Raw genomic sequence first — 67,675 nt, forward strand, 5'->3', positions numbered from 1 at the left:
TTGAGTTTAATAGGTATGCCGTACTATTAAGAGGGATGCATCGTGTTGATAGATAATGTTTTATAAGTGCTCAAGCCAACCCATGTGAGTTCTGAGAATTTGAGCGACAAAAGAGCTAACTGATTTGTTGCTGGTCTGGCAATACCGGACGTGTCCGATATTCATACCGGACGTGTCCGGTATTTGTCCAGCAGCTGTAAAATTGTTGTTCTCGGGTTGGTTAGTCAGGAGTTCCGACATAGGTTGGGAGTTCCGACGGTCGGGAGTCCCGGCATGGGTCGGGAGTTCCGACGGTCGGGAGTCCCGGCATGGGTCGGGAGTTCCGACGTCTCGCACTTCAACTGACTTGGAGGGTCCACTGTCCTGGTCATACCGGACGTGTCCGATATTCATACCGGACGTGTCCGATATGGATGACCAGAGGCCAACGGCTAGTTTTCAAAAGTCGTGAGGATCGGGAGTTCCGACGTGAGTCGGGAGTTCCGACGGTCGGGAGTTCCGACATGCGTCAGGAGTTCCGACACCTCACTAACCTTAACTTAGTTACATGTTTTTCAAATATGCTGAGGGTCGGGAGTTCCGACGTGAGTCGGGAGTCCCGGCATTCATCGGGAGTTCCGACGCCTCACAACTTCACTGTAATTATGTTACCGTTGGCGCAGTGTGAGTCATACCGGATGTGTCCGGTATGCATACCGGACATGTCCGGTATTGCAACGGCTATAAAACGGCTAGTTTTTCAAGGGGGCTATAAATACCCCCAAGCCTCCACCTTTGGAGGCTGCTGATTCTACTGAGATAGACACACGTTTTTGAGCCTGGCCAACTCTCCTAAACCCTCTCTTAGTGAGTGTGTGATCCAAATTGCAAAATCAATTTGTGGGTTAAGAAAGAATTTGAAAAAGAGAGCAAGCCACCACTTGAGCACTTGTGCATATTGTCAATCTCGTGATTCGCATTTGTTACTCTTGGACTCTTCGGTCCTAGACGGCTAGGCGTCGCCGGAGAGCAACCGAGAGATTGTGGTTGCTTCGGAAAGTTTGTAACGGTCGATTCCGCCGCCTCGGAATCAAATTAGTGGAAGGAGAAAAAGGAGTTGGAAAAGACTCTGGCTAGAGTGACCTTCGTGGTACCCTCTAGGGCTGACCTTCGCTGGGTCGCCCGTAGCCCCCTCAACGGAGAGTAGGACTCGAACGAGTCCGAACTTTGGTAAAACAAATATCGTGTCTTAATTCGCATTTCATTTGATATTTGTGTTGCTCTAGCTGTGCTACAGGTTCTCTGTGTATATTGTCATCTCTATTAGGTGCCTGCAGTTTGGTTTGAAGATAGAAATCGAAAGGAGCAAGTTCAGGGCTGATCTGCAGAAATCGTGTATACCAGACACGTCCGGTATTCATACCGGACACGTCTGGTATTTCCTGCCTGCACTGAAAATATTTATTCTCTGTTCTAACTTGGTGTTGTAGGGTTGTAGCTTCTAGATATATTCTTTATACCTTGTTTACTTTGTGGCTAACTTGTGAGGGGTGGTAGTACTCTTGATTTGGAGTTTCCATTTTGGAAACTCCCCTTTCTAATTGTTTCCGCATTTAAAGGTGTTAATTTTCAGAAACGCCTATTCACCCCCCTCTAGGCGGCATCCTAGGTCCTTTCAGATACTCCATTTCAGCACACAACTCTGCTGACATAGATGTTGTCTAAATTTTATTGGCATAGCTCTTTCTGCTAAGTGCATCAGCTACAACGTTTGCCCTTCCCGGGTGATAATGCACTTCCAAATCATAGTCTTTGATCAATTCCAACCAACGACGTTGTCTTAGATTCAGATCTAATTGGGTGAAGATATATTTCAAACTCTTATGATCAGTATAGATATCACTCTCATGTCCAATCAGATAATGTCTCCAGATCTTTAAAGCATGAACCATAGCTGCCAATTCCAAGTCATGAGTAGGATAATTCAACTCATGCTTCCTTAGTTGTCTAGATGCATATGCAACCACTCTTCCTTCTTGCATAAGCACACATCCAAGACCCAACAGGATGCATCACAATATATAGAGAAGTTTTTGTTTAAATCGGGCAAAATTAATACTAGAGCTGTAGTCAATCTCTTCTTTAGCTCTTCAAAGTTTGCCTGGCATTTATCCAACCATACATACTTAACATTCTTTTCCAACAAAGCTGTCATAGGCTTGGCTAGCTTGGAAAAGCCTTCAATGAACCTTCGGTAATAACCAGCCAATCCCAAAAAGCTATGAATCTCACTTACAGTAGTTGGTGGTTTCCAATTCAGTACATCTTGCACTTTGCCTGGATCCACTGCTATTCCACCATTGGAGACAACATGACCCAGAAAAGAGACTTCCTTTAACCAAAACTCACACTTGCTCCGCTTAGCGTACAACTTATGCTCTCTAAGCTTTGCAAGACCATCCTTATGTGTTCCGCATGTTCTTCTTCAGTCTTGGAGAATATTAGTATGTCATCTATGAATACTACCACAAATTTATCCAGAAACTCCATGAACACCTTATTCATCAAATACATGAAGTATGCAGGTACATTGGTCAATCCAAAAGATATAACAGTGTACTCATACAATCCATACCGTGTAGTGAATGTTGTCTTGGGTATATCCGAGTTCCGAATCTTAAGCTGATGATAACCAGATCGGAGATCAATCTTGGAGAACACATGAGCTCCTCTCAACTGATCAAACAAATCATCTATCCTAAGCAAAGGGTATTTATTCTTGATGGTAACCTCATTAAGTGAGCGGTAATCCACACACATCCATTGACTACCATCCTTCTTATCCACAAAGATCACAGGTGCCCCCCACGGGGAAGAACTGGGGCGTATGAAACCTTTTTCTTGCAACTCTTTTAGTTGTTTCTTAAGCTCTTCTAATTCATTAACTCCCATTCTATATGGATGTTTAGCTATTGGTGCAGTTCTAGGTAATAATTCAATAATGAATTCAATGTCTTGGTCAGGTGGCATACCTGGCAAGTCATCGGGGAAGACATCCAAGAATTCCTCCATGACACGATCTTGTTTATTGTCTTCACCATCTAGCTGATTCACTGTGGCTGTAGGATGAGCTTGCACTACTACTTCTACATAGATTCTATCCCCATTGAGTGATGTCACAACCACAGATTTCTCCTGACACTGAATCACTACCCGGTGTTGTTTCATCCAATCTATTCCCAGAATAAGATCAATTCCCGCTGTTCTCAACACAATAGGCTTCACCTTGAAGTCTACCCCCCCTTAAGGAAATGCTAGTTGAGGGGCTCCAATAAGAAGCGGGCATACTACCTCCTGGGAAATTCACTAGTATAGGGTTTTTCATGACACACAAAGGTATGCTATGCATTCTAACAAAAGCTTGGGAGATAAAAGAATGCGAAGCACCAGAATCAAAAAGTACGGTAGCAGAAACAGAGTTGACACTGAACGTACCCAACATGACCTCAGGCGTCTCCTGAGCTACATTAGATGACACATAGTTCACCTTCGCTGTGAGAGGTGGTCGGGCGTTGAACTTCTGATTATTGGTCTGGTTCTGAGGTGCTTGTTGGTTCTGCTTCTTAGGACACTGATGAGCATAGTGCCCTACTTCTCCACATCGGTAACAGGCATTGGGATTGTTGGGTGCACCACTCTTCACAGGAGCATTGTTAGGCACTCCCTGGCGTGTTGCAGGATTGCTAGTCTGTTGCGGGGGACACTGATTTCCAAACTGTTGCTGATACTGAGGGCGTTGTTGGAACTGGTTCCTCTGAGGATGCTGACCACGGTTTCCCTGATGAGTTAGCCCTTGATTCCTCTGCTGGAAACCTTGCTGGGGATAAGCACGTGGGCGAGTGTTGCTTCCAGAAGCTTGCCCTTGGAGCCTTCTCTTCTTAGCTTCCATCTCCTTGCGCTTATCATCAATCACGATTGCGCGATTCACCAAAGACTGGAAGTTAGGATAAGTATTAGACATCAGCTGGAGCTGTAGTCCATCATAGAGTCCCTTGAGGAAACGGCGTTGCTTATCCTTGTCATCTGCCACATCATTAGGAGCGTAGCAAGATAGTTGTGCGAACTTGTCCCGATATTCCGCCACAGTCATTGATCCTTGCTTGAGAGATTTGAATTCTTCCTGCTTTAGTTCCACTAGTCTATCAGGAATATGGTATGATCGGAAACTATCCTTGAATTCCTGCCAAGTGATAGCAGGAGCATTGTTGGGACGTCCAAACTGGAATGATTCCCACCAATCCTGAGCAGCTCCTTGGAGTTGTCCAGAAGCGTACAACACCTTCTCAAGGTCGTTGCATTGTGCTATGTTCAGTTGTTTCTCCACAGCACGCAAACCAATCATCGGCCTCCATAGGGTCTGTGGCATGGGTGAACACCGGTGGGACGACCTTTCATAAACTCTCCACGCTTATCTCTAACCTGGACAGGCAGTGGCCCTCTTGTAGGTTCATTGTCCAAGCGCTGTATCATAGCTTGCATCAGCTGCGCTTGCATTCCCAATATCTGTTCCATGGTCACAGGTGGCGGTGGTGGTGAATTTATGAGAGCATCACGCCCACGACCACGGCCTCTACCTCTTCCTCTCTTGCGGTCATCTGTTTTCCAACAAATGTGCAAAATTTAGAGATTTTTTTTCCAATTATAGAGAGCTTACAAAAGATAAGAAACAATGCTGAGAATTTCTGGACAAGGTTCAAATTCAGCAGTCTAGTAAAACTATCATAACTCGAGTTTCAGAGATCCAACAGAGGGGCACCAAGATTCGTTAGAAAGCTTAGGACATCAGCTACAACTTTCATTTAGACCACTTTTACAGATTCGAACTCACACATAGTCAAAAATAGAGTTAAACCGAAACTGTTCTGAGTTCCAGACAGCGCAGGAACATCAACTTGTGTCAGCTAGATCTCCCAAACCTGAACAGCTATTGACGTGATTCCAAGGACACTTGAAAGATACAGAGGTCTAGTTATTTCCACAAAAATTTCAGAATTTTTATCATCCCAAATTTCGAGATACAGATAAAGAAAACAAATATGCTGAGGGTCGAGAGTTCTGATGTGAGTCGGGAGTTCCGACAGTCGGGAGTCCCGGCATTCATCGGGAGTTCCGATGCCTCACAACTTCACTGTAATTATGTTACCGTTGGCGCAGTGTGAGTCATATCAGACGTGTCCGGTATGCATACCGGACATGTCCGGTATTGCAACGGCTATAAAATGGCTAGTTTTTCAAGGGGGCTATAAATACCCCCAAGCCTCCACCTTTGGAGGCTGCTGATTGCTGATGAGATGACACACGTTTTTGAGCCTTGCCAACTCTCCTAAACCCTCTCTTAGTGAGTGTGTGATCCAAATTGCAAAATCAATTTGTGGGTTAAGAGAGAATTTGAAAAAGAGAGCAAGCCACCACTTGAGCACTTATGCATATTGTCAATCTCGTGATTCACATTTGTTACTCTTGAACTCTTCGGTCCTAGATGGCTAGGCGTCGCTGGAGAGCAACCGAGAGATTGTGGTTGCTTCGGAAAGTTTGTAACGGTCGATTCCACCGCCTCGGAATCAAATTAGTGGAAGGAGGAAAAGGAGTTGGAAAAGACTCTGGCTAGAGTGACCTTCGTGGTACCCTCTAGGGCTGACCTTCGCGGGTCGCCCGTAGCCCCCTCAACGGAGAGTAGGACTCGAACGAGTCCGAACTTCGGTAAAACAAATATCGTGTCTTAATTCGCATTTCATTTGATATTTGTGTTGCTCTAGCTGTGCTGCAGGTTCTCTGTGTATATTGTCATCTCCATTAGGTGCCTATAGTTTGGTTTGAAGATAGAAATCGAAAGGAGCAAGTTCGGGGCTGATCTGCAGAAATCGTGTATACCGGACACGTCCGGTATTCATACCGGACACGTCCGGTATTTCCTGCCTGCACTGAAAATATTTATTCTCTGTTCTAACTTGGTGTTGCAGGGTTGTAGCTTCTAGATATATTCCTTTATACCTTGTTTACTTTGTGGCTAACTTGTGAGGGGTGGTAGTACTCTTGATTGCAATTTAAATAGATCAAATACATGGGTTTACTAGCTCATGAACAAACTCATACACTAACCACTAGATTATATAATCATTCAAGCAATAGTGGTAGTCTATGAATCTAAAAAATTTTCATTTGTAATGCATGATCCTATAAGCATGTACTATATGCACTAACCTTATACTAGTAAGGGATGAAAAATAATCATGCACAATACAATGATACCTTTGCTATATTGGAGAGGGAAGATAGTCATATAGATTTCAATTCATTTCTCTAATAGCACCATGAAGTCCAATTATAAGCTTAGTGAAGACCAATAGATGCAATTCTTTGAATTCCTATTCTTCACCCATATGAATTGAGAATCACTAATGATCAAGTGCACTCTTCTTGTTGTGGTTGGCATTGCTTCTTCTTTGATCATTGCTTGCTTGAGAGTACTAAAAGATGCACCACTTGTAATACCACTTGAAATTTCATGATATCACTTGAAATTTATGACTTGTTCTCTTTTGGGGTGTTGCTTGCTTTCTAGACCAATCTCTTGATTTTCTTCAACCAAGTACCTCAAATGTCCCTTTAGATTACCACTTTGATTTTAGCCATCCAAGCCTAGGGCGAAGTGACCTCTCTCCAAAGAACCATCCTTGATACTTACTTGAAATAACTTAAAAGAAAATCACTTGATCCACTTGAAAGATTTTGTTTGATTGATCCATATTGTTGGACTTAATTCGATGAATAACTTTGAATCCTTCTTTAAGTCCTTTTCTTTCTACTTGTTTAAGTCCTTTTGTTTCTATCAAAAGATCTCCATTATCACTAGAACTTAAACTTTATCTTCATCTTGATCTTGGTCTTGATCTCTAGCTTGAGTACCAAATGTGTAACCAGATACACTCTTCAAACAAATTGTCTTGTACTCATCATTTGTCATGCTTCTATCTCAAACCAAAACCAAAACATAGGTACTACTTCAATCACTTATAGATATGATTCTAATTTGAGGACCTTTGAATCTAAGTGACTTCTGATCAATCCAATAATTGTTATTTTCCTAACAGATTCTGTACTCTTCAAAGAATAAATCATATCTCCCAAAGTACAAATCCAAAAACTACGAAATTTGGTGAAGATGTGACACACTAAGTCTTCTAGTAGCTGTAAAAATTTTAGCTTCTTTTGACTTCTATATTGCTACCAGATTTTATATCTTTCCACACTACTATATGCTGAAAACTGCTGCACTATAGCTGACAAGATCTACTCCAAATCCGAAGTATCACTTATCCAAATCTCATAAAATTTGCACAGCAACTAATACCATAAGTGTAGAGCATGCAGACCAAATTTCAAGCCAATACAAATAGATTTGGTTGCTCAAACATGTCAATGATCATTGCTAGCTCAGATTTTCAATATTGGACAGATTTCAATAATTGAGCAATTTTTCTCCAAATTGAACCAAACTTGAAATCAACTTGTTTGAATACTCTCACAAGACATATGTCCATTCAAACCACTTACTAGAAGAATTCTTATGAACATATCCAATCAAACCAACTTCAAAACTTGATTACTTAAGCATTTAATCCATTCAAACATCTCATAGCAAGCAACATATGCATATATATCCAATTCAATTAACTCATATGCACCCAAATAAACTTTGATCAACAAGAGATATACCTTGATAGCTTATGATCATCTTTGCAAGCTTCAACTCCACTTATTTGCAGGCATTCAAATATATCAATAAATTCCCATAACTTGAATATGACACTTGTATGTTGATAGCATATGGACTTCACTCAATTTTGACTTGGCATTGGGATAGAATTGCACTAGGTTTTAATACTTGACTCAACATAAGATGAACAATAATATTTCATTGAATCAAGTCTCCAATGCCATGGTACCTACAACGATCATCCACTTTTCGATGGTACCCAAACTAGTTTGGGTCCTCTCATGTTAGACGCAACATACTTAGGCATAGCCTTAGTATGAATAGCGGATTTTTTGCAACACTAACCAATAAGGTACAATAACAAACCTTCCTAGGCATAATATTTGCATCAATTGAAATAGGCTTAGGATTCTCACTTAGGGGACATGAATTAGCCAAGAATTGATTTCTCTTTTTCGAATATTTGGCAAAATTATGATTTTTAAAACTTGAGAGAGATTTTAGACGGACATAGGGATTTTTATGGACTTGAGAGAACCATGTCACATATGATTAGGCAAATAATCAACCAAGGGTAGCAATAATCACAATATGACATGACTAGGTCACAAAGACCCAAAAACCACATGATTTTCAAAAACCACACCACCTACACATGCTAGTTAGGGATTTTGAAAAACATCTATCATATATCACACAAATGCACACACTAGCATATAAAGGGCCTTAGATGCACTTACAATGCATGTATGTAAATACATACCTTTGCCTTGAGCCCACAATATCACCACTGAGATAATACATGGCATGACAACATCATGTTGACCTCACTTGTCAAATAATCATACCATATATGAAATCAATTTTCATCCAAAAAGACTACAAATAATGCTAGATAAATTTGTTAGTCCACAATGGTGCAAAATAGAAATTGAGCTCCCCCTAAATAAGTACCACAAGTAATTTGAATGACTTTCAACAGGCACTTTATTCTTTTAAGAATTTGGGGAGTCAATTTTCCATTTTGACCAACACAAAGTAATTTGCCATATTTAAATTTCGTTGAGACATACTCACAACCCACTTAGATTTGATAGAATCACAAGCTTCTGAATATGCTGCATTGGTAAATATGCTAGATAAATTCCTTCGGTAAATATGCTGCATTGGTGATATAGAAGCAATGCCCAAAGTTTGGAATTGATCCGTGGGTGGTTTGAATCGAGAAAACCCCGGGTAGGGTTGCTGGTCGCCCATACCAGACGTGTCCGGTATGGCCCAGTAGAGCAGACTCCCTGCTGTTCTCTGACTCAATCCTATCTGAATGGTTTGTTAGGCTTAGTTTCTTTTGTATCCATGTTTTGCAAACCTTGTGACAATGGTGTGTCGAGGTGATTGTAAAACCTTAGATAAAAGAATCTATGTCTAATTACAATTCAAGAATAAGCTATGGGCATGTATCTAAAATTCTTTAGAAATCTTTGGATACAGGACATCAGCCATGAGTGGACGACAGGAGCCAAGGTCCAAGCACAGGCATGATCCAGCACTTGAGAAGTACAAGAAGGCGAGACAGGATATGCATCCTGGATTTCAGCCAACCAGTAGGAGGTCCACCAGGGCTGCCTCTAGTGCAGTAGCTTAGTATGCAGAGGGGTCTGAGAGCTCTTCTTCTGACACAGACACTGATGAGTTCAGAGTGGAGTCTAGAGATGAAAGAAAGAGGAAGAGCACTGACAGAGGATCAGATGGTGACAGCTCAGATGAGGAGCAGGAGATTGAGGAGGAGGAGTCAGTTCCTCCAGTTCAGCACCAGCCTGGTCAGGGGATGCATTATGGTCTTCTTGAGACAACGTCTGCCCAATGTACCCTCCTATGTTTCCAGAGTTGACTACCGGGGAAAGGGTATGACCAGGAAGGCTAGAGATGAGCGAAGGGTTGATCCGAGGAGCTTACCTAAGGTTCAGTACAATCACCGCTTCTAGACAGCCTTTCACTTGGACTTCTACTCCAGTGTGATTCTTACCAGGAACCCAGTAATTGCCAGGTCTCAGTGGATTGACTGGCAATATATTAGAGAGTTGCAGAAGGCCTCAGTTGATCATGCTATTGCCATCTGCCAGAGCACAGGAGTTTATGAGATCATGGAGTTCTAGCATGACTGGAACACAGAGGTAGTAGCTCAGTTCTATGCTACTCTATTTGTTGAGGAGGATGAGCGGCGGATGCACTGGATGCTTGAGGGCTAGTGGTACAGTGTTGACTATGATGTTTTTGCCGCCCATCTTGGCTTCTTTGAGGATGATCTCCAGAGGGATAGGATCCACACCGAGCAGGTGTTACCCCCTGAGCAGCTCGCATATATGTATCCTCCTGGTGGTGTGAGAGGAGCTGTGGGGAAGGTTCTAGGTCTTCACCCTACCTACAGGTACCTGGATAGAATATTCAGGAAGACTATTAACTGCAAGGGTGGAGACAAGGGCACCATTGCTGATTACTCCAGGAACCTACTCCACAGGATGGCACCTGATGCTCAGCCCTTCAGCGTGTTTGACTTTATTTGGTCCGAGATCAGGAGTGTTGGAGAGAGGCCCCTCAAGGGCTATGGTTTTGCTCCTTATATCATGCATATGATTGAGCAGATGACAGGGCACACATTTGAGTATGATAAGATTCACAAGGCCCTGAAGATTATTGCAGATTTGCCTGAGACAGGGTTACCTCCAGCAGGACCAGGAGGAGCAGCAGCAGCACCAGAGGCAGATGCACTTGGGAGTGGTGCACCAGCAGGAGCTTCACCTTCACCACGTGCTCCTTCACGTTCTACTTCACGCCGTGGCAGTCCTCCTTTGCCTATCCGCAGGCTTTTTAGCTCCATATTTGAGATGTGCCGTGACATCCAGACTAGGCAGCAGAAGGAGAGGGAGGCTAGGAGGAAGGACACTTGAACTTTGAAGCAAATTGCTTCTAATCTTGAGCTTGATCCTCCTAGGTCTCCTCTATCAGATGAGGCAGCTAGTGAGCCTGCGACTGAGGAGCAGCAGCAGGCTAGATATGATAGAGAGTATGTTGAGTTCATACAGCGACAGCAGCAGCAGTAGGCACCTGAGCACCCTGACACTCTACCACTTCAGGCTCATGTGCCTACTCACTCTCAGCCACGTCCCAGCACTGCAGACGACTATGCTACAGATTGGTGGAGTGACCTGACAGGTGGTGGTGGCTTCTACGGGTCTGGTGGCTATGACGTGTCTGGTGCGGGGTGGTTCTCGTCCAGCCGGTGTTGCATGCTCAGATGATGAGGATGCTGGTCGAGATGATGATGATGATGAGTGATCTCAGCTTTCCGTGATAGCTTGTAGCCCCTTTGTCCTTAGTATGTCATTGTTGGACCTTTATGGTGATAGATGACAAAGGGGGAGAGAGACTGATTAAAGCTTCAGGATAGTTTCATTTACTTATCTTTGTACCTGAAGATATGTACTGTAGGCTTGTTTTTGTGAGAGATGAGACTTATGCTTTATCTATGTATCTCTTGAGACATAATCTTTATCTATATATATCAGTGGTTTCTGGACTTGAGAAAATTTGTAATGAGTGCTATGTGTGAATTACATGTGTCATATTTATTTTCATAAGGACTATGCATGCTAGAATGAAAATATTTGATGTGATGCCTTTATATTTATTCTTGTATGATATATCTTGTCATATGCATCACAGTTTCTCTTTGTCACACACACATGCACCCCACGGATGCAATGATTTAGGGGGAGTCTCCTATTTGTTTTAGTATGTGCAATTGACATTTGAGGTCATTGTGTGGATTCTAATCATAAGCACATATTAAGGGGGAGTCTCTCATAAATTATTAAACCCAAAAGTTTAAATGTTTATATCATGTTGTAAGCTTTAATCAAGTTGTCATCAATCACCAAAAAGGGGGAGATTGAAAGTGCATCTAGCCCTTTAGTGGGTTTTGGATGATTGAATGACAACGTGATTAAAGGACTAACCCGTTTACTAAGTGTGAACAGGAAATAGGTTATCTCACAGGTACTTAATGAAAGCCAAAATGATGTGTTGTTGTATAAACAATCTAGTTCAAGCACAAGACAATAATGCAAATAGAATTCATGTGAAGGCTTATTTCTTGTGGGATTTCCATGTACTATGTGAAAGCAAGCTCGTGATTATTAGTTAATGAGACATGAGGGATTGCATATGGAATGGTCTCATACTTGAAGCTTACTAAATAAAAATGAAAAAGATAACAATACATATGAATGGATGATTCAACAACAAGATGTGACTTGATGGCTTGAGATGGTGAAGATAGCAAGGAAAGGCTTCGAGGTACTAAGCAAGGGTGAAGGGCAAGCGACGGCTTGGCAGCCGAAGAACCTAGCTAGGGTCAAGAAGAAAGTACTTGCATTTAGTTGAGGTACTAATCAAGCTAAGATGGTCATATTAATGTGAAGAATCAAATCTATAATGAAGTATTTGATGGAAGTGACTTGATACATTTGGGATTATTCAAACTTGATGAATGGAATCAAGTCACATGCTCAAGATGGCTATGCTCAAGTGAAAAGATCAACATCAACATGTTAGCACCCTTACTTGATGAAGATTGGAAGGGACGGCATCAATACAAAAGAACAACTCAAGTGGTACAAATTCATATTTCCGTTTATCTTGAGTTTAATAGGTATGCCGTACTATTAAGAGGGATGCATCGTGTTGATAGATAATGTTTTATAAGTGCTCAAGCCAACCCATGTGAGTTCTGAGAATTTGAGCGACAAAAGAGCTAACTGATTTGTTGCTGGTCTGGCAATACCGGACGTGTCCGATATTCATACCGGACGTGTCCGGTATTTGTCCAGCAGCTGTAAAATTGTTGTTCTCGGGTTGGTTAGTCAGGAGTTCCGACATAGGTTGGGAGTTCCGACGGTCGGGAGTCCCGGCATGGGTCGGGAGTTCCGACGGTCGGGAGTCCCGGCATGGGTCGGGAGTTCCGACGTCTCGCACTTCAACTGACTTGGAGGGTCCACTGTCCTGGTCATACCGGACGTGTCCGATATTCATACCGGACGTGTCCGATATGGATGACCAGAGGCCAACGGCTAGTTTTCAAAAGTCGTGAGGATCGGGAGTTCCGACGTGAGTCGGGAGTTCCGACGGTCGGGAGTTCCGACATGCGTCAGGAGTTCCGACACCTCACTAACCTTAACTTAGTTACATGTTTTTCAAATATGCTGAGGGTCGGGAGTTCCGACGTGAGTCGGGAGTCCCGGCATTCATCGGGAGTTCCGACGCCTCACAACTTCACTGTAATTATGTTACCGTTGGCGCAGTGTGAGTCATACCGGATGTGTCCGGTATGCATACCGGACATGTCCGGTATTGCAACGGCTATAAAACGGCTAGTTTTTCAAGGGGGCTATAAATACCCCCAAGCCTCCACCTTTGGAGGCTGCTGATTCTACTGAGATAGACACACGTTTTTGAGCCTGGCCAACTCTCCTAAACCCTCTCTTAGTGAGTGTGTGATCCAAATTGCAAAATCAATTTGTGGGTTAAGAAAGAATTTGAAAAAGAGAGCAAGCCACCACTTGAGCACTTGTGCATATTGTCAATCTCGTGATTCGCATTTGTTACTCTTGGACTCTTCGGTCCTAGACGGCTAGGCGTCGCCGGAGAGCAACCGAGAGATTGTGGTTGCTTCGGAAAGTTTGTAACGGTCGATTCCGCCGCCTCGGAATCAAATTAGTGGAAGGAGAAAAAGGAGTTGGAAAAGACTCTGGCTAGAGTGACCTTCGTGGTACCCTCTAGGGCTGACCTTCGCTGGGTCGCCCGTAGCCCCCTCAACGGAGAGTAGGACTCGAACGAGTCCGAACTTTGGTAAAACAAATATCGTGTCTTAATTCGCATTTCATTTGATATTTGTGTTGCTCTAGCTGTGCTACAGGTTCTCTGTGTATATTGTCATCTCTATTAGGTGCCTGCAGTTTGGTTTGAAGATAGAAATCGAAAGGAGCAAGTTCAGGGCTGATCTGCAGAAATCGTGTATACCAGACACGTCCGGTATTCATACCGGACACGTCTGGTATTTCCTGCCTGCACTGAAAATATTTATTCTCTGTTCTAACTTGGTGTTGTAGGGTTGTAGCTTCTAGATATATTCTTTATACCTTGTTTACTTTGTGGCTAACTTGTGAGGGGTGGTAGTACTCTTGATTTGGAGTTTCCATTTTGGAAACTCCCCTTTCTAATTGTTTCCGCATTTAAAGGTGTTAATTTTCAGAAACGCCTATTCACCCCCCTCTAGGCGGCATCCTAGGTCCTTTCAGATACTCCATTTCAGCACACAACTCTGCTGACATAGATGTTGTCTAAATTTTATTGGCATAGCTCTTTCTGCTAAGTGCATCAGCTACAACGTTTGCCCTTCCCGGGTGATAATGCACTTCCAAATCATAGTCTTTGATCAATTCCAACCAACGACGTTGTCTTAGATTCAGATCTAATTGGGTGAAGATATATTTCAAACTCTTATGATCAGTATAGATATCACTCTCATGTCCAATCAGATAATGTCTCCAGATCTTTAAAGCATGAACCATAGCTGCCAATTCCAAGTCATGAGTAGGATAATTCAACTCATGCTTCCTTAGTTGTCTAGATGCATATGCAACCACTCTTCCTTCTTGCATAAGCACACATCCAAGACCCAAACAGGATGCATCACAATATATAGAGAAGTTTTTGTTTAAATCGGGCAAAATTAATACTAGAGCTGTAGTCAATCTCTTCTTTAGCTCTTCAAAGTTTGCCTGGCATTTATCCAACCATACATACTTAACATTCTTTTCCAACAAAGCTGTCATAGGCTTGGCTAGCTTGGAAAAGCCTTCAATGAACCTTCGGTAATAACCAGCCAATCCCAAAAAGCTATGAATCTCACTTACAGTAGTTGGTGGTTTCCAATTCAGTACATCTTGCACTTTGCCTGGATCCACTGCTATTCCACCATTGGAGACAACATGACCCAGAAAAGAGACTTCCTTTAACCAAAACTCACACTTGCTCCGCTTAGCGTACAACTTATGCTCTCTAAGCTTTTGCAAGACCATCCTTATGTGTTCCGCATGTTCTTCTTCAGTCTTGGAGAATATTAGTATGTCATCTATGAATACTACCACAAATTTATCCAGAAACTCCATGAACACCTTATTCATCAAATACATGAAGTATGCAGGTACATTGGTCAATCCAAAAGATATAACAGTGTACTCATACAATCCATACCGTGTAGTGAATGTTGTCTTGGGTATATCCGAGTTCCGAATCTTAAGCTGATGATAACCAGATCGGAGATCAATCTTGGAGAACACATGAGCTCCTCTCAACTGATCAAACAAATCATCTATCCTAAGCAAAGGGTATTTATTCTTGATGGTAACCTCATTAAGTGAGCGGTAATCCACACACATCCATTGACTACCATCCTTCTTATCCACAAAGATCACAGGTGCCCCCCACGGGGAAGAACTGGGGCGTATGAAACCTTTTTCTTGCAACTCTTTTAGTTGTTTCTTAAGCTCTTCTAATTCATTAACTCCCATTCTATATGGATGTTTAGCTATTGGTGCAGTTCTAGGTAATAATTCAATAATGAATTCAATGTCTTGGTCAGGTGGCATACCTGGCAAGTCATCGGGGAAGACATCCAAGAATTCCTCCATGACACGATCTTGTTTATTGTCTTCACCATCTAGCTGATTCACTGTGGCTGTAGGATGAGCTTGCACTACTACTTCTACATAGATTCTATCCCCATTGAGTGATGTCACAACCACAGATTTCTCCTGACACTGAATCACTACCCGGTGTTGTTTCATCCAATCTATTCCCAGAATAAGATCAATTCCCGCTGTTCTCAACACAATAGGCTTCACCTTGAAGTCTACCCCCCCTTAAGGAAATGCTAGTTGAGGGGCTCCAATAAGAAGCGGGCATACTACCTCCTGGGAAATTCACTAGTATAGGGTTTTTCATGACACACAAAGGTATGCTATGCATTCTAACAAAAGCTTGGGAGATAAAAGAATGCGAAGCACCAGAATCAAAAAGTACGGTAGCAGAAACAGAGTTGACACTGAACGTACCCAACATGACCTCAGGCGTCTCCTGAGCTACATTAGATGACACATAGTTCACCTTCGCTGTGAGAGGTGGTCGGGCGTTGAACTTCTGATTATTGGTCTGGTTCTGAGGTGCTTGTTGGTTCTGCTTCTTAGGACACTGATGAGCATAGTGCCCTACTTCTCCACATCGGTAACAGGCATTGGGATTGTTGGGTGCACCACTCTTCACAGGAGCATTGTTAGGCACTCCCTGGCGTGTTGCAGGATTGCTAGTCTGTTGCGGGGGACACTGATTTCCAAACTGTTGCTGATACTGAGGGCGTTGTTGGAACTGGTTCCTCTGAGGATGCTGACCACGGTTTCCCTGATGAGTTAGCCCTTGATTCCTCTGCTGGAAACCTTGCTGGGGATAAGCACGTGGGCGAGTGTTGCTTCCAGAAGCTTGCCCTTGGAGCCTTCTCTTCTTAGCTTCCATCTCCTTGCGCTTATCATCAATCACGATTGCGCGATTCACCAAAGACTGGAAGTTAGGATAAGTATTAGACATCAGCTGGAGCTGTAGTCCATCATAGAGTCCCTTGAGGAAACGGCGTTGCTTATCCTTGTCATCTGCCACATCATTAGGAGCGTAGCAAGATAGTTGTGCGAACTTGTCCCGATATTCCGCCACAGTCATTGATCCTTGCTTGAGAGATTTGAATTCTTCCTGCTTTAGTTCCACTAGTCTATCAGGAATATGGTATGATCGGAAACTATCCTTGAATTCCTGCCAAGTGATAGCAGGAGCATTGTTGGGACGTCCAAACTGGAATGATTCCCACCAATCCTGAGCAGCTCCTTGGAGTTGTCCAGAAGCGTACAACACCTTCTCAAGGTCGTTGCATTGTGCTATGTTCAGTTGTTTCTCCACAGCACGCAACCAATCATCGGCCTCCATAGGGTCTGTGGCATGGGTGAACACCGGTGGACGACCTTTCATAAACTCTCCACGCTTATCTCTAACCTGGACAGGCAGTGGCCCTCTTGTAGGTTCATTGTCCAAGCGCTGTATCATAGCTTGCATCAGCTGCGCTTGCATTCCCAATATCTGTTCCATGGTCACAGGTGGCGGTGGTGGTGAATTTATGAGAGCATCACGCCCACGACCACGGCCTCTACCTCTTCCTTCTCTTGCGGTCATCTGTTTTCCAACAAATGTGCAAAATTTAGAGATTTTTTTTCCAATTATAGAGAGCTTACAAAAGATAAGAAACAATGCTGAGAATTTCTGGACAAGGTTCAAATTCAGCAGTCTAGTAAAACTATCATAACTCGAGTTTCAGAGATCCAACAGAGGTGCACCAAGATTCGTTAGAAAGCTTAGGACATCAGCTACAACTTTCATTTAGACCACTTTTACAGATTCGAACTCACACATAGTCAAAAATAGAGTTAAACCGAAACTGTTCTGAGTTCCAGACAGCGCAGGAACATCAACTTGTGTCAGCTAGATCTCCCAAACCTGAACAGCTATTGACGTGATTCCAAGGACACTTGAAAGATACAGAGGTCTAGTTATTTCCACAAAAATTTCAGAATTTTTATCATCCCAAATTTCGAGATACCAGATAAAGAACACAGACTGCTCCAGAAATCAGCATAGTAGAGATAAGATAAAACGAAACATTTGCATTAAGATTTCATTCTAAACTAAAAGCTCCAATCTAAGGAAGTTGTGGACATGCCCACAAACTCCCAGCAATCAAGCAAAATACCAAATCAACCAAGTTCACCAATTAAACATCTAATCAACCAAGTTCACAAGACCAATAAGACTAATTAAGAACACGAATCTATCGACGTGGTAATCTAGATCAAGGCACCTAACACCTATGGAGCGGTGTCAATCATGGTGAAAGAACGGCGCTTCTTCTTGTAGATGGAAGGCTGTCCCAGTTGTGCTCGAAGTTCATCCACTTGTTTCTGAAGACGTCTCTACGCCCTCTGAGATGCACGCAGTTCTCCTTTGACTTCATCATCCACTCCCTGCATAGCGTGGACATGCTGCACCATTGCCTCCAGAGTTGGGTCATTCTCTGGTGGAGCCAAAACCTGCCAAATACCCTCATGATCATTTTGAGGAAGGAACCTGAAGCGATCCTCCCTCATGGCCTCGAAACGATGACCATGGTAGTGGATGTAGGCATTCTGTGCTGCATCCTCCATGCCATCCAAAGCATGGGCTCTCCTGGCAGGGGCACTGTGGACAGTCTCCACCTCATGTCCATTAATGATATCATTCCATGCGGTGACCACCAACTCTACCTTCCAGAAGGTAGCCTACAGTGAATGCTTGTACTCGGCGCAGTGGTAGCTGATGGAGGCGTGCAAGTCGGGGAAGTAGTTGTCCAGCACGTGGGTGAGGAGAGTGTGGTAGTAGGCTGTCTCTGGAGCTGGCTTGAAGTAGTACTTGCACTTCCAACCAATCTCCTTGTCCTCCACGTGGGCAGCTGGGGAGGGTGCAGGTGTAGGGGAAGTAGCCGTCGACTCCTCAGGTGTAGCTACCACAGGGTAGACAGGCACGGCGACTGGTGTAGGAGTAGGTGCAGGCGTCGATGTAGCCATCTCCTCGTCGTCGGAGATGATCACAATCTCCATCTCCACCGGTGGGGCACGCGGGTAAACATGGCACGATAGCCAGCGGTGCTGAGTCGAGCAGTCTTCGGATTATGAGACATCTATAGATTTAAAGTGAGATGAAATTAGAATCAACAATTTTAAATAATAGATTAAGGTATGAAAAGCATAAATGTTTTAATAAAATAACAAGAATAAGTCAGTAAGCAAGAAACCAGAGGAGCAAAGATGCTAAAACGACCATTTTCTAACTAGGCTTGCGTCCTATAGTCAACACGGCTCTAATACCAATTTGTCACACCCAATTTTAGGGATAAAATTAAATGCACAAAACTCGTGTGTGCCCAGAAATCAATCACACACACAAGCTGACAAATTACATATAGTATCATCACGGTGTCTCATACATCAGAGTTATAATAAAACTTAGTCTTATACAACACAGCGGAATAATAAAAAGATAATAAAACTCTCGTGGCCGTCATCACAGGGAAGGTCAACTGGTTGACCACAAGCCTAATAATCCTCCGGGAAATCCTTATACCCGTTGCCATCTGTTACCCATCCGGGATTTTTATCCAAGTAAAGAAAATAAACAAGTGTAAGTACATTTCGTACTTAGCAAGCTAACATGGGGTTTCAAAACTCAAAAAGGATAGACTCTGGTTTACTGTAGTTAGCATTTTTAATAGGTCAAGCTTTTATTCTCAATTATTATCAAGTTATGCTTAAGCTCCCATTTAATTCCCATAAGAACAATATCGGGGTCAGGTGTGCCATATGTCATCACTGAACAACTTTAAATGATCATCAATAATTAATCGGTTATTCTGTGAGTTTTCCGGGCCACTCGTAATCGTGAGCACGGCTGTTATAACAATTTGTTACCCTCTGCAGAGGTGGTGCACATTCACCGCGAGTCGTGATCCCCATATGCCCGGGTTAATTACTTCCATGCACTACCAAGGTGAGCGGGCAGGGTACACTATGAAGCCATTTCATAGGTTTTCCTAACAAGTTAGGGCCGCTTGGTTTCCTTGGCAGGCAGATGTAGGGACCCCCCTTTCCTATGGCACAAATCCATCGCGGCTATACTCATAGGAACAGAGGCAGCCCTATACCCAAAGTGGCAAGCCCCATTTGCGCCAAAAAGGTAACCTCTAACTAGTTAGGAAAGATCCTATTACTGAGCTAAAGTCAGAGCTATATGACTCTCCCGGTTGCACTGTCAGTCCCAGCTTTTGCCGACAGATAAGTCCTTATGGAGGGCCGAGAGCAACATGAACAAAGGTCATTTGCACTTTTGCCCTATGGAACAGTTGTTATAAATCATGTTACTCACTTTGTTCCATAGTATCATTCATCAACATGTATATCAAGTTCAGTTAGAGCACTAGCAATCTATCCATATGCATTTAACCCATAGGAGACAAGGAATAGGATAACAATCACTAGGATGTCCTTACGAGTATCAAAATTTAGACACATGCAAATGAGTAATTGATTAAAGTGAAATAGGACATCAAGGAAGGCCCATGTTATACTTGCCTTGGTTCACAAACTCATGCTGGTCCTGCTGGTCGTCGAAGAGTTCTTGGTCTCCAACATTTTCCTCACCGTCTGAACACGACCAACACGGCAACATACAACATTCCAAAAGCATTCATGCAAAGCAAATATTCCTATCATTAGAACAGTACACCAACAGTATTGAAATCAAGATAAAATGTTTGTAAAACTAATCTATGTTTCGCTACGATCACGTCAACGCGAAGTTCACGAAAAACAGAGCTAAAATGCGAAAGTTATGATTAAAACGGGTTTTCCTATAGCCCTATATTTAATTAAATCTAATCATGAAATTAAAATATTCCAAACTTGACTAACAGTAGCTCCAACATGTAGCTTATGAAATTACGAAGCTAACGCGATTTGAATGGATCAATTCGGAGCTAAAACGACAATTTTATAAGCAAAACAGTTCGAATGGCATTTTTGTAAATACTGAAAGCGTACTTTTGATTTAAGCCGTGGAGTTTACGCTTTCTAATCGAGATTGCGCATTCGGAGAAATACGTTTTGGACTGCGGGTTCTATTACGCGAAAACAGAGGGGCTCTTTAGCATATCTACCCGTGAAGGGGTATCGGCCAACGATGGCCGTCGGATTAGAAATGGACGGTCAGCAACGGATCTGGGGGAAGAGAAGAAATCCGGCCAAGCACAGTAACTCCGGCGGTGGCGCTCCATTGCCGGCGACAAGAAACACGTCGGCAAGCTCGGTTCGGTGGCTATGGGCCACAGTTCGAAGAACCGAGGGCACCGGGAGAGAGAGGGGGAGCAGGGGAACTCGCCAAGGCCAATGAAGTGGCCGGAGAACGCGGCTGAGGCGGAGGTCGTCATGGCCGGTGGCGAAAGCTTCTTGGGCGCACGCGAAACGAGCCCAAACGGCCATGAATTAGAAAATTGAAAGCACCGGAGAAAGGATGGGAGCACAGAGAAGCTCACCGCAGGGAAAAGAGAGGACGAGGGAGGCTCGGGGACGGCGGCCACGCGGAGGCGGACGGCGGACCACGGCAATCCCCGGCGCGGCGGTTGCTCGGGCACGGGCGACGCGAGAGGGAGCGGGGAGGGGCAGCAGGGGGAGCGGGGAAGGGCTCTGCTCCCTTTTTGTAGAGGCAGGTGGCGCGGGGAGAGACGCTCCCACGTCTGGGAGTGGGCGCGGCGGTTGCGTCATGGACTGGGCGTAGGCGTGGGACGTGCGGAGGTGGGGGAAGGCTCTGACGGCCGTGGCCAAGCTGTCAGTGGCCGAGAGGGAAGGAGGCACGGCAGCAGCGGTTGCCAACCGGACTGGGCCAGCCCAACAGAGGGAAACGGGAGGAGAGGAAAGGAGGGAGGTGAGCGGGCCGCGGAAGAAAGGGCCTGCAGGCCGAAACCGAGGAAGGGAGTGGAGAGAAAGAAATTTCCTTTTTCTTTTTATAAATAAATTTTTCAAATCTCATTTTCAAGGTAAATTTGAATTCAATTCAAATTTTAGTCAAAGCTAATCACTACAAAAACAATGTGCAGCAGCATGAATGCCTCAACTTGTATCTATTCCTTATTATTTATTTTAATTTCACCAAAAATATTATTTTTCCTATATTTGAATGCACACAAAATAACATAAATAAATCAAATTTACTATTTTAAAACAATGTAAATTTTAGGGTGTTACAATTTATTCTTCGACAAAAAGTTGATAAGGGCTTGATAGAAAATTTTCTATAGGATTCCAATCCTATAGAATTCCTACATTTTTCCTCTGTTTCAAAGCAGGCCATGTATAGCTGCGAGCACAAGATTGATATGTGTCCATGTGGTTCGGTTGTGATGAGTGATTGTCAACGTGACTTATGTCTTGGGTTGAGTCAGTGAACTAACCATGACGTGAGTTGGGTTGTGCAATAAATTAGAGCAAAATTAGAGTAGAAGATAACTCAAAAATAGAATGAAATAAAATACATTATTAAAAAGAACGTTATATATATAGCTTTTGAATCTAAATTAAATTCGAGCTTTGTTGAAATTTTTCTTGTGCTTAGATGTTGCTAATTGTCTAAATTAGTAAACCGATAGATATATATATATATATATATATATAGGTATATATACACTCACGTATTTCGTTTTGATAAGCATGTTGCTATATTAATTAAAGTAATGTACAAACTTATTTCTTTCTGAGTGTATCTCTATAGATAAGTATACGTTTAAACATACAATAAATATATGCATGTGTGTATGGATATTAGTGATAAAGAAATAATGACATATTTGTAATTACATAATTATTTATATATTTTGATAAAAGAAAAAAAAAAGAAAATGGTAAAACACACGCACGTACACAACGCACTCATGGACGCCTGTGCATGCCTAACCTCATCACTGTCTTGCTGTGCGCTGGCCTCGTTGCCAGTCTCGTCTCTGTGGCCGTGCAATCAACGTCGCTTCTCGGCAGGCTGTCCCGCTGCCGCTACCACGTCCGTCTCCTCGCCGTGCCCATCGAGCCGAGTACCATCAATACGCATGGCCGCAGTGACATCGTCGTTGGTGATCGTGGCGCGTTCCTCGCCTCTTGATCCATCTACCCCATCGTGCATCCGTGCCGCTTAGCAGTCGTGGCGTAGTGGCCGTCGGTTTCGGCTCCTGGGGCGACAAGACACCTCACTGTCGTCGTGACCGCTAGACGACGGTGGTGAGTCCCCGCTCGGAATCAATCATCCGATTTACTCGCGTCGCGCTGCGCTGTCGAGCCGATTGCGTGCTCTTTCTCTCTCTGCTTGGCTCCTATGTAGCCCGTCGTCGGCTCTTTTTCCCCCGCGAGCACGCGCAAGCCCACTGCGTTGCTCCTCCGCACATAGCATCGACACCCCTTCTCTTCCTCCCCGCGTCGCGCACCCTCGCATCGCCTGCCTGGCTTGGCCAGCGCTGGGCCACGATCGCCACCACCGGCAAGCAGCCGCCACTGTCACCATCTTCCCCTGCCAACGCCGCCGTCTATGCTTCTCCTTAGTCATCATTGGAGGGGGGTTAGGGGGAGGTGGAACCCACCGCTCGAAGTGCTCTCATAGATGTCGCCCTCTCCACCAATCATCGAAAATGAGATACCTAGAGTCAAACTTGTCTGCACCGTCGATCCACTGAAAGAAAAAAGCATCTCTCATGTCCTACACTATAAAAATTCAACAAAATATTAGTAACCTAATAATACAAATGAAGAAGAAAAATATACGGAAACAATTACTTACATTAAAACGACTGCATGTGTAGAAGCAACGAACCGTTGTGTCTGGATGTCTCGATTGAAACACATCGGTCGGACGACCACAGTCACAGTTAGGGACAGGGAGTTTCGGAGAGACGGGGCATCTTTGCTAGACTCGTCGGGGTACAATTCTTTAGGATGATCCCGTTTTCGCCATAACTGCTCTCGAAACATGTCTTCCATCTAATAAAATAGTTCAAATTAAACATCAATCAAAACAACGTAAATTAATGTAAAATATAATCACCATTCATAATTTTTCTCTTAAACTTAGCTCTCATTCATAATATACTATCCACCATTCAAACGAAAATAAAACGTGTGTCATTACCTTGCACGAGGACGAGGAGGGAGGGAGGTGGCCGGGGAATGGAAGGGAAGGGAGGGAGGGAGACGGCAATGGAGGGTCGGGCGGGGGTCGGGTTGTCGGCGTTCGTGGCGTGGCGACCGGCGTGCTCGGCAGCGGGACTGGCAGCGGGGGTTTTATTCGGCTCTGCCGCGCCATGGATCAGGACGCGGCAGGCCCTGCCCGTCAGCGGTCAGTGATTCCGGTCGCCGCCACGTCTGCCCTCTGCCACGCTGCCATGCATGGCGCGACACAGGCATTTGGCCGTGTCAGGACAATAGACGTGGCCAAAAATGTTAGTTTAAAAAAACAACCATATTAGATTTAAAATTAGTTTTAAAAAGTGTTAAAATTAAAAAAAAAATCGCCACAGTCCGTGTCTGAATGGATTCTTACACTATCTCCAACAAGGAGACCTAAACCCAAAATAGGTAGTGAGAGACCTAAAATCAGCCTCTAACAGAGTATCTATATGGGAGACCTATTTTTGGTTGCCTGAGAGACACAACCCAAATATGGGTATCCTCTCTTTTGGAAACTCATTTGCAGAAATGATTCTCTTTTGGGTCTTGTTGTTGGAGAAGATGTCGAATAGGTATTGAACTTTTTGCCTGTAGCGCTACTCAAAGTACGAATGGGTCTTGTATTTTAGGTGATGTTGGAACTTTTTGCCTATAGCGCTACTCAAAGTACGAATGGGTCTTGTATTTTAGGTGGTGGTGTTGGAGATAGCCTTAGGCTACGGAGATTGGGCGCCTCAATCACTGACTCTGGGCGATCATCAGGGAGGAACACGTCAAACAGCCTCAAGGCATGAAACAAGGGTGACCGACGAACGATAGCTTCCAATTGCTTCTCCCCATTGGCTGGGAAGCGAACAGAGCTTAGGTCTAGCTCCTGGAGCGCGGGGAAGCCGGCGAATCCAACGGGGAGGGGTGGGATGTCGCAGCGTTGCTGCCACAGGGAAACGAGATCACCGAAGGAGAAGATGGAGGAGTGGAGGTTGAAGTAGAAGACTGATCTGAGTCGGCCCGACATGTGGATGGACTCGACGCTGCAGCGGGAGAGCACGACGAGCCAGTCGTCGATGCGGCCAGCAGACGCGTCGTCCACGCAGATGTTGAAGAGGGAGACCCAGGGGCCGATGTAGGGGAGGAGGACGCTATCGACGACCGAGGGGTGCGTGCCAAAGGGGAAGGAAAGGGAGAGTACCGATAGCGACTTCCAGAGGTGGCGCCAGGTGCGGGAGAGCACGGAGGTCGAGGCGGACGAGGATCTCGTCCCGCAGCTCCGCCGGGAGGGAGGACAGCCAACCGACCACCTCCGCCTGCTTCGGCTCCATCACGCCTCCAGTCCCAGCCTCTCCTCCGCTTCTCCCTGAGGCAGAGGCCGCCGCCAGCGAGGGCTCCATCTCCTCCAGTTATCCAGTCCGCCACCCTCTCTCCGTGCGTCGGTGCCTCCAACGGGGTTACTAAAGGCCCATGTCTCGATGAGCGGAAAGTAATTATTGTAGCCTAAAGGCCCAGGATCGGCCCATACTGACGGCCCGTTTCGTCTTGTCTCACCTCCGCTTGATCTGAGCTGTCCACCTCTTCCGAACAGGCGAGGCTTCCTCCCCGGTAAGGTATGGTATAAGTAGGGATGAAAACGGAACGGATATCACCGATATTACATTTGTTTTCATATTTCTGTCTGGATTCGGATTCGAATATGCGATTTGAGTATTCGGATACGGATACGGTATCAGATGTTGGATATTCAGATCCGGATACGGACAGATCTCAACCCCTCTAAATGGATTCGGTTTCGAATACGGTCGGAAAATATCCGTACCGTTTTCATCCCTAGGTATAAGCAATCGTTTCTGAATTAGGCGCCTATATATCATCATAAGAGAAGACCATGGTGTTGCCGCATTGTGGAGAAAATTGGAGGAAGGATTAGGTTTTCTGCTTTCCTTTTTGTTCATTCTTTAGAGTAGATAGGTTTCCTTAGTTCTTCTTGCGATGCCAGTACTAAGGCCCCGTTTAGATCCAAAATTTTTTGGATTTTGGCTACTGTAGCACTTTCGTTTGTATTTGGCAATTAGTGTCTAATTATGGACTAATTAGATTCAAAAGTTTCATCTCGCGATTTCTCACTCAACTGTGCAATTAGTTTTTTTTCGTCTACATTTAGTACTCCATGCATGTGCCGCAAGATTCGATGTGACGGGTACTACGCAAAATTTTTTAGAAAGCCCTAAGACTGGGAAGGTTTGGAAGAAAGGAAGGACTTGAGGTGATATGCGTGAGGGAGGGATGGTGAAAGCTCTGCCATTGTTAGTGTATTGTAGGCGTATAATTTTTGCTGCGTTTTTTTCTGTTTTATTTCAGGAGCCTTTGTTTTTGTTGTTGTTTGCCATCTTTTGGTGTTCGTTTGTGCCAAGGAGACTGAATTGACAGGCACCAATGATACACTGTTGAAGAGAAGAAAAAAAACTGCTCCTTGCATCTGCATGTTGTTTGATTCTCACTAACTGACCAACGGATGGTGACTCAAATTCAAAGCAAAGCTAATCCAACTTCTAGCAAAATTTTCCTGACCCTATTCAACTTTACTAGAATATGAACATCTGCCCTGTTCGTTTGGACTTGTTTGGCTGATAAGCCATGGCTGAAAGTACTGTTGACTGATTTGATGTGAGAGAAAAATACTTTTTGTTGGTTGAAAAAGTATGGCTTATAAACGAAACAGCCCAAACGAACAGGGCGTCAGGGCTGTATTACCGTCTGCAACACTTGGATTGATCTTGCAGCTCACACCAAAGCTGTCGTTGCAGCTCAAGCTCCATGCTTTCCTGCTCTAGTCTTTAGTTGGTTTCCTCATGCCGACAGAGTGCTCCTGATCATTGATCAAGGTCTAAACTCTAAAGCAATGTCAAAACGCCAAAAGGCTCAAGCTTCTCTTATACTGCCATGTCGCTTCCCAGGTCAGTGACATGAACTCCATTTCCTGCAACCGCCATCAGATTATCACCGTCGTTCTTGCCACTGCCGATGCAGTTCTGTGGATAAGCAACTTAGAGCACCTTCAACAACACTCACCAGAGGTGATGTGTTTGAAAGAAGCTGAGTTGGGCTTTCATCTGTCACAGATTATAGAGCAAACAGTTCGCATATCCCCAATCTTGTGTGATCTCTCCATCGTTGCAGAACTGAAAGGATCGTCACCTGGAATTCGAGAATTGTTTTTTTTTGGCACAGAACTACAAACACCGGTCACCGACCATCGTTTCTGCCGAGGACATGTAACGGTGCCAGCATTGAGTGGCACAATGCAGCGCCGTGGCTATGAGCAGTTTCAGAGTCCAAGCAACAACAATGTTGATGCAGCAACGTAAATGACCAATTAACCAGGAAAAATAGGGAAATTAATCATGAAATAGATTCTGCTCATTAACAGGAACGGGAAGAAACAAACAGGAGTATGAAATAGGGAGCAGCTTTCACTAAAATGTAAAGAAACATAGCGAGAAACAACACTCCATGGATCGGCTATTGCATGAGCTCAGATAGGCAGGCAACAAGTTCTGGAGGACCAGAGGACAGCTTAGCGAAAGGATAACCGTATTTCACCAACTCGGGCAAGTTTGGAGATATGCTTCATTAACCAAACGACACTAGGGGCTATCAGGAAAACCCTACTGAACTAGTGGACAACCAATACCACGTCAGCTTCTTCTGAACAACACACAGAAATCACGCTAGTTCCATGGATGAGCCAATTTCTGCATGCTTCATATGATCATATGATGAAAGAGAGAAAGAAAAACACTTCAGCGGTGAAAGCAGGTCCTGTCCCATTCAAGCAGCCAATCTTGCACTCAGCAATACACGGAAGATGCCGCCTCATCTAATATTGTTGCTCCAAACCTGCACAAGGAAAACAGTTTGTAAAATTACAGCAAAGCAGACATAAAAGCATATCAAACAAAATACACAGAGACTATTGCATTTATGTATAATGATACTTTTCTACCAGAAACTCTTAAAAGGTTCCATAAAAAAGAAACCCTTAAAAGGTCAGTGGAAACATTTGCGTAGTGCTGACTATGCAAACATCAGACTACCATTGGGTTCCTGTAATGAAATGTTTTAGCTACTAAAATGGATTAAACAATATATTGTGTACACAGAAATGCTCTGTTCCCTTCTTCCATATTTTGTTCCTCCAAGATCCAAGAAGCTTCAATTAATATGAAAACTCAATAACGTACACCAATATGAAACAGAGAAAGCAGTGAACATTAACAGGACAGGCGCTTTGACTAGAAGTCTGAATTTCTGCCATGAAAATGAATTATGTCGAAGTGGAAAGGAAAAGGTACAAAATAAAATCATGTAAAAGAAAATAAAGTAGCTAGCATCGTTGTATCTTTGAGCTGGATGGTAGTTCTATGATGGTTCCAGTTGTAATATTTCAGCTAGCAGATGTCCTTAACCTAGTTGTTTTGCATGTAGGTTGCTTGGTGGGGCTGGGGAAGAATCTTAAGGTTTAGAACGTTGGCTGAAATACTAATAAATTTGGTTCTATTTTAATAGAATCTAGAAGATTCATATGGAAAGCAGAGGAAAAAGGAGGTTTTGAACACTTCTGAAAAAAAGATCTCATGCATTGGAGACCATGTCTACCTCTTGACTGACAATATAGGGTCAAGCTCTAAAATCTTGAGGAGGCCACAGAAAACATCACAATATGTCAGCATAAATCTTATGTTCACCTTTCTTCTGCAGGTCAGACTTAACTTGTACATAACAAAAGTACATCATGTGAAATATACCACTAACTTTGACATGAAAAAAATGAGGTACAGAGACCCATCGCTTCAAATAATAAATATATGTAAATTTGAGACCCGACATCAAGTTTCTTTACTTTCAACCAGGACACGAGCTTGAGCTGAAGCTCTTTTACATTTTAGTAAGTCAGTTAGTGAATCATCAAAATAATCTGGGTGTCCATCAACATACAATGCGCGAAGAAGCCTTGCTTTAGAGAGCATAAGCTTCATAAAGGAAATTTCATTTGGAAGCCAAGCAATATCAATCACCCGCACAACTTGAAGTTTGGTACACATGCCATCCGTCCACAGAGCATTTAAGAATTCCCAATCTGCCTCAAAACCCTGATCAACACCGCCCGGCAACTTCACCAAAAAAAAACAGTTGTAATCAACAAAACGACCTTCGAACAGTGTAAATAGAAATATCCCAAAAGCAACATCCAGCATTACCTCTATTTCTAGGTTTTGAAGGTTGTGACAACTCCTTAGCAAGGTAAACATGAACAAAACAGGGTGCATTTCAGTAAAGTCCGTAGATAATTCCAAGTTCTTCAAGTTATAAAAGCTGAATGGAAGTGTATACGGTATCTCAACATCGTCGACCTGTAACAAAGAAAAAGGACATTGAAACTGGATAAAGTCATACAGGGTCAAGAAATATGGGTGAGACTTTTGTGTCATTAGTATAACAAGGGACCACAGGCACATGGAAGCAGGGCAAGAATGAAACGGTTGTTTCCTTTATTATTAATTAATAGTGTTGTTTTTCACGTCATTTCATTAGTATAGGAGACCATGTTTAAATTCCTGATCTATGTAACGAGTTTGAGCCAAGCGCTAGCGTTTTAGCCTTGATTTATACCAAAGCATATAATAAGGAGAACAAAGTGAAAATAATGTACAGGCAAGAAGAGAGTGAGCTTTTGAACGTGAGCAAACCGAGCAAGGAAATCCCCATAGTCATGTTCATGCCGTGGACAGAGTGACACATTAATGTCGGCATCTTCGAGGCATGGCAGCTCTCCAATTCGCCAACCATGGTCGGTCATACGCTGAATAGATTGTCAGGCTGCAGAGATTGGGTGCCTCAATCACTGAGTCTGGGCAGTCATCAGGGATGAACACATCAGATATATCCAGGGCATGAATGTTAGCAACAATGCTAACCAAGATGGCGAGCACCAGAAGCAAGACAATGTTAGATTTCTTAGGACTCAATCGAGTCAAGTTCACCAGATCGGGTACATAGAATAGGAATACATGTTCAAGATTTACAGTATATACACAAAACCTAATGCATGAACTACAGAGATATAAAAGGAAGAAAAGGGGTAGATGGAGTAGGAAGTCGCAGACCATCGAAGGCCGTAGTGGTGGAAGCGCCGGCCGCGGCCTCGTTCGCGGATGCCATCTGCGCGCCGGCAGCGATGTTCGGTGGAGAGAGGAGTCGGTGCAGTGGCGTCCTTGGCGGCGGCGTGTGCGTCGGGGTGGCGTTGCCGGCGTCGGTGGTGCTTCCCGTCGCTGGCAGCGCCCCTTCTCAAGATCGGGTTAGGGTTAGGATGTCGGTGGGGTGTCTGGCGGCGCGGTGAACCTCGTTCGCGAGCCCCGGCCCCTACCTTTCCTTTATAGCGCTGTGCGACGGGGGCCCACCAACCATGTAGGGTTGAGCGCCCCCGATCAGAGCGCGAGAACAAGGCCCAAAGGCCGTTGGGCCTAATGGCGTGGGAGATCAATCCAACATTCTCCCCCTTAATCTCTCATCACTTTCTTCGTTCTTTAATTCTTACTCAAAACTTTTGATTTATATTTTTTTTTGCTTCCATCCTATTTCATCACAGATTAGTGCATAGAACTGTCCCATCGTCACAGCAATTAGTGCCGTTAGACTAACAACTACAATACACTTCTCCGTTTTGAAATGTAAACTTTCTTTGGGCCCTTCGTATGTTCGGGAATCATAGGCTTTCCCTTAAACCCATGCCGGCTACGTGTTCTCTGAACATGTTGGATAGTAAGCCCTTTGTGAGCGGATCCGCGAGCATTTTCTCTGTACTTATATGCTCAAGATTTATTATATGATCATGAACTTTATCTTTCACAACATAGTACTTTATGTCAATGTGTTTGGCAGCACCACTTGACCTATTGTTGTGAGCATACTGTACCGCTGAATTGTTATCACAATACAATCTCAGTGGTTCATTTATATTATCAATCACTTTCAATCTGGGTATGAATTTCTTCAGCCAATTCACCTGCCCCGTTGCCTCATAGCATGCTACAAACTCGGCATACATTGTCGAGGATGTAGTTACGGTTTGTTTGGAGCTTTTCCACGATATAACCCCTCCTGCGAGAGTAAATACATATCCTGACGTGGATTTTCTTTCATCTCCCGCATAATCAGAATCTAAATACCCCTCTATCTGTAGGGTATCAAATCTTCTATACGTAAGCATGAGGCCTTTCGTACCCTGCAAATAACGTAGGACTTTCTTCACTAAATTCCAATGTTCAATTCCTGGATTCTTTTGATATCTGTCAAGTAACCCGGTAACAAAAGTTAGGTCAGGGCGTGTACACACTTGAGCATATTGTAAACTTTCAACAGCTGAAGCATACAGTACCGCTTTCATTCGGTCAATTTTATATTGGTCTTGGGACATTGATGTTCCCCAAATCTATCGCCCTTGACTATAGGAGCAGGTGAAGGACTGCACGCATGCATACTAAATTTCTTTAGGACCTTTTCTATGTATGTCTTTTGCGATAATCCTAGAATCCCTTTCTTCTGTCTCGGTGAATCTCTATTCCCAAAACGAACGAGGCCTCACCGAGATCTTTTATATCAAAGTTTGAGGACAAGAATTTCTTCGTTTCCATTAGTAGATTGATATCACTACTAGCAAGCAAGATATCATCCACATACAAAATTAGGAATATGTACTTTCCATTCTTGAACTTTGCGTAAACGCAATTGTCCTCAATATTTTCCTTAAACCCAAAACCTTTTATCATTCTATCAAACTTCAAATACCACTGTCTTGAAGCTTGCTTCAATCCGTAGATTGATTTCTTCATGCGGCATCCCATATTTTCCTTTCTTTTTACGATAAAACCTTTCGGTTGTGCCATATAAATATTTTCTTCCAAATCCCCATTTAGGAAAGTCGTCTTTACATCCATTTGATGTAACTCCAAATCATAGTGGGCTACAAGTGCCATTATAATTCTGAAGGAATCTTTACATGAGACTGAAGAAAACGTCTCATTGTAATCAATTCATTCTCTTTACGTGAAGCCTTTCGCCACAAGTCGCGCTTTAAATCTTTCTATATTCCCTTGGGAGTCATATTTTGTTTTGTAGACCTATTTACAGCCTACTGTTTTGGCTCCTTTAGGAATATTTTCTAAGTCCTAAACTTTATTGGTACTCATTGATTTCAATTCATCTTCCATGACCTTAAGCCACTTTGATGAGTGGTCGCTTCTCATGGCTTCTTCAAATGAGGTGGGATCATCCTCCATCTGAAATTCTTCTGTTTCATAAACTTCATAGTCATCAATAATAGCTAATCTTCTTATTCTTTGAGACCTTCTAGGTGCCTCTAGCACTTGTTCCACATTGGGCTGTTGTTGTTCTTCCTCATGTGCAACATTTGGTTCTATAGGTTCCTCAAGGATAGGTTCCTCAAGGACTGGTTCCTCATATTCATTCATTATCACCACGAGAGAACTTGCAATAGGTGTTGGCACTACAGTGTCCTGCACTGTTGGTGCAACAGCAGCAGGTAGCGTGAAGAATGGTTCTTCAACCATCGGAGTGGGTACACGTACCCACTTTTCCTGTAGGCTGATTTCTCGTGCTACCATGCTCCCCCTGATCATGTTATCCTCCAAGAACACAGCGTGTCTTATTTCTATAATCTTTGTATGTCTGTCAGGACAATAGAAACGATATCCTTTCGATCTTTCTGGATAGCCAATAAAATGGCAGCTGACTATCTTGGAGTCTAACTTTCCTATGTTTGGGTTAAACACTTTTGCCTCAGCTGGACAGCCCCACACACGTAAATGGTTAAGTGAGGGTTTCCTTCCTGTCCATAATTCATACAGTGTTTTAGGCACCGATTTACTTGGTACTCGATTAAGTATGTGAATGGCGGTTTTCAGTGCCTCCATCCATAAACTAATCGGTAATGTAGAGTAACTCATTATGCTTCTTACCATATCCATTAAGATACGGTTACGTCTTTCAGCCACTCCATTCTGCTGAGGCTCCCCCGGTGTGGAGTACTGAGCAACTATGCCATTTTCTTGTAGGAACCTTGCAAATGGTCCAGGAATTTGGCCATATGGGGTATGTTGCCCATAGTACTCTCCACCTCGGTCTGATCGTACTATCTTGATTTTCTTATTGTGCTGATTTTTAACTTCAGCTTTAAATATTTTGAATTTATCCAATGCTTCCGATCTTTCTTTAATTGGATAAATATTGCCATAACAAGAGTAGTCGTCTGTGAATGTTATAAACGAGTCAAAACCATCCACACTTTTCACAGGAAAAGGACCACATATATCTGTGTGGATTATTTCTAAAATTCCTATGCTTCGTTTGGCATCTTTTTTAATTTTCTTGACATACTTTCATTTGATACAATCAACATATTGTTCTAAATCTGAAAATTCTAAGTGCGGGAGAATTGATTCCTTAACCAATCGTTCTATTCTTCCCCTCGAAATATGGCCCAAGCGACAATGCCATAATTTCGAAGAGACATAATCAATTCTCTTTCGCTTCTTAATTACATTCGCAGATGAGGAATCATTCACATTCTCATCACATACATTGTTCGCATTCTCAGCAAGAGATAATAAATAAAGCTTATCTTGTCGGAAGGCAAGACCAACACATTTATTATCAACCAGTATGTTACACTTGCCACCACCAAAGTGGCAATCAATTCCATCATCATCAAGTTTCGAATTGCTTATCAAATTTCTACACAAAGAGAGAACATAAAGTAGTTCTTTAAGTCTAAGTACAAAACCACTATTCAATTCTAAAGAAAAAACTCCAATGGCTTCAACATTGGCTTGCACTCCATTTACAACTTTAATCGTTCTTTTTCCTCTTTGCAAGGTTCTCGCCCCACTTAACCCCTGTAAGGAATTTGCAACATGAGTAGTTGCACCTGAATTAACCCACCAAGTGGATTTATCATAACATAAATACATGAATTCATCTACAAATATAATAAATTCATCACCTTTCTTTAGCAGAGATTTTAGAAAGTCTGGACAATCCCTCTTGTAGTGTCCCTTCTTGAAGCAGTGCTTGCACTGATCTTTTTCAGCTCCACCATACTGCTGATTCTCAGAATCCTAGGGTTTTTTTCCCTGTGAATTGGAGGAAGAGGCCTTATCCCACTTAGGTTTCCCTTGTGGTTTAGAATTCTTGCCATTAAAGTTCTTTCTTTTGTTATCCTTCACAAAATGAGCGGATTCACCTTGTGAGGACTTTATCCTCTCCTCTTCTTGAGCACACATTGAGATGAGTCTTTCTATGCCCCATCTTTCAGGCTGCAAATTGTAATTCACAATGAAGGTGTCATATTCTTTTGGCAAAGAAGCAAAAATCAAATGAATCAGGAAATCCTCCTCCTTCAAATTCATTTTCTTTAGCTTAGATACCGTAGTGTTCATCTTCAAAATGTGCTCTCTTATGCTACCACCAGTGAATTTCTCATTCACAAGCTTTTTAATCAGTGAACTTGTAGTGGCCTTGGTAGACCCAGTAAACTAACTCTTGATTTTCTCAAGATATTCTTTAGCAGTAGCACATTCAGGGATTGAGCCCCTTATCTGTTCTTCTATGGTGGCCTTAGCCACCAACAGGCATTTGCGGTTGGAGAGAGTCCATTGCCTATGTTTAAGGTCATATTTCATTCTTATTTCAGTATGATCACGCTTTCGAGCAGCGAAATCAGCGTCAGATTCATTTTTACCTCTCACTGGGTCTTCTGGCTCAGTAGGACACGGTGAGGTGATGGCAAAATCGACCTCTCCCAACGCAAGTTCCAATTTATACTTCTCCCGCCACATACGGTGATTGGTCCCATTGAGTGTCGGGATGTTGGCAATGTTCATAATGCATTTGCCTCCTGAAATCACACCAGAGTAAGTAAGAAACATTTATACATAAAATTTTATGCTTTAACTCAACGTTGGTCAAATTAAAACTTATAATTCATCCATGCAAACATTTTACATCACCGTTGGGCAGAAGTAAAATTAATGCACAATTCTCATGGATCAAAATTATAATATTATTATTAACAACGTTGGTCAGAAAATAACATCATAATCTCATCAAAATTATCAGAAATTCATCACTTCTCTTAAAATTAAATTATCCCGTTGGTTCAAATTTAATTAAAAGAGAACGAAAATTATCATGCACAGCGGAAACATTAATAATCTTTCATATTATTATTTTCCAGAAGCACGGAGTACTTTACTGTTTTCTGGCAAAATATCGTTGGATAATATTTGCACAGAAAAAAATTGTATCAAAATCATTCATATTCATCAAAAAATATGCATTAAAATTGCTCCTGGAAAAGTAATAACAAAAAAAAATTCTTTCATTTTAGCCCAGCGCGGCGCAGCTCGCCCATACGCGCGGCCCAGCCAGTAGCGCGCGCTGTAGCGGCCCATCTGTCCGCGCCCGCACAGGCCGCACCCAGGCCGCAACCTGGGCCTGGGCCGGCAACGGCCTGAGCATCCGTGGCCGTTGGTTCTGATCGAACGGTCGCGCGCGCGGATAGGGAGAACAAAAACCCTGCCCGCAGCCGCGCCCTCCAAACCCTAGTTCACTTCTCTCTCTCTTCGCTCCTCACACAGCAGCGAGGCGAGCGGGCGGTGGAGCGAGCATGGCGCCGTCGCCGGCCCCCTCGCCGGCGCGCGTGCTCCCCAACGGGTGAGCACGCCGCCGTCGAGCGGCCAGGCCACGGCGCCCCTTTGGCCGAGCCCGGCGAGCAGCGCCCCGAATCGGCTCTTCTTCTCCCGCGCCGGCGAAGGGCCGGTTCGGCTCTTCTTCTCCCGCGCCGGCAAAGGTGAGTCCGCCCCCTTTTTTTCTTCTTCCCCGTCCTTTCTCTCTTCTGGGATTAACCCGTGGTGGGGATGGGGAAAAATTAGGGTTAAGGATTTGCTTTTCGATTCGATTTTGCCGATTCGGTTTTCTGTTCTTTTGATTTCTTTTCTTTTTGTTCATCCGAATGGGAAACTAGGATTAGGGTTAGTGTTCCGACCCTTCTTTTCTTTCTTCTTCCCCTTCTTCCCTCTTCGGATTTGGGTCTGATTTTCTCTTATCCGAAAGGATTTAGATCTAGGGTTCGGGTTACTTTGACCGATTTGAAATCGGTTTGATTTGATTTCTTTCTTTCGCCCGATTCAAAAACGAATGTCTCTGTTCTTCTTTCTATTTTCTTTTTCCCGATCCGGTTTCTTCTCTAACCTGGCTCTGATACCATTGTTAGATTTCTTAGGACTCAATCGAGTCAAGTTCACCAGATCGGGTACACAGAATAGGAATACATGTTCAAGATTTACAGTATATACACAAAACCTAATGCATGAACTACAGAGATAAAAAAGGAAGAAAAGGGGTAGGTGGAGTAGGAAGTCGCAGACCATCGAAGGCCGTAGTGGTGGAAGCGTCGGCCGCGGCCTCGTTCGCGGATGCCATCTGCGCGCCGACAGCGACGTTCGGTGGAGAGAGGAGTCGGTGCAGTGGCGTCCTTGGCGGCGGCGTGTGCGTCGGGGTGGCGTTGCCGGCGTCGGTGGTGCTTCCCGTCGCTGGCAGCGCCCCTTCTCAAGATCGGGTTAGGGTTAGGATGTTGGTGGGGTGTCTGGCGGCGTGGTGAACCTCGTTCGCGAGCCCCGGCCCCCACCTTTCTTTTATAGCGCTGTGTGACGGGGACCCACCTACCATGTAGGGTTGGACGCCCCCGATCAGGACGCGAGAACCAGGTTCAAAGGCCGTTGGGCCTAATGGCGTGGGAGATCAATCCAACAGACAAGCCCATCGAGCCGTCGAGCCCAGGAGCGCGCCGGCCAGATGGAGAAGCTGCTGAACAGACCGGATTGTCGAGCTCAGGAGTGCGCCAATCCGGTGGGGAAGCTGAGGAGCAGGTCGGGTCGTCGAGCCTAGGAGTGCGCCGACCCAGGAAGCCCAACGCAAGGTTCTTCGGCCCAGTATGGTCCAACCAGTAGACAGATGGAGAGGGCGAGCTGAGCGTATATGTGATTCGTTGTTGAGAGGAAGAGGGCATCGAACAGAATTGTAAACACTATTGTTCTTCTTGCTAAGCACTCATCGTCTGGTTCCCACCTCTTGCTGGGCTTCCGATCCCCAATTCCGTTTCCTCTGCATCCCATCCCTCCTTGCTGCTAACAATGAAGCAAGGGTGACCGACGAATGATAGCTTCTAATTGGTTCTCCCCGTTGGCTGGGAAGTCAACAGAGTTGAGGTCTAGCGTCTGCAACGCGGGGAAGCCGGCGAATCCTACGGGGAGAGGTGGGATGTTGCAGCATACCAGCCGCAGGGACATGAGACCACCGAAGGAGAAGATGGAGGAGTGGAGGTTGAAATAGTCTGATCTGAGTTGGCCACACATGTCGATGGACTCGACGCGGCAGCGGGGGAGCGCGACGAGCCAGTCGTCGATGCGGCCGGCAGACGCCTCGTCGACGTAGATGTCGAAGAGGGAGACGCGGGGGCCGATGTAGCGGAGGAGGACGCTGTCGACGACGGAAGGGTGCGTGCCGAGGGGGAAGGAGAGGGAGATCACCGAGAGCGACTTCCAGGCGCGGGAGAGCGCGGAGGTGCGCACGGCGTCCCGGAGGTCGAGGCGGACGAGGATCTCGTCCTGCATCGCTGCCGGGAGGATGGAGAGCCGGTCTTCCGCCGCCGCCGCCCGCTTCGGCTCCATCACGCCTCCAGTCCCAGACTCTCCGCCTCTCCGCGAGGCAGCTACTCCAGGCAGAGCCCGCCGCCGGCGACGGCTCCCTCTCCACTCGGTCTCCCCCTCCCTGCGTGCGTCGGCGCCTCCAACGGTCTAGCCTGCTAATGGCCCATTTCTCTACGTGCGGAAACAACAGCAGCTGGGAGGCCCGGCCCATTCGGATTTGGCCCATTTCTTCCGAACAGTCTCAACGCTTCCGCTCTTGAATCCGCAACGAGCATCTTCTGACTAGTCTAGCGCTCCTCACAGAATCTGCGCTCCGCCTCCTCCCTTATCCGAAGCCTCCAGCCTCCCTCTCGATTCCACCTCCAAGCTCCGATCCATGGCGTCTCACGATCACCACCACTCCCACTCCCACTCCCACGACCACCACCATTCCCACGGGTGCGCGCGCGTGTGCCATCCCTCTTAGTCTTCCGCGATCTCGGTCGCTCTCTGCACATCTGATTCGACGCACGCTTGGTGTGGTTTTGCTGCGCTTTCAGGGACGGCGGTGACCATGCAGCGGGGGGATCGTGGGTAGGGGAGGACGGCCGCGTGTGGCACTCCCACGACGGCCTAGCGCCCCACTCCCACGAGCCCATCTACTCCCCCGGCGACTTCACCAAGCGCGCGCCGCCGCTCACCTCGCGCAACTTCGCTGACCGCGCCTTCACCGTCGGCATTGGCGGCCCCGTCGGCACCGGGTGAGCTCAGCTGCTTTCTACTACTTGCTTTTACTCCTTCCAATCGCTGGTAGTCGACATCTCATAATTCCGGCGCGGTTATTTGGCGGAGGCTGTGAAATTGCGACGGCCGGAGAAACGCGTCTCCACTGCATTCGTGTTGAAGTTGTTTCTTAATTCCTACTTGCACCGCAGCACCGGTGCAAATTTCAGATTAGTCTTTAGGTTTGTTTTTATGGAAGCTGCTGGACGTCGTTGGGATCTTTGTCGATAAAGCGCTTGCCTGTGTTCATACCCTTTCATTGACTTTGTTCCTGAAGCTCCATCCTGACATTTGGAGTGGTTAGTTGATGTGATTAATTTGGAACATTGCATGTAAGCACACGTTCATGTTGTAGCCTGAATAACATTCTACTGCTGAAACCAACAAACTTCGTTGTCTATGCATTGACCAGCTACATTTACAGTTATATGGTTCCTAACACTTCTATGAACATTTTTCCTTATTCAGGAAAACTGCCCTGATGTTAGCATTATGCAGATTCCTACGCGACAAGTATAGTCTTGCAGCTGTGCGTGGCATGACTCTTCCCTCTGATTCTTTTACAGAAGTTATCTAGTTTCCTCACCAAACTGAAAATGCAATGCTACATAAGATTTTCTGCATGCCCGGTCATATGATTTCAAGATGTCCATCTATAATGTAGTGCTTCAGTTTTGCCCCTGCTTCTGATCTTTAGACTTTTCACTTGTAAAAGTAGGTCTTATTATCACATTTCTGATAATTCAACTTAAACCAATGCATGTTTCCCTGTCTAAATCAGTGACTACCTGCGCGCTGCGCTGATATAGAAATTTTTGCACTTTTCTTCTTGGATCATTTTCCAAAGCATAAAATATACACAATGGGTTTTTTTTTTTTCTATTTGTTCCCTTCATATTCAGGTCACAAATGATATATTCACAAAAGAAGATGGAGAATTCTTAATAAAACATGGAGCTCTGCCTGAAGAGCGCATACGTGCAATAGAAACTGGAGGTTGCCCTCATGCGGCTATTCGTGAAGATATCAGCATAAATCTTGGTCCTCTTGAGGAGCTATCGAACTTGTACAAAGCTGATTTGCTACTCTGTGAATCTGGGGGAGGTATATTTTTTACTGGATCCAAACTAAACTTAGGTCATTCCTATTGTTATGGATATATCCGTATCAACCTATGGTGTGTTTTTTACTGGATCCAAACTAAATTCAGGTCATTCCTATTGTCTTGGATATATCCATGTAAACGTACCTATCCATCTAAATGTTATTTTAGAGTAATGTTAGTTTCTACTGGGATCCAGGGGCAGAGCTTTGCTGAGGCCAACATTGGCCATGGCCTCCCTCTCTTTTTGCAAACTCCACTAAATGTACACACTATCAGCTAGTTAAGCTTTGGATTAATCTATCTAGCTGTTTTGGCCCTTGCTCAATTTACGTGCAAGCTCCGCCACACGCTGGGATCATGCTGCTTCTCTGTCTGTCTCATGTTTGATATTGGACATGAGAATATGCTTCTTTCAAGTTCGTGCATAAAAGAAAATTTTGCATTCCTGTTCTACTGTTTTTTTCCAAAATAGTGTCCTGGGTTACCTTTCTTTTCCAAAACTCAACAATCCAGCATTAAAGAGCGCCATTGTGCATTTCCCATGCAGATAACTTGGCAGCTAACTTCAGCAGAGAATTAGCAGACTACATAATCTACATTATTGATGTCTCTGGTGGGGACAAGATACCAAGAAAAGGTGGCCCTGGTATAACACAGGCTGATCTTTTGGTGCGTCATACTGTATTTGCCAGCATCATTTATAACCGTGTGCACTTAGCTTCATTTGTAACTACGTGAACCTATTTTGACTTTTGGCACACTGGTCATATTTTACTTGGCTGGCATAAAATTCCAACTTTTCTGAACAAAGGTAATAAACAAGACAGACCTAGCACCTGCTGTTGGAGCTGATCTGGCTGTAATGGAACGAGACGCCCTTCGCATGCGGGAAGGAGGGCCCTTTGTGTTTGCGCAGGTTCAAGATCAAACTATGCACATCTTTAGTATTCTTCATTTTTTTCTCATGACTTCATGCTAGTTGCAAGGAACAGGGTTGCATGTTCGAAGACATTTTACTTTCACTGAAACCAGTGACGATGGCATCTTTATATAATAATTATTATTATTATGCAGGTGAAACATGGAGTGGGCGTGGAGGAGATCGTGAATCAGATTTTGCAGGCGTGGGAAATTGCGACTGGTAATAAGCGCCGATAAGATCTCGTGATTTGGACATATGTTGGATGCAGATTTGGATGTGGATCTGGTTGACTCGGCAATTCCACATGCATAGACCATCTGCTGGTTTCTCAATAAAATTTTGCGTCATTTGGTGCTAATTGTACTTGAGAAGTAGAGACATGGAGTCTTAAAATTCCATCCTTGGGTTAAATGGATATTCGAGGTCTCCTTTTCTCTCAATAAATTTTGCATCATTTGTTGCAACTGTACTTGAGAAGTAGAGACATGTAGTCTTAAATTCCATACTTGAGTTGAATGGCATATTCGAGATCTCCTTTTTCTGTTTTTATAAACGCAATACAGACGTCGACGTTCACATAGGATGCACACCACAATCTACCCTATGCGCCTGAGTGAGCTTTGAGAATTCGGTATTACTGTAGCGCTCTGGACTACGAGTGGGAGATTCAATAGCCTGCAAGGCCGCTCGGTGAATGCTATGAATGCTGGCATGTTGCAAGGCCGTTCAGTGAAAGTTCTGAATTTGGAAAGGAAAAAATACGATCGACTCCGCTGGGGACATCTGCAAGCTAAAATTTTTAGTCACCACTTAGTTCATTGCCAAAGAATTAGCACACCAATGCTCGTGGTTAAAGTTTTGGTAAGTTTCTAGAACCTTCTTAAATTGTACTAGAGAAAAAAAGTGTTTTCTATCATTTCTATGGCACTCAACCAATTAGACTTATCTTTTTTTCTAGCTTAGCCTTGATTTTAGAAGCCTAAGTTTTGGTTTACCATAATTTTGGTTAGGCAAAATTTAGAAGCCAACCAAGCCCATAAATGCTGCAAAGCCGTTGAGTGAAATTTCTGAATTTGGCAGAAAAGAACGAATACGAATGCAGCAGGGCCGTTCTGTGAAAAATCTTAATTTGGAAGACAAAAATTTGGAAGGAAAGAACGAATGCTGCAAGGTCGTTCAGCGAAAATTCTGAATTTGGAAGACAAAAATGAGATTAGGAACGACTCCGCTGGGGATCGAACCCAGAATCTCTGGTTCCGTAGACCAGCGCCTTATCCATTGGGCCACGGAGTCACTGATGCTATTAGCAACGTTGTTCAGAAAAAATAAGATTGATAGGTTGTTGTTCTAGCCTGTCCATATCATGGAAACTATCGAATATAGCACTGCTTATTTGGAAATTTAAAATAATTTGATGAATACATGAGAAAAGGTATTTCACTTGGAAGCTTATTGAAGAATTTGGAAAAAATATAAGAGAGGAGACCTAGGTGAGAGCTAATATTAGTTGTGAACTATTAACCAGATCATTCCTGCTAGTGCACCCAAAAAGGACCTAAGGTGGGATTGCCGCTCCCCTTAGAATCGTATAAATAGGAGGTCCTTTTTCTTTTCATTCCACCTCTTGGTGGTTAAAACATGTTACATAGGCTTTCGGGCTAAAAAGCCACCCTTACACCAAAGGGTGCAGGCACTTTTTTTTTGGGGGGGGGGGGGGGGGGGGGGGGCAAACAATTCCTATTGGGGGGGGGGGGGGGGGGGCAAACAATTCCTATTTCTCAACATATACCAAAGATGAATTGGTTTTTGTACAAAGCATTGGAATCTCTGTGAACTTTTCTAGGTAGAGAATTTTCCTCAGCACAACACAAACGAAAGAGTCGGATTTGCATGGGCAAGATCTCATTTGTATTGCACAAACGATGTTCCCACAAACCCAGCACCTATCTGAAGCTTATTGTGAGTTCGACAAGATAACAACACTTGCAGATGAAGAAGCACATGAAAATTGGGGTCTTACAACTTCCATTGGTTAAGGTCAAACTTCTATGATGCCATTCCCTTCGCACTACTCACTGCCACGGCAAAAGACAGCGTAGAGAAAATGCAAGAGTTGATGCATCTCTTGCTTTCTTATTGACAGCTCAAATTTGCTCAGAAATGGCAAGGTATTCCTAGCTGCTACTAGTGACGCTATTCCTAGCCACTAGTGACGAACTGTTCTCAAGTTTTCAGAGACAATTCTTGGCGAAAGCCCCATTGCTTGTGCAATGCTTCTCACCTCAGCAATCATTGCCACAACGTCGTTGAGTTTGTTAATAGCAGAACCGACTCCCTGCAGTCAGAACAGAACTCTGTTCTTGTAAAAATCACATTGCTTATATCTTTTAAAGAAAAAACTTCAAGTATAGTGCATACAACTCCAGCAGCTCCTGCAGTTACTGCCATTGGTGCAGTCACCGAACTTAACCCTGACGAGCACATCACTGGAATGCTGACAGCCCGAGAGATGGAGTATGCTGCGGCGAGTGTTGGTGTTGCCTGCAATTACAAACACTATGTTGTAATTTGATACAATGAAGGAACCACCGAATGCAACATGCCCTCTTTTTTGTCCTAGTTTCACTATACCTTTTCAGTTTTCAATCAATTCAAGAACTCCAGGCTTTGTCGGGCTAGAACATTTTCCACCCTCAGTTTGGATTATATCAGCTCCTTCCTCTTCGAGTAGCTCTGCAAGTCTCATCTACAAATAAGAATCAAAATTAGCAAGACTAAAGCATGTGTCAGTTATAGTGGTTACCGAAAAGTTGTGCCTTAAGCAAGGTTGTAAATAGTGGCGATATGACCTTACAGCACCGAAATCCAAGCTTGCTGGCAACATTATTGAGGGCAAAAGTAGGGACCTGACCACGCATATTTTTGGTTGCGCGTATAGCCCAGGTCATAATCTTATAGGCCTCATGCTAGAAGAAATGAGGAACCTAAAACGAGCAAAGGTACTCACAAATTTTCTCTATGCTCATCCTCTTGTTCTTAGGTTACTGAGAGAGTATATGGGTCTACGCTCATCCTCTTGTTCTTAGGTTACTGAGAGAGTATATGGGCAAAGATATAGTTCATTCACGTGTTACATGTTTTGCGACTGCAAGAAGTTGATTAGATCTGATGAACTATGATTGGGGTTACTTGAAAAGCAGTAAAGGAGACAGAGGTGATAAAATAGTGAGTTGTGACTTTTAAGACTTCGATTTGATGTGTTGTTAACCTGTCATGTTGGAATGAAAAAAAGGTAATATTAATGAAAATTAGAAATATATTTTCACATTTATCATCTGATGATATATCCCACTATACCGCTAAATGTATTGTCAAACCGGCACCAATAAGTGCCGCTATAGGCTGTCTTAAGGTTAGTGATTGGGGATGATGATATACCTGGTCTGGCAAACTAAGTGTGTGAGGAACTGTTACTGATAAAGTGATGTCTGGAAGCATCTTCCTTGTTTCCCTTGTCAGCTTCAGTATCTGAAATTGGTTACACCAGTAAATTTCTCTCAATATTCAACTTTTGGAGTATACTTCAATAAAATAGCAAATTTAGCAGCTCTGAATAGGTCAGGTTAGTAAGAACCTGCTCAGAGGAGAACTCAATGCCCATCTCATAAAAAGAATCATAGTTTCCAATCTCAACCTGAAAGAAACAAGGTTTAAGGGGCCAAATATTTGTTATAGAAAAATGACTTTCTTTTCAAATTTTGGATAGTTAGCATCTGAAGTTTAGTGCCTGACCATTTTAGCTCCTGCTTCCACTGCAGAATGGAACGCTGAAGGATCTACAGATGAGACACAGATCTGCAATATGCAATTTTTCCCGGAATGCACTTAGTGGACGAAAGCCACACAGGAGTAAATAGGAAACTAGAGTTATGGCGGCAGACCCTTCTCTAAAGGTTTTAGATTGAGCATAACTAAAATCGAATACATGAGATGCGACTTTGGCGGAGTTGTACAGGAGGAGGGAGATGTGAGTTTGGAAAGTCAAGTAGTGCCTAAGAAGGATACCTTTCAGTATCTGGGATCGATGCTACAGAGGAATGGAGATATTGATGCGGACGTTAGCCATAAAATCAAAGCAGGATGGATCAAGTGGCGACAAGCTTCTTGCATTCTCTATAATAAGAGGAACCACAAAAGCTAAAAGGCAGGTTCTATAGAACACCGATTAGACTGGCTATGTTGTATGGAGCAGAATGTTGGCCTACAAAGATTCGACATGTTCAACAACTGAGTATTGCAGAAATACGTATGTTGCGATGGATTTGCGGTCACACAAGAATGAACCGAGTTCGGAACGATGATATACGTAATTGCCTAGAGGTAGCACCAATTGAAGAAAAGCTTGTCCAACATCAGTTGAGGTGGTTTGGCCATGTTCAAATGAGACCTTCGGAGACACCAGTGCATTGTGGAGTCCTAACCCAAGCTAATAATACGATGAGAGGTAGAGAAAGACCGAAATGGACATGGGGAGGCAATAAAAAGATATTTGAAAGCTTGGGATATACCTAGAGATCTATGTTTGAATAGGAGTATTTGGAAAACAGCTATTGAAGTGCCTGAACCGTGACTTAAGGCTCTTGGTGGATTTCAACTCTAGCCTACCCTAACTTACTTGGGACTGAAAGGCTATGTTGTTGTTACACTTAGCACAAGTGCACAACCAACTCTGATGCTAGGCGAAACCGTAATGGCAATTACAACCACAGCTTCCAGTCACCCTATGAATGAATAGCTTACTGGAAGGTTGGTAAGATCCATGGCAAGCTTTACTAAGTCCTTGTCACATGCTATGTCAACATGGGTTGCACCTCCCTGCAGTCATTAACAAAAAGTACAGCAAGTTTGTTACGATGACCGGTAAGTAATGGACTCATAACATGGTCATGAATAAAGTTGAGTAGACAAGTAACAACTTTATTTCCACCTATTCAAACAAATTTTGGTTTAACACTTGTGCGGAAAAGGCTCTTCTAACAGACATTTTACAAATTTAACTAATCTATAGGTTGCATCCTTGTTTTTTTCTTAAAAAAAGTACACACGTGTTAGAAAATTATAGCTAGTATAGGTTGCTTCCTGGTTTTCATAGATGTTGATTGTATGCGAAGAGACTAGGTTGATTAAGCAGCTAACTTGCATTGATAATGACTTCAATTAACATCCTGGATGAAGAATAATGAGTGCCCGTTCCGAAACATCGAATCCTGGGCAATGACCTGCCGTCTGATTCTAGACTTCTTTCTTGACAAAATCATTAGTGAGACAGTGACACAATCTTAGATCATTCATAGTGTTGGGTTGATCTCCACCAATTGGCCCTTGATCCGCGCCCCCAGGGGGCTCAGCCTTTCTACTGGCTGATGGGCCCCCGTTGCGCAGCACTATAAAAGGACGGTGGGGGCTGGGGCACAAGGCACGAGGTTCACCGGTAGCCGCCAGTCCCACCCCGAAGTTTCTAACCCTAGTCCGATCTAAAGGGGCGTGTGAGCGACAGGAAGCGCCATCGCCTTCGACCGCAGTCTCTGCACCACGCCCGACTTCTACCCCGCCGCCGGATCCACCGTCGCCGGACGACGCCACCAACTAGACCTTGACATGGACGGCTCATCCTCCTCCAAAGCCGACAGTCAGCCACTCGTACATCTCCCTCTCTCACTATCTCCCTCTCTGTATCATGTCATAAGTCGATTTGAACCAAATAGAGATGAATCCACCCACGAATCTACACCTAGATGATCCTAAGATCCTATCACATAGCTATAGAAGAAACCAATAAAGAAAATTATCGGGGACATAAGTAACATTTTTTGGAGGTCCGGGGCACAAAAGTATGTCCGAAAAATAGTGTAACACAAGCCTAGCTCATTTTTCACATCATATAGTCTCAAAGAAGTCTGCAAGAACGAAACAGTAACCGGTAGTAAGCATTGACAAGTAGATGCATTATTCACACCTTATCTGCAGCTGTGACAACAGATGCAACGCTGCTCCTGTCAAAGTTCTGAAGCCCAGAAATTATCTGCACAGTTCAAGAGCCAGTGGCTATCAGCTAATCATCACTAAGCAAGGATAACTCATCCAAAAAAAAAAGTTCCTTCAACTGTCCACTCTGAAGACGGCAGGCAGTACATCCTCAAATTTCTACTCCAGGGAAAGTAACATTTGAAACTTGCGGCATCCTAACAACGTGCGTGTTTGGAATGCATAAATTTCTTAGATTCTTTATTAATCAGAAAAAAAAAACAGTTCAACCTCGTGTTCCAACATCCGAATGCTGCCTAAACGCTGACATCAATGGATTGATACGGTGAAGGAGACGTGCAAGGAGATAAAACTTGAGAGCCCTGTTCTCGCGGAAGGCCCTGAGGACGGCGTCCTTGTTGGCAGCGTCAGCGGCCGAGGCGCGCACGGCGAACAGTGCCCGTGGCGCTCGCCGCGCGGATGCCCGGCTCGCCACCGGCTGGCAATTGGCCGTGGCGAAGGACGGGGCGTGGAGAAGTCCCAGGGAGCCTGGCGCTGCCATTCTTGGTCCTGCTGGCTGCTGCTGCTCCTCTACTCCCTCTGCTGAAGATTTTGAGAGTGAAGGCGAAAGAGATAAGATGACACTACACAGAAACGGCAGAGTGCGTATATGTCACTGTATTTATCTTGGACGGTGCAAATATCTGTCTGACACGTAAAAAATCTTGCACGGTTCAGCAGGAAGCCCCTTCGTGTTTACACTCCTCGCAAGTTAGTCCTCAGCCGTCAGATAATCACGTTGGTTTCAGTTGGGTGGTTTCAGTTGGGTGCTTGATGTTGCTGTGGCGTTATTTCACAATTCACAAGCAAAATGACAAACGCAAATCAAGAAGTCAAGCTCGATAAGCCCATCATCATGTATTGACCATGGCCCCAAATTTTATTCAGGAAAAATACAGAAGTTTTCAAGTCCAGTGTTGCATTCCGGCGAACACCTTGCCTGCAGCCAGCGCTACTTGCCAATGCCGTTGAGGCGCTCAACGACGGTGATCAGTCCCTGCAAGCTCAAGTCGCCGTCGCCATTGGCCACCATCGCCGAGAACATCTGCCGGTACAGCGCAGCTCCAGGCAGCACGTTGGCCTCCTCCCCGCCGTCCCCGACCTCGAGCGCCATGCCGAGGTCCTTGACGATGTACCGCACGCTGCCCCCGGACGCGAACTCGCGGCGGAGCAAGCGTTCGCCGAAGATGTCCATGATGCGCGACCCGGCCGCGCCCTTGGACACGGCGCCGAGGAACAGCGGCGCGTCGAGCCCCGCCGCGCGGGCGAAGGCCACGGACTCGCCGAGGCCCACCACGGCGCCGGCCACCGTGATCTGGTTGGCGATCTTGCTGCTCTGGCCGCTGCCGGGCGCGCCCATGTGGATCACCTTGCCGAGGTGGGCGAAGAGCGGGTCGAGCCAGGCGACCACGGCCTCGTCGCCGCCGGCGAAGACGGCCAGCGTGCCGTCGAGGGCGCCGACGTCGCCCCCGGATACCGGCGCGTCGACGGCGTGACACCCCGCCGCGCCCGCGCCCGCGGCGACCTCGCGCGCCAGGGACGGGGACGAGCTCGTGCAGTCCACCAGCACCCCGCCGCGGCGGAGGCCCGCGAGCGCCCCCGTGGCGGCGTCCAGGACCACCGCGCGGACGTCGCCGGGGTTCGCGACCATGGTGAACACCACGTCGGACGCGGCGGCCACGGTGCGCGGCGACGAGGCCCTCCGCCTTGGACGGCGTGCGAGCGTACGCGGTGACCGCGTACCCGGCCGCGAGGAGGCGCTTGGCCATGGCGCCGCCCATGACGCCGATGCCGATCCACCCCACGCGCGTGAACCCCGGCTGCACTGGCGCCGGGAAACCGAACGCCGCCGGTTCCGACTTCCGTCCCTCCTCCATGATCCCCTCCGGAGCTGCTCGCAAGCTGCCTTCACCACTGCTTGCAATATGTCCCGCTCTTGCTTTTTTAACGGGACAACGACACAATATGCTATGCGCAAACAAACATGAACTCACTGGGTCCCAGTCTCCACGATCGCAATTTCGTGCATCCACAGCATCCAAAACACGTAAATTAAACTAATCAACTCCCGATAGGCACCGCAAATTTTCATTCTTTTCTTTAACAAAAGCAAAAGGTAGGAAATTTACAGGAAGATCATCGAAAGAAGAACCAAAACGATAGCCAAGTAGTGGTGAAGGCAGCTTTGCTCAGAGGTGGCAGCCGCAGCAGAGGAAGAAGCAGGAGAGCGCGAGGCCCAGCACGACGGCCTCGACGACGTACATGACGCGGAACGCGACGGCGTCGACGACGGCCGCCGCGGAGCCGCTGCGCAGGGTGAGGGAGGAGAGCCCCGGGAGGCGCTTCCACCTGAGGGAGCGAGACAGCGACGAGGCGAGCCTGGACGCGCCGGCGGCGGACGGGGCGGCCAGCCTCCAGCGCCGGCTGCTCCGGGGCAGGTGGTAGTCTCTCGGGATGAGCTTCCTCAGCCACCCGCGCGGGCGCGCCGGGCCCGCCGCCGCCTCGGCGGCCGGGGACATGGGCGCCGTCTCAGAAACCGAGCCCGCCGCTGTCGCCGCCGCCGCGTCCGCCTCGATGGCCATTGGACGCCGCTGTGCTGCCGTTGGGAGGGTGTGCGTGCGTGCGTTGTTTTGGCTGGAAAAGATCGGGTGGTGGTTGGTTGGGAAGACGGACGGGGGAGGGACAGAGACGTGGGGGTCGGGAGCGAGGCGACGTGCTGCCGGGAGCGGACGACGAGACGACCGGGGGATATATGGGGAGGCGACGGGGGAGAGGTTTCTGACACTTTGGCCCCTACGAGTTTTCTGCTTCGGTCCAGTTTAGTTTGTAAAAAAATTTGCAAAATTTTTCACGTTCTCCGTCACATCGAATCTTTGGACGCATGCATGAAGCATTAAATATAAATAAAAAATAAAATTAATTACACAGTTTAGACGAAATCCACGAGACGAATCTTTTAAGCCTAATTAAATTATGATTGGACATTATTTACTAAATAACAACGAAAATGCTACCGTGTCCATTTTGCCAAAAAAAAAAATTAAAACTAAACTGGGCCGAAGCAGAAAACTCGTAGAGCGAGCAGCCTAGCAGCAGTCCACCACCAGTGCAGCGACTCGTTTCTGGAACCAAACGTAACCAGGGTGCGAATTGCAATTTGCAAGCCGTGGCGACGCTTTACAACTGTCGTCTACATACAGCTACAGGTCTGCACCACCAGGGGAATTGAAGGCAGGCTAGCTTTACGGACGGCCAGGGAACGCGAAGCTTGCACCGGACGCCGCGCGGCTGGAGCCGCGCTGGCGGATGATGGCATGGCAGTATGGCACGCACAACGGCTTGCAGCGGTGCGGCCAGGCAGGCTTACCCGGCCGCGGCCAGCCCCGGCCGGCCGCCTGGTTCGACATGCCTCGGTCGGTCGCTTTCCTGTGTGTAGCTCAGCCGATGGCGATGCCCAGCTGTTCCTGAGTTGCTGTTACTATATTTCTCACGTTCAGACGTGTCGCCTTCTGTTCCTCGCCCATTTGCTTCGCTTCCGCGAGAAGAGTCGCGCTCACGGCTCATTCATTCGTCATAGCAGGTGTTGTCGTGAGGCCGCGCGGCAAACGTGAGAGCCGCGCGTGGAGTCCGGAGGCACAGGGGAGAGCGTGCAGACCAGGAATCAGGGCATGTGTGTTCCTGACTCTTGTTGATGTAGCCCAGCCACGACCCACGAGGCTCGCAAGCGAGCCGCTGCGCGGCTGAGAGAGCGGAGAGGCTACGCATGCCACAGCTGGCCGCAGACCCAGCGGACGAAAGGAGTTGGTTAGCCGGGTAGAGACTACTCCATCCGTCTAAAATGGGCACTTTAAATTTTTTCTATTTAAAATTAATAATATTTATAACGTGTAATAAGTATAGTTAAATTAAGGGAGTGACAGCTTTTATGGCATCAAATCTGTCAATTTTTTTTTTATAAATTCGACGTAGTAGACAGGGGTAGCACAAATCATAAAGCACAGTCAAAAGTATAAAAATCTGATAGATTTATAATACGAAAAATCTATCAATAGATAAATAGTAAAAGTCTTAAATTAATCGTGACATATTTTGTATAATACATTTATTCGGAACTTAGATGTTGATTACGGGGAGGCAAGTGCAACATGTGCAATTCAGCTGGGAAGGGATGGGAGTAGCTACCTGGTCAGGTTCAGCTGGGCCTAGTCGCCAGCTGCTGAGAACGACTCCACTATGGGCTTGACACTGTAGTACTTTTATTTGTATTTGATAATTATTGTCTAATCATAGCTTAACTAGGCTTAAAAGATTTGTCTTGTAATTTACAATCAAACTGTGTAATTAGTTTTTTTTTATCTATATTTAATACTTCATGTATGTGTCAAAAATTTGATGTGATAGAGAAAGTGAAAAAACTTACCATCTAAACCAGGCCTATGCTAGCGGTTTTCTAGAAGTCTCTGCTCTCTGTCTCTCTCTCCTCTCTCAGCTCCATCCGCCGCCATGCAAAGATCATCAAGATCAACAGGAACCTCAACATCGCTGCTGATAGCCTAGTTAGACAGGCATTCTCTACATCTGGTTCCACCTTTAAGCCTGTGTGCTCGTATTTGCATCACAATCACCAGTGCCCACTCTTGGCTGCACTGAACTGTGTACCTTGCAAGCTGTAACCTTTGTTTCAGCTTCTTGCTGTTAATATAAAAAAGGTTTCTTGTCAAAAAAAAAAAAAAGCAGCTACGGAGTAACCTGTACCGCACCTACGCTGCATTAAACATTCGTAGTACCGTTGGAGTTGGAGCGCTGACGATCGAATACTACTGTAGTAATATCGAGTTCACTCCCATTGTAACAGCAGTTGGTCTGTTCGGTAGGTCGTAAACGATCATATACGATCATGGATTATAAGCTGAAACAGTATTTTTCTTTCACACCAAACCAGCTAAACCAACCAGCAATAAATAATTCATGATCCAGCCCAACCAGCCGAACAGGCTGAATTTTCTGAAGAACATGCAAGCACGAGTCCAAAGCCCAGGACAGCTCAGTCTGCATCCAAACTGATCAATCAGGACCAGTTCAAGGTTACAGCTAGCTACAGTTAACTTGTAGTTAAGTATACATGTGGGATAATCGTTGTGAAACTCAAATCTAATAGTATTATAGTATAATATAGTATAATACGATCTCATTCAGATGTGCAGGGCAGGCAGAAACCAGCCCCGGCCCGTGCACCAATAATCATCAGACTAAACTACTAATAATGTTCTAGCCGTTAACAGCTATCCATCTTTATCGGACTATCCATCTCAAGGGCCAGGATTTATTAAAGATATTACCTCCTGAGAAGCAAATATATTTCTTTTTTTCTCTCTCGATTTAAGTAAAAAAGCTCCTGCATAAGCTAGGCAATTTAAAAGTGTCATTTCAAAAACAAAATGAAAAGAATTTAAAAGTGGAGAAGAGACAAGACAGCACAGAAGGTTGCAGAATTGAGTATTGGCGACTGGCCGGAGGAATCGCGGCGCTTTGAGGCGCACCAATCCGGAGATCCCGGCCAGGCGCTATGAATTCGGCCTAACACAAGCAGCAGCACGAACCGCGTCGACCAAGCTTTGCAGCTTCCAATTAGCAAATTTGCTTAACGAAAACCGAATTCGAGGCCAATTCATGCGCATTTTTCTATGCAGGAAGGCAGAGGAGTGCAGGAGCTGGAAGTTGTCTCAGTGCAAGCCTGACGGACAAGTGGTTGGGTAACGGACGCAAGGGGGATTCCTGGTTAGGCGTGACCAAGCTACTACTCCCTCGCGAGCGAAAGCGAGGTTGACGCGCGGAAAACGAGCTGCGGAGATCACTTTCTTTCTATGCTGCTAGACGTGGAGGAATATATGCCCCCTAGCAATCCACATCGATTTTCATTTAATTTCTTCATTTCCCATCCACGAGTGATGGTCGCAGTCACGTCTTCCTTTGCCAGTGTGTTCACGTCTGCACACACTGCATATATGGTTCCCTCGCTTCTTTTCGCTCTCTTTATAGCGAAGGAATATGTTCTGCTAATCTTCCTCAGATGTTACTACTCCAAGAATCAGATCGCATGCATTGGTCTGGAACCTGCGCCGGCTGGGCTGGCTGCACGAAAACATGGGCGGCAGAATAACGCGTAGTAGTACGTGCCTGACGTCGACGACTGATCGAACCTGCGAACCCTTGGCAGTGAAGCAGTCCCTGCTTCTGCCCATCAGCCCATGCACGGTGCACCTGCTTCAACAGCTTCACGGACTGAAAGGCAGAACAAAAGCAAAAGATCATTATTCCTTTGTTGGAAGAAGAAAAGAGAGGAGGAATCAGAGAAAAGAAGAAGAAGAAGTGGTCTTGGGTCCGAGTGTTCGCTGAGCAAACTGCATTGCTTTTGCTTTAGCTTGTGGGCAAGCGAAAGGTAAGTGGAGGGCCGGGACATCACCGTACAAGTCGTTGCTTCCATCTCCTCTCCTGTCTCCTCCGGGTCGCGGGACCTTTCGTCGTTTCGATCCAGCCAGTGTTCGGCTGAACTACGAGCCGGGTTGTTCGGCTTCTTTTTTCCAGCCAGAACAGTATTTTTCTCTCGTAATATTTCAACATGAACAGTATTTTTTCTCTCACAATATTCCAGCATGAGCAGAGCATAAACAGTAAAATATTCATACCAGCCGAACACTCCCAAAGTGCGTGATGTGGGTGGGGGGAGGGCTAAAAATCACGCGGCGTCTCGCGCTTCTCGATCGCGCCATGTCTAGATGCCTCTAGAAAATTGCCGGATGCCCGGTCACCTTTTCCTTTTTCCGGGCCCGGGCTCCGGGGACACGGAGGGAGAGAGCCGGAAATGGCAGCGCCGCGCGGCGATGCATAGGATGGCGCGAAAAAGGAGCGCGGGATGGACCGGTGGTGGAGCGCTGGAGGCTGCCTTTTTCGTTCCTTTTCTGCGTGCGTCTTCGGAGTTCAGAGTAGTGGTGGAGAGTGGAGACCGGGAGCCGTCTTGGCTAGGCCAGAGCCCGGAGGCGGCGACATCCACCATCAACACGCCTCTTTACATCTCAACAGGCAGCACATCCAGAGTTCAAATGAGCTCAGCTTTCACCAGAGCGCCACATTCAGAATCTCCAGGTGAGCTCATCAGCTTTCATCAGAGAACGATCGATACAGATGGATCGGGTACGCATAATGAAAATCTGCTGCCACAGACAATAATCGGGCACCAAGGGACAGGATAGAGACAGAAGATTCTGAAGAAAACCAGGGGACAAATCACTCGTGTACTCCATAGCACTCAAGCACTGATCCGTTGATCCATTAGGGCAAGCACATGGAGGCTGCCTCACATAAAAGTTATCATCCACGTAGGATTAGGGCGCGTTTAGTTTTCAAAAAATTTTAGGTTTGGCTACAGTTTGGCATTTTCGTTTGTATTTGATAATTAGTATCTAATTATGGACTAATTAGGTTCGAAAGTTTCGTTTCGCGATTTCTCACATAACTGTACAATTAGTTTTGTTTTTCATCTACATTTAGTACTCCATGCATAAGCCACAAGATTCGATGTGACACTTTGGGTCTAAAATTTTTAGAATCTAAAGAGGGCTATGTAGCTTTTTCTTGTAGGGTCATATCAAGGTCACGTCATTTTTTTTAATCTCTGTGCAATGGTAGGACAGACGTCACACGCCTAGAGAAAAGACATTTATCAGAGCATTTACTTCCAACACGTTGCTCTTTGACTACTTCTGCAAAAAGTGAACCGAGTCACGTGTTAGCCTGTTCGATTGGCTGGTTTGTATCGCTGCTGCTGGTTCATGAAAAAGTACTGCTGGCTGATTTGTGTGAGAGAAAAATAGTACTATTTTAACTAAAAATTTACGATCGTTTCCAACAAACTACGCCAAACGAACAGAATGTGTATCTTCTCCGAGATGCACTGCCGACCTGCGGGGCTATCATTTCACCGCTTTTTCTTTACACGGGGCGTTCGAGCCTACGTGGCTGGACCAGGCCACCAGCCATGCAGACACGTACACTGGCCCGGAGTTCGGACGCAGCCCACACGAAGCGAAATACTGCGTTTAACTTTAATGATGACGGCAGACGACACGAGAATTATACAAAACCCTGCACTTTTTCATTACAGATAGAGAGAAAATACTATAGAGACTGCACTTGGCCACCACTGTTGTGCTGTCGCCCTGCCTGTACGCATCACGATTAGAATCATGATGATGGTTGTTGCTAGGACAACCAGCACCGGCCGTCTGCTTAACCATTTTTTTAGGTCTTTATTGATTTGAAAATAAGATTACATACATCGTTCACCAGGGCTTGTGCGGGGAGCTCTGTAATGATGCTCCCCAGTTCCGGACTTCCGGTAGTTAATTACGCACGGCATCAAGGCATGGCGCCTGCATATTCGACGCTGCCTTTATTTTCTCCACCGAAAGAAGATGGGTTCTTTAGCTCCATGAGTCCATGACACGACGCCGCTGCATGAGTAGACGAATGATGCATGGATCTGCATGTAACCTGAACAGGCAACAGCAAAGTGTTCTAGTTCATACTACTTCGGAAGAAGACCGACCAGCTCAATTTGAAACAGGCGTGTCAGTGATGGATAGTTGCGTGTAAAACTATTGCAGAGGCCAGAATAGAAGAATTTTTTGTATATAAAAATTAAAATTTGCCTTTTGAAGCAAAACCATGGAATTTATTTCAGCAGAAAACGGGCCCAATTTGAAGCAACAAAATACTACTGCCTCGTGGTTCCTGAAGCCCATTTAATTTCGTGGACAATGAGAGCACCTGGGTCCTGTTCCGTCCTGGAAAAGGGAATAGTTAAACCAGCAGCCCAATACGTCGGCAACGAAGGAGGGTTAGCCCGTTCAACATTACGGTCCAAGCCTGTTATTTCATTCATGGGCCTTAGCCTACTCTTGGGCTGCTATTGTGCTACAAGACATCACTTGTGTTCGATGAAAGGCGATCTTATTCTCTCTTTTTTTTTTACCGAAACAAAACAGTAGCCCGACTCGTGCAGCTGCAGCACGCAGGCCGCCCAGGAAGCCGTCGCGGCGACAACGTGGGCACGGCGAGACGCTCCACGTGTGCCGTGACGCGAGACGATCTCCCCCGGCCTCTGCACGGGCGGCTGCAGCAAGGCAACTCGGTAAGCGCCGCCGTGCCGACGCGCCGTTGCCGTGCGGCCACGAGCGAGCGCACCGAATGCAGCCGCCGTGCCCGGGTTTTTCCACCCTGCGCCGGGGGCTCCTCGCTTGTCGCGGTCCAGCCTCCAGCGTCATCGGTCGCGCTCGCGCACCGGCACGGCGAAAAGTCTGCGCGCGCGCGAGGTGCCCTGTGCCCGAGCTGATCAGCGATCCGGTCAATCGCTCTGACTACAACTACATGGCCTTCGTTGATCCGCTGCCTGACTGCCTGCGTGCGGCGTGCCTGCCTTGGTCTCCCAATCCAATCCGGTGCGCCCATGCCTGATGCTTCTCCAGCTCTTCTTCCCCTGACCCTGAGACCGAAGCGACAACGGCATGTCGCCACCATGGCCGCACATTTGACTCCGGCGCTGGATTTGTCTCCGTTCACCGCAGCAGGAGTTAGGCCGAGACCGTAGCTTTTTTTTACTACCTCTCCACTGCTGGCGGTAAACTAGAAAGCGTCCCGTGCCGTGCCGTGGAAAGCCATAGGAGGAACTCTGACTTTTGGGGAGACGAAGATGCTGCGTGCAAGTGCAATGCACTGTCGTTTCTTCTGCAAGGCGCACGAATTACGGCGATGCATGCCGGGGGCGCCAACACAGACGAGTGAGGGACAGACATCTCTCTCGTTTCGTCTCATCTCTCGTCATGACATTCTGTTCGGCCGAAACGATTGTGGATTATAAGCTAGAAGTACTGCTGGCTGGTTCGATGTGAGAGAAAAATACTATTGCAGTTTATAATTCACGATCGTATAAGCTGAAACGAGCAGGACGATTATTCTGCTTGTTCCACGAGCACAACCAAAGCGAAAGCACAATACTGGTTGATGTCTTGATGGAGTACGTCTGGTTTAGTTCCTCCATCTCTGAAGTTTATTTTCTATCCCATTAAATGTTTAGACACATGTATGAAATATTAAATGTAGACTAAAAAATAACTAATTACACAGTTTACGACTAATTTGCGAGATGAATTTTTTAAACCTAATTAGTCCATGATTTGACAACGTGGTGCTACAGTAAACACATGTTATCGACAGAATATTGTCGGCAATCCTCCGAGGGGTATCCCACGAAGGTAGATTGATCGGCAGAGGTGCGCGTAATCAATAACAAGAAGGCAACAGAGACGCAAGAGTTAGACAGGTTCGGACTATCTGCACGACATAATACCCTACTCCTATGGTATGTTGGTTTGTATTGGCTGTCGTAAGATATTGCGTGTGTGATTGGATATGGGATAGGGCATGCTGACTAGGGGACCCCTGCCCCTCCTTATATACTCTGGAGGGGTAGGGTTATAAGCAAAGTATCCTAGTCGGTTACATTACAAGTATTATATTACAATATCTGTAATATTCGATCAAATCTTCTAGATGTTTTGCAGTGTACGCGCGAGCAGTGTCGTGCGCCGCAAGTCTTGAATCTTGTGGGCTTGACCGTCCCTGACCGTGCGGCCCAAGTTCCTTGTCGTGGGTACCTAGGGTTATACCCCCCATAGCTAATCTCCGAGCCCATTGTATCCTTTGAGCAGCGCCGTCTTGAACAAGTCCGACTAGTTTGACGTGAAGCCGACTAGTTTAACAGGTGATCCGAGCAGTGTAAGTCAAAGCCGATCAGTTTAACTGGCGACCTGGGTGGTGAAAATCAAAGCCAACCAGTTTAACTGGTGACCTGAGCAGTGAAAGTCAATGCCAACCAGTTTAACTAGTTAGAAGACCTCGGACTTAGCCGAGTAAGGCTTATCAGAAGGATGTAAGGGGCTCAAGATATAATTTGAAATTTCTTCCCCTTAGGAGAAGTGTAGCCACTTAGACTCCATCAATAAGGAGGGTGAATCAAGAAATAAGCACTTTACTCACCGCCTGATGAAGTATAGCCACTTAGTCCCCGAGCCTGCTGGAAGATGAAGAATGAATCTTGAAGTAGGGTCAAAGAAATGAAGTCTGAAATCTTGCCGACGTCATCTGATATGCGCGTATCAAGACCCCAGATGTGCTGTCCAAGATCAGCACCCTGATCCAAACAACATGGAGCAGTTTGATAGCACATCGATGAGACGTAGCAAGACCCGGTCGCTAAGGGAGTCCTCAGCCTTAGCTGACAACTCTTGTACGAAGAATCCAAACGCCGAGGAGTCCCCAACTTAGGTGGTAAGCCCCCAGCATAGCTGACGATGAAGCGCGAGCGATGAACAGTCTGGCCAACTGGTCTGCGGCGAAGTGAGCACTGAGTAGAAGTGATCGGCGAACAGTCCGATCAACTGGTCGGCGACGAAGTCCATAAACCTAGCGGTTCGACCAGTTGATTGGCGGAGAAGTCTGAGTACCAGATGGTCTGACCACCTAGACGATGATCTTGCACTACAAATATGTAGAATGAGATAGTATATGATGTAAAAATAAAATATATGAACTCGACGATGAAGAAAATAGAGCGGAGTAGATAAACATTATGTCTGTTTGAAGTGTTCATATTTTAAATATAAGGTAGTGTTTAGTTCCCAAAATTTTGTAAAATTTTTCAAGATTCTCCGTCACATCGAATCTTTGGACGCATGCATAAGCATTAAATATAAATAAAAAAATAAAACTAATTACACAGTTTAGACGAAATTCACGAGACGAATCTTTTAAGCCTAATTAAACTATGATTGGACACTAATTGCTAAATAACAACGAAAGTGCTACAGTGTCATTTCCTAAAAAAACGCCAACTAAACAAGGCCTAAGTAACTTCCTTCCGGTTGGTTCTATATCGCGTCATCAGCCCTGACTAGCCCAAGCTCTATAGCGCGGAGTGGCCGGCACCCGTGTACACGTAAGAGAGAGAGCGTCGCCAAGGAGCCCCTACCGACTATCCATAACGCAGAGCGTGGCTCGTGCATGTGTAGGACCGAAATCGAGGTCAGGGTCGTTTCTAGGTGTTGCGAGTAAGAACGTGGCTGGTCGGCGAGTCGAGCGAAGAATATCTTAAAGATAATTCGCATGGAGAACAAATGGAGATTATTGGAGACATTAATCATGGAGACATATTGGAGAAATAACAATAGGAGAAAACATGCCAAAACTTGGAGAAAATTGAATTAAATTTAGATATAGGAAGGGTACTTATCTTTAGTGAGAACGTCTGATCGGCGACGCATGACGTTATCTGGTCAGGTTTGGAGTTCTTTGGTCTGTCGTCATGGCGGTGGTCATGGTCGTCATAGCACAATTCTACGCGGCGATCATCATTGCGATGCAGCTGGTGTCGAAACGAGTAGTCCGGGTGACGTCGTCCTTATGGTACTGGTCAGCCTTAGGCAGATTAGTTTCGGGGAGATTGTTGACATGGCTGCATTCGATCTGGTTGGAGAAGCGATACTGCATGGCGCTTTGATAGACGGTCGAGCGGAGCAGTCGACGTGTAACGATGTCCGAGTAGGTAAATATTGCGTGGACGACTTGATTAATGGCTCGGGCGGCTTGGTGTAGGAGCAGTAGGAAGGTCCCTAATCCTGGTGGATCTCGTTGACCTAGCAGTGCACAGCTTTAAGCATTGCGGCGACCTTGGCAACCTCTGGCGTTTGTTCGAGCCATGCGAGCTCGTTAGCGGTCACGGCTAAGTTGGCGCTTGGGGTCTTGTAGACATCGTGTCCATCAACACGGACGAATTCATCGTTGAGGTTGCGGCGGAGTGGGCGTGGCCTCCCTTGCGAGTCGAGTTGTTCTCCGTTGTGAACAGCCTCAGCTAACACAATGGCGGCCTCATTCGCTCGGTGCTACGCACGATTGGCGTTTCTGTTGACGCGAGCTGCGCGGTCCTCATTGGTTTCTCCATCCCGTGGAGGGCTGTCGATGCTAACATTCAAAATCCCGCCTCCTCGGAAGGGTGGAAAAGGAGGTTGGACGTCAGCGGTTTCGACGACAATCTCTATAGAGCCCTGAGACTCAGAGTCTGGTTTTTCCTCTAGGATGATGTGGATGGATTCTTCGGGACGTTGGCCGATTTGTAGCATATTGACAGTCGGCGAGAGCTGGTCGACAATCGGGTTGGCGAGAGGATAGATGTCTCCAATCTGATCGGCGAATTTGTCCCTTAGGGCATCCTGATGGATGGTGGCCGTATCCCTTGGAGTTTGTCGATTGGCTTCCTATAGATCGGAACCGGAAGATGGTCGGCGATGAAACATAGTGGTCAAAGCTGATTCCGTGAGGGAGAGGTAGTCGGCGAGTTTCTAGCTGACCTGATCGATGGATGCGATTAGATCGTCGTTGCCAACCTGCTTCCTCGAGTAGCGGGGCAACAGGCGGTGAGTTATTGGTGAAGACGGCCTCGGAGGCGGTTATGAGATTGGATCTGCTGTTGTAGGCGTTGGTGTGGTCGGCGTAGAATCGATCTGCACCGTCTTGAAGATCTCTTCGTCTCCATCAGCATTGATGACCCAAGAGATCGATCCGACCATAAAGATCTGGCCAGGCTCAAGAGAGGACGATCTTGAAAAGTGTACCATCTTGTTTGTTATGGAAACCGCACGCACACCCCTACCTGGTGCACCAACTATCGATAGAATATCGTCGGCAGTCCTCTGAAGAGTATCCCACGAAGGTAGATTGATCGGCGGAGGTGCGCGTAATCAAGAACAAGAAGGCAACAGAGACATAAGAGTTGGACAGGTTCGGGCCGTCTGCACGACGTAATACCCTACTCTTGTGGTCTATTGGTTTTGTATTAGCTATCGTATGATATTGCGTGTGTGATTGGATGTGAGATGGAGCATGCCGACTAGGGGACCCCTACCCCTTCTTATATACTCTAGAGGGGTAGGGTTATAAGAAAAGTATCATAGTCGGTTACATGATAAGTATTAGATTACAATATCTATAGTATCCGATCAAATCTTCTAGATGTCTTGCAGTGTACACTGAGCAGTGTCGTGCGCCGCAAGTCTTAAATCTTGTGGGCTGGACCGTCCCTGACCGTGCGGCCCATGTCATTTGCTGTGGGTACCTGGGGTTATACCCTCACACATATGTTAATGATGGATTAATTAGGCTTAATAAATTTGTCTCACGGATTACTAATAGATTCTGTAATTTTTTTATTAGTATCAAACATCACATATGATGCCCTCACGTAATATCCGACGTGACACCCTAGATTTAAAGGAGGTCTTACTCGTGTGCATGCATACATTGTTTAACACTATCACCGCACTGCCAGACGGAGATATAGTTGGCCATTTGGCCCGGGCACTACGGGCCAGCCCAAGCACGACACGAATCAGCACGGCCCAGGAACGGCCTGGCCCGACGGCCTTCGTGCTAGTGCCTGGCACGGCCCGGCCTTAGTGTCGTGCCTAGGCCGCCATTCTGGCCCGTAGTGCTGGCCCGGGCATGGCCCGATATCACGTTTGAGTATATATATGGTGACTTAGTCAGGGTTTCACTCAGTCTCTCCCTCTCTCTCCGTCTGCGCGCCCGCCCTATCTTCACCCGAGTGCACGCGGCGCTCCCTCCCCCGTGCAGCGCTGCCACTCTATCTCCCTCTCTCTCTCCCTCTCCATAGCCAGCAGGCAGGGCAGCGCCCCTCCCTCTTCCCCATGTGGAGCTCTCCCCATGCGGCGCTCCATCTCTTCCCCGTGCGACGCGGACCCTCCCTCTCCCTCTCCACATCCGGCAAGCAAGGCGGTGCCTCTCTCTATCCATCTCCTGGCGCGGATCCGGCGAGGTGGAGTTTGTTGGTGGCGGATCCGGCGGGGAGGAGCTCTCCGATGGTGGATCCGGCGAGGAGGAGCTCTCCGGTGGCGGATCCAGCGAGAAGGAATTCGTTGGTGGCGGATCCGGCAAGCACGAGCCTGCCGACGGTGGATCCGGCGGGGAGGAGCTCTCCGGTGGCGGATCCGGAGCGGAGCAGTCTGCTGGTGGCGGATCTGGCGCGGAGAAGTCTGCTGGCGGCGGATCCGGCGCGGAGGAGTCCGCTGGCGGTGGATCCAGCGAGCACGAGCACACCGACGGATCCGACGGGGAGGATGCGGGCTCAACGCGGCTCCAGCGCGCGAGCGGATGCGCGTGACACGACGGCGCAGCCCCAGCAAGCGGCGACACTGCTGGGCCACCGTGCCCAGTGACACGGCACGGCACGGCTAAGACCTGATAGTGCCGTGCCTGGGCTGACACCTCGGCACGGCGGCACTAACAGGCACGGTTCGGCTAATCTACCGTGCCGCGTAGTGGTCGTGCCCGGCCGTGCCCGTGCTAGTGCCGTGCCATGCGCCCGTTTGGCCAACTATAGGCGGAGAACAGTTTGCGAGCGAGAGTTGACCTCGGCAGTCGATTTCGCAGCAGCAGCAGCAGCAGCAGCGGCGGGATGGGACACGGGATGCCGCGCGCAGCCGGGCCGGACGTGAGAAGAATCTAGCTAGCCCAACGAGGCGGAGCGTGCAGGCTGGGCATGTGCCCGTGCACCGTGGCGCGCGCACGCACGCGGCGCGCTTGTCCCCGCCCGTTCTCGTGCCGCGTGCCTGCGGCTGCGGTTGCGAACGCGTCTTTGCTGCTGCGTGCGCAATGCAGCCGTGTGTGCCGGCCGGAGATGGATCTCTGATCTGATGCTGTGCGTGCAGCGTGCTGACAGCGTGCGCGCAGGAGAGTGCTGGTGCTGGGCCAAGCACGAGACCTGCTCGGCCTCTGCATTCTTGCTCCATTCTCAGCTCTGAAACCGGTTCGCGAGTGTGAAACTGACCACCTGTGGTAGACTCGGGAGCGTGCCTGCCTGTGCACGCGTGCATATGCAACATGATGGTGCAGAGTGCAGATCATGCACGAGCCACTCCAGACTGTGAGCACTTCATGTGAGATACTACTGACTACTGAGTGAGTGAGATGCGCATAGATACCCACATGTTTTGCTTATCTACTTTTCAGCCGGTTTGTATTTATTTTGGCTTATTCTCTATCACCGAAACTATATTAAATTAGCCGAAATACCACGAGCAGAACATGGCCACCGACTATTTACGAGCACTTCAGGCCCGTCTAAGCACAAAACGCCTCTTAATGTAAACAGAACGCCTCTTAATGTTTCTGTATACTCCATCCATACTTAAAAAATAAAGTCGTTTTGGACAAAGCTTGGGTCAAACATTGAGAATATAAATCATGAATAATTTTTAAGTTGTTGAGTTTGGAAATATGAAAACCATATGCATAAATTTGTCTTGAAAAATACTTTAAAAAAATCACATATATCACTTTTGGATAAATATCTTTATAAAAATAAATAGTCAAAATTATGCTTTGGAGACCGTGTCGCTGTCCAAAATGACTTTATTTTTTAGTATAGAGGAAGTATATAAACATTGTTTCTATACAGAGCGCCTATTAATCGTCCTGTTCGTTTGGGCTTGTTTGACTTATAAGCCGTAATTTTTCAGTCAACGAACAATATTTGTCTCTTACACTAAATCAGCTAACAGTACTTTCAGCCATGCCTTATCGGTCAAATAAGCCCCAGTGAACCGGGCAAATGTTGGTAACTGTAGTAATGTACTGTCTCTCCGGCTCTCCAGGAAGCCTGGTGAATTTGCATACTCCTCGTTGCTCGTTCAACCTTCAGTTACTCATATATTTATTTTTATTTAAAAGCTCAACGGTCGAATTTCCCCCGCCGTACGTTTGGTCCAACGTTGTTCTTTTTTGAACAGACTAACTTTCAATGTTATTCTTTATCTAAAATGAAAAAAAAAATCCAATGTTATTCTCCAAACTCCAGTTATGTCAAACTGGAGGAAGACCAACCACTTTCCTGACTGAATCTTACAGCTTTAACCGTTTCGTTTTACCCACGGGGATAAGAAAAGGAGGCTATATAGTTTCATCAACATTCTGCTGAACTGAGAGCTGATAGCAAAGCCTGCATATATACACAGAAACAAGTCGCGACATCAATGTTCGAGAAAAAAAGGGGCTGCATCATCCAGCCATTTTGAGCTTGGCCAGGCAAATCATTTGAAGCCACCCAGCATTGCAGTATGAACCTGCAAGGAGATGGGGCTCCTGCACAAAGATTCCCTGCAAAACCCTAGCTGCAGCTAGCCCCAGAAAAAGAGGCAGACAAATGACAAAAGAAACATAATGATATGACAAGAACCGAGTCAAAAGGGCCAAGCATAAAACACAATTATTTGGGAATAAAACCATTCACCTGCCACATAAACAAGAACTCAGCCCTGCCTGCAGGTTCCTGGTCTGCCCTTCAGCAATACTGCCTTCACGAGTGGATCACATGACAGCATGACGCAAATCCTGCCGGCTGTGTTTAGTTCCGGAAAGTTGGGACGTGGGGTTACTGTAGCACGTTCATTTTTATTTGTTAAATAGTATTCAAACATGGATTAATTAGGCTCAAAACGTTCGTCTCGTAATTTCTCACCAAACTGTACAATTAGTTTTTTTTTCGTCTACATTTAATGCTCCATGCACGGACCGCAAACATTCGATGTGATAGGTACTGTAGCACTTTTTGGGATATTGGGGTGGAACTAAACAAGGGCCGAGAAAGTTTCCAATGTTTATTGGCTGGTCTCAGGGGAATGGTCCAAAAGAGTATAAGAACAATAAACTACAGTACTATGGTCTTTGGGGAAGTGGATCTCCACAGAAATGCCCTTTGGAACAGCAGGGGTCATCTCCTCAGTTGACTTTGCCACCAAAGTTCAGCATGCATATCTGCAAGATGTAATAATATACGTATGTATATCTGCCTCTGATGACCAATCGCATCACCATTCACCAGGAAGTATTTCCTCAGTAAGAACTTGGTTTTACCAAATGTTCAGAGAACTGAAAGTTTGAACGTCACAGTTAATCAAAGGACACAGCGACACAGGTCAAACGAAACATGCAGATGCTTGGACGACTCTGTGACTAATTTTATTTACCCGGTCAGTACTTGTTACTTATTTTCCCGTTATTAAAAAGGTAATGCCAGATAGCTGCCTCAGCCACAGAAGAATCATTGAAGTTTTTTTTCTCGACAATAGAGCCACTGTAGTTTTCCTGGTCCAAGGTCGTCGAGAATAGGCCAACCAGATGGCTAATTCTTCATCCAAAAGCCAGGCTTTTTTGTGTCCTTTAATCCTTATTATGGCCCTGGCATCAGATCCAACTCCCAGCTCAAATCACTTTCAGCGTATACAGGGCATGAGTTTTCAGATTACAAAAAGCAGGATCAAAAGCCGTGAGATTTTCAGATTGGAAAAGTTTAGCCTTTCTACCCCGTGTCCCTCAGTGGGGTGAGAAAGATACAGAATTGCGAGATCTTCCTACCCATTATCCATCAACTAGCCCTAGAAAGCTGCAGACTTTTCTCGTCCCTGTCTCGCCTATGGCCATCAGTAAACCTGCCGGGCTTTGCGACTCAGTCAAGTTGATGCCTTCCCTAGAGGCGATCTGACTGACTGAATGAGCATGTGTCAATAGTTGAAATCTTTGGCATTTCTCGCTTTTGACAAGATCAGGGTTCAAGAACGTGCTACACTGTTGTGACAGTGGAATTATACAGTAACTGTGCTAGGCACTAGCTTCTAGTAGTTGTGCCCGTTTGAACATGGAAAAGATTCCAGCTGTTTTCTTTTTCCACGAGGAACTGTGTGCTTGATTGAGAATCTGATGTGTTTGGCAGGAGGGGCTAATGGGATGTTGTTTTCATCACAGGAACTTTACAAATATGCTTAAGGTGCGTTTGGTTTGGTTAGTGCGCAAAGTTTGATGGAATATGGCTATCCATAGATTTTGAGATAAAGTTATATATATATGCTGCCTATTTGGTTGGATGGATGAAATAAACTATTTTTATGTTTGCTTGTTGGATGGATTAGAGTGAATAAGATAAGAATAATTGACTAATTATATCTATTATTTAAAAATAATAACCACTAATTAGACACTAATAAATATGCATTAACTCTAATTTTAACATAATAATCACTAATTAAAATTAAAAAAAGTTAATTAGCACCAATGCTACCCTAATTGGCACACCCAACGTGCACTAATCAACACATTAGCATTTATCAAAATTATTCTTGCCATCATAATTACTAAATAATAATAATATAACATACTAATAATCCTTATTATTTACTAATGACAAAGATTAGAAAACATAGACAAACTTGTACAACAGACTTTTAGGGGTGAGCTTATTCAGCTTCTGTAGAGAATATTCTCCTGCAGTAGTGAATATCCTTGTCTAAGTCACCCGCGAACCTTCTAGTCCATGGACCGCCGTCTCCCAAAATTCAAGGATCAAACCAAGCACACTCTTATTGTGGCGACTGGTTGCCTGGCTAATTTCTAGCCCAACTAGGAGTTGGCAATGGCTCAAGTTGGACTGCACCAGGCTCATCTTCATGGGGTTGTTTCGTTGCTCAGCTTAGGCCGACAAAGACGTGTTGGACAGTTTCCATGGCCCCCTTGGTAGCTATGCTAGCTAGTAGGAGCCTAGATAGCATGTTTGATTGCCACAAGGTCCCTCATCCTAACCCAAGTGGCATTGTCAATGTTAACACCAGCGTCAACAACATGTCTATTCCACATAGCCTCATTGGGGGCATGCTCATTAAACCCAAACCTAAGAATGAAGTAGGCAAGGATTAGTTTCACTTGGGTCTTGTAGGGATAGAAGGGCTTTTGTTGTATTTTTTTAATAAGGGAACAAAGTTCTACCCTCTACCATAGAAGGGCTTGTTGTATAGAATCCTGAATCTATTCTCCAGTCCCCAAAATATCCTCTGAACTGTGGCTAGTTTGTTGCTGGCTTCGTGGGGATGACAAGTTTGAGCGCCCATGTGGAGCTAGGTTTTGGGTGCACGACGACCTTTGTTGGGACCAACTAACATGGCCGAACACCCAAACACCACAAGTGTGGCTCTAGAGAAACCGACTAGAGGAATAGTGAGGCGTCTGATCACTACCATTTACTTTCCTGAAGCAAGGACACTAAATGAACCATATGGTCTAGAAGAGTTGAAACAAATATTATTCCAAGATGCCTGAACATAAATATATTATCTACAGTTCTTTTTGACAAGCATGAAGGATTTTAAAGTTTAGAGCTGAGAACACAATTAGCGACTACTTAGGTAAAAGTTTTGGTGAAACGGATGACTGAAATATGAATGCTTAGCGTTCCTTGGATATATTAATCAACGTTTAAAACTAGCACCAGTGAAGACAATGACACGATGGTCAGTTGGTCACTTGTCCAACATGTTGCCAGTCCAAGAGCTGAACTTGACTTGGTGAGGTTAATCCAAACTTTAATCGGATCAAGTCAAGCCTGTCATATATATACTATTTTCATGATTTACTCCTCCGACTGCAGGATCTTTATTTTCTTATTAAACTGTTGATACCATACAGAGAGATTAGGAAATCTGTTTACAACTTTTTTTTCGGATGTTGCAGCTAGTGGTGTGTTTGGCAGCCTTGTGATCCATGTGATGCACTAGGCAGCTAGCTATGCAAGTACATGTTGATCCATCTTTCTGCAGGTGAGAAACCTATCAAGCAGAAAGGTTTCTAAAAAGAATCAAGCAAAAAGACATGCTTTTCAGGGGCAAAGAGCGGGCAGAGAAGTTAAGCAAGCTAGTAGTACTTTGCTGTCCTTTTTGGCCTTGGGCTTTGGCAGGCTACTCATTCCGATGGAGCCTAACCTCCTCGTGCATAGAGCTGCAAATTGCATTAGCATAGCAGCTAGCATAATGATGCCAGTATATTATTAGTATACGAATATAAATGCAACTCGGAGATCCGATGGTGGCAGTTCCGGTTTGCCAGTTTGATGTGTACCACCACCACACATTGGTCGCCGGAACGGCGGCGGCGGCACGTCGGCCGGCGTAGATCGATGTGAGCGGCCGGCGAGAGGGACGGCGGTGGACTGGAGTACGTCCAAAAACACGAGTTGCCTCGCCGTTCAAACTTCAAAGGCGAGAGCTCCACTAGCCACTCTCTCTTTCGAACCTTTCCATGACGGAACTAGCGGCCAAAGCATGTACGATTCTTATGTACATGTACCGGCAGCGAGTGATACTTGATCCGGTC

The 67,675-nt window shown here is 45.7% G+C and overlaps 2 protein-coding genes, 1 non-coding gene and 3 pseudogenes across 3 annotated transcripts; 1 reads left to right on the forward strand and 5 right to left on the reverse strand.

Annotated features, from left to right (window-relative positions):
• Window positions 1-24,364: 24,364 nt before the first annotated feature.
• Window positions 24,365-25,091, reverse strand: LOC136511329 (F-box/LRR-repeat protein 13-like; annotated as a pseudogene).
• Window positions 25,092-27,574: 2,483 nt separating this feature from the next.
• LOC136511330 (F-box/FBD/LRR-repeat protein At1g13570-like) lies at window positions 27,575-37,538 on the reverse strand (annotated as a pseudogene).
• A 180-nt stretch (window positions 37,539-37,718) lies between these two features.
• On the forward strand, window positions 37,719-40,811 carry LOC136512805 (urease accessory protein G). The gene is made up of 7 exons (XM_066506805.1): window positions 37,719-37,919; window positions 38,021-38,221; window positions 38,712-38,772; window positions 39,146-39,347; window positions 39,896-40,017; window positions 40,160-40,264; window positions 40,423-40,811. Exons 1-7 carry the CDS (start codon window positions 37,858-37,860, stop codon window positions 40,504-40,506), a joined length of 837 nt encoding a protein of 278 aa, XP_066362902.1. The 5' UTR covers window positions 37,719-37,857; the 3' UTR covers window positions 40,507-40,811.
• A 679-nt stretch (window positions 40,812-41,490) lies between these two features.
• On the reverse strand, window positions 41,491-41,563 carry TRNAR-ACG (transfer RNA arginine (anticodon ACG)). Its single transcript has one exon. It is a non-coding gene; the product is annotated as a tRNA-Arg (tRNA).
• Window positions 41,564-42,465: 902 nt separating this feature from the next.
• LOC136513233 (probable 3-hydroxyisobutyrate dehydrogenase-like 2, mitochondrial) lies at window positions 42,466-48,231 on the reverse strand (annotated as a pseudogene).
• A 53-nt stretch (window positions 48,232-48,284) lies between these two features.
• Window positions 48,285-49,069, reverse strand: LOC136513232 (uncharacterized). The gene has a single exon (XM_066507229.1). The coding sequence runs from the start codon at window positions 48,934-48,936 to the stop codon at window positions 48,544-48,546; it is 393 nt and encodes a 130-aa protein (XP_066363326.1). The 5' UTR covers window positions 48,937-49,069; the 3' UTR covers window positions 48,285-48,543.
• Window positions 49,070-67,675: the final 18,606 nt, after the last annotated feature.

Source organism: Miscanthus floridulus, chromosome 16, assembly GCF_019320115.1.
Source record: "Miscanthus floridulus cultivar M001 chromosome 16, ASM1932011v1, whole genome shotgun sequence".
Taxonomy (NCBI): domain Eukaryota; kingdom Viridiplantae; phylum Streptophyta; class Magnoliopsida; order Poales; family Poaceae; genus Miscanthus; species Miscanthus floridulus.

Bases quoted from the DNA above. Each gene is read 5' to 3' on its own strand.
- LOC136512805 (XM_066506805.1), top strand. From the start codon at position 37,858: ATGGCGTCTCACGATCACCACCACTCCCACTCCCACTCCCACGACCAC. The intron at 37,920-38,020 runs GTGCGCGCGCGT...CTGCGCTTTCAG, and splicing joins GACCACCACCATTCCCACGG to GGACGGCGGTGACCATGCAG. The intron at 40,018-40,159 runs GTGCGTCATACT...TTCTGAACAAAG, and splicing joins TAACACAGGCTGATCTTTTG to GTAATAAACAAGACAGACCT.
- LOC136513232 (XM_066507229.1), bottom strand. From the start codon at position 48,936: ATGGCCATCGAGGCGGACGCGGCGGCGGCGACAGCGGCGGGCTCGGTT.